Here is a 68,847-nt window from a genome sequence, read left to right as displayed (position 1 = left end):
AATGTTAAGATAGATTCTCGCGAAATTTTTCAAATTAATATTTATAGGGACTAAAGCCATTTTAGTAAAACAATATTACATTTGTTCGTGATTCACACAGGAAACAAATCCATTGGATTCGGTTAAACGTTTTAATTCAATGCTGACTTATATATTAGATTATTATGGAAAACCTTTAGCCTTGCGATTTTTTTTGAATGTGAATGCGATATACGAACATATTAATTATATAAAAAATAATTCAAGATCTCATCTAAAGCAGAGCCGGGTTTGAAATCTAATCGAAAATTATTTTCAGAATCGTATATCAGAATTAGAGAAAGATCAAAGTAAACGGATATCTAACGATGTGAAAGGTAACAAGAGCAGACGACAAAGTCTCTATGACTCTCACAGGACCTTCTCCGAAAACGATGACGGTTAGTTGCACTGTATTAAAAAAAAACAATAAAAACGTATTGCAAATTTTGTATTCCTTCATTTTTGACTTTACTAGTAGTAAAAGTTACTTAAGTAGTACTCTATGCTATGCACAAGAAACTCCATCATACAACCAAAATAGTATATTTCATTGAAAGTGCGGAAAGCCTGTCATTGCAAAGAGTTCCGTAAAAAAATATAAGCCGAGATTTTTTTTTTGTTTTCTTCACCCATTCTGGGTAGGCAAAGGGAACTATGTCCATACAGCCAAGGCTTCAGTACAATTTTTGTATTGCTATGAAATGAAAATGATATTTAACTAAATAAAACCTAACCTAGCCTAAGTCATTAAATCAAAATTCTTAATCTGATATTGAAACAAATTAGTAGCTTCTTTTTACAAATATTTGCATGAATCATAAAACCTTCTATGAATATTTTTTAATAAAAACTTCGTGGTTGGTTTTTTCTTTTTAATAGACATTGTTTTGACAGTTGGGAAAGAGAACGCACGAGTGTTAAGCAACTATATTAAAAACTATTTTTTTAGTGGCGTATTGAAGTGACGTATAGCGTTCGGAATGTTGGCTATTACATACTCGGGCTTTTTCATTTTTTCGCAACTGTTAAAAATAGTTGTTCAGTACACGAGCGGAACCGTCATTGCAACTTGTTCCGACTGTCAACCTGTAGACATTTGTCGGCAGCTCTTTGCAATGGCAGGCTTTCCGCACTCGTAATGAAATATACTATTTCAAAGTCGCTGTTTAAGTAATTCAGGTATTGACAATTGATAACTTCCTCCCTTTTCAATATAGCGATTTTAAAACTTTAACACCAAGCACAAAAAACATTTGGAAACCATTTTAAAATCTAAAAGCGTGAACGTGTTAACGTTTCTTAAGGCCCCTTTTTCAAAACCCTATAGTAACTTAATATTACAGTATTCTATTAACATAATTCGTTCTGTCGATAGTTTTTGGATAACAAACGTATTTAACATAAATATTTTTAATCTATAATTTGAAATTACAGATCCAAAGAAAGTTGAAGCCCTATTCGGGTCTCGTAAATGTGATGACCTATTTATGGACGTCGACGAGGGATCCAACAGAAGTACACCGATCAGATTCAGTAAAGGGTGAGTTTATTTTTATTTTTTTCTAAATAGACGTACAGTCAAAATCTGTTATAACAACATCCAAGGGACTATTTACAGCCTTGTTATTCCACAGTGACCTTGTTATTCCGTACCTAATAGAATTCAACCGGGACCTTTGATTTTGGTCAATGTAACCCCTATGTAACCCCTAATGGTATTTATAAAAAAAATATTAAGTTAATCAATCCAACGTACCTATTCTTTATTTTTAATTTGCAAACAATGGTTAGAAATATTAATAATAAAATATTACGATTAATCGTTTTTATTAAAACAACTAATGAATATTACTTATGATTATGTTTTTGCAGACGAGACAGCCTAGCTTCTTCTAGACACGAACAGGTACGTGCGTGTGTGTTGATTTCTCTGAGTCACTCTTTGCTTTATCTTAAACTTTCATGTTAAACCTGTCCAACAATTTAGACTAACTATCAATTCCCAATCTACATTATTCCAATTAAAGTATTCTTTCATTTCTTTCTGTCAAATTGTCACGCTGGAAGAGACAGATGAGTTTGTCAGAACTATTTCAATACTAGCTACACAATTACACAGTATGTTAACTGTACATATATATAATGTATATGTATAATTGTTATTAGTTAAAAAAAGTTTTTGGTCCGTAAAAATATTAACATTGTCCGTAATGTATTGATTTTTTCGCTGACATTTACAACTGGCTATTAAACTGAGACAATTTAGGTTATCCATCGGTTTAGTGTTGCGATATTGGAACCCAATAAATGGTAATTTTCATGGTTTTTGCCAGAGTGAAGAAGAAGGCTCCCGCGCAAGTAGCGTGCAGGCATCTCGTCGTAGAAGACAAAGTATTCACGACGCATACCGCGGCGCTTTGGGTACGTATTTTTATTTTATTTTTTATCATATAATGAGCGTTAATAATCCTGGATTTTGTACACTATTGCGCAATAGTATTCTTATAATCTTTATTTCTTTGTGTCTTAAACTATCTGTGCTACTTAAATAGCACAAAGAACTACTTAAATAATAAAGTATTGTGCATTAAAATGAATTAAATTTCAGATACCTCCCGAAGACATAGCGTCGATCGTAACAACGACTCTTTAGGCAGCGATTCGGGCAGGTTTGTACAAAATTAGTGTATATGTGTGTGTCTTAATAAAACTGTTTTAATAACAACTTTATTTGTCACAACAGACATACGAAAATATAAGTTAAGTAAAGATAACCTAGCATTTTTTAGTTATTTAATAGTTAATATATGGTATACAAAATTTCTAGTGGTGCACGAAAATTGTTACATTCTTATCCATTGGCTCTATTTCCAGTGAAGTATCTAAACTGCGCAAACAGCTGACAGTTTGTCAAGAGGAATTGGAGGAGTGGAAAGAGAAATTCCGGGAAGTTGACGAAGAGTGCGAGATCTGCGCTCAGTATCTTCGAGAAAGAGATGAACAGTGCCGCCAGCTGAAGGTGGATAAGCGAAGTCTTGAGGTAGTTTTATTATTTACGTAATATTCAAATTTCCATTTATTTTTATAAGATTTCTTCTTGAATTTAGTGTTTACCTTAAAACACGTACACAAACACTACAACAATGGTACATTGTACGTCTAGAGAAGAAAAGGACCGATTCCAATCTTTACGGTTTACGCATTTAGATGACTGTATAAAGTTAATATTTTACAGGATTTTTTGAGATTAGTTGTTCCACCATAACAGAATTCCAGTTGGAATCCTACTTTCTTACGAGTGATTCAGGTCTGTGAGAAAAATAAAAAGCGAATTCTCAACTCAAATATATATTTTTTAAGTGACCAGTATTATGGCACAGTTGGAGAAATTTCGTATTGCAGAAAAAACCTCACTCACTGCGCTGGCTCTGCTATCCAAAATATATATGTATGATGCAAAGTCTATACTTGTATATTCTTTAATAAATTATCTTAAAGAATAGAAATAATCCTAATATTCAATGTTTCCAGATCACTATTGAGGAATTAAAAGTAAAAGTCCAAGGCGTCAACGTCTCCAAAACCAGTTCAGTCGATATTGCCGTCAATACTGAAGAAGGTAACTATCATCAAAATAATTTGTAATAGCAACCGATTTAAATTACCGCCATATTAATTTTATAATCTACAATACTATAAATAAAATAATATTATTTTGACATCTATCGACTATAAAAAAAATCATTTTCTAATAATATTTTTTTAACTAAACATAATTATATGAGTTAGCAGTTGAGGTGTGTTCTAGTTATTTTATCACTATATAAATATATAGATTGGGCGAATCTCCACTCTGTGGTGGTGGACAGAATGTCCTACGACGCCGAGGTCGAGAAAAATAAGAAGTTATCGAGAACAATAGAAGACCTTCGTTATCAAAAACAAGAGCTGACCAATACATTGACAAGAATGCAGAAGAGTATTGAGAAAAAAACTACAAAAGACAGGTAATGCATAGCGATACTGCTTTCACTATATGATTTTATCAGCGAAACTTTTTGTGGATATATCCAATGTGTTAATTTTATGTTTTTTTTGTTTTATACTTTTACAGATGTATCTGTTTTGTTTCCTAAATTAATAAATAAATAAATGATAAGCGTAATTCTTAAGCTTTCAACTAAATGTTTTCTTATACAGCGTAGAAAAAACGTGAGCGTTCAAGTATTACGTAACGAATTTTGGGGGGGAGTCCTCTTGTAAAACGCTACGATGGGGGGCGGGGATTGAATTACGCGTTATTGTTAATATTAATTTCCACTTTCCAGTACTTTACACCATATAATGGTAAGTTTTAGGTGTAAAGAGTCACTGGGGTTGGTCACGAAACGTTTTACTATTGGTTACAGAAAGGTTATGGCGCGATTCATGGGGGGGGGGTCTTCCTAAAATTTCCTTTTTCTCATACAAACAAATGAGAAAACATTGGTCGATAATTTCAAAACACCCTTGCAAATTTATTCATACTAGTCATCGGTGATAAACGTCAACGCCGCCCATTGGCGTGTTAGTTAGGTAAGATTAAAAGAATATTCTACGACCGGGACGTAAATATTATCCCTAAGTTCGCTAGTATCGAAATCATAACAAATTCAGATTAAAAATAGATGTTTACTTTTTACATGTTCAGAAGTGATTATGAATGTTTCAATAAATCTCAACTATACCTAATAAAATGTATTTTTGTGATTCAATAGGTTCACGTTTAACTTAAACTAAATCTAAAAACCACATGTAAAATGATTTTCGGGAGACGGCTTATCAGATTTAATTCAAATTCGGAAAATCATATAAGGTCATTGAGCTCTTTAGTGGTAACTAGTTTTAAACTAATGACGTAATTAAAGCACCATTTTTTTTTCTTGGTCTACGAGGTTGATGATACAACGCTAATGAGGTACAAACGTCAAACCAATAAAAAACTTCTAATCTAAACCAATCTCGAATCCATTTGAAATTTTTTTTTCCAGAGATCTAGAAGCAATAAGGTCTGAGCTAAAATCCTGTCAACGTGAGCTTGACGAAGTGAAGGTACGCAATAGGGAATTGGACGAAGAGTGCGAAACTTGCTCAGAATATCTCAAGGAAAGAGATGAACAGATCAAGAAGTTGAAGGAAGCTAAAAAAGCGCTTGAGGTAATATTTTTTTTAAACTAAAAAATATAATCTAAACGAACAGCAACACTTTCAAAAATGTTTTATTTAATTTAGTTATTTAAAGCTTGCTTTTATTAAATTGACGTAGATGTTACCAAATCTAGGAACGGCCATCATTTATTTCGAGATTTTGTAAATAAAAAATAATTATTTATTTATTTATTAACACTTCGTTACACTACAATATAAAAAAATTGAACATAATTAAATCAAAAGGTCAAATGTTAATAAAAAGGTTAATCAAATAATATAACCTTCTGTTATAGGCTTCAGATTCCTCTATCTGTTTCTCGATCTTTTGTTTTTCTAATAAGAAGAAAGTAGTTGATCAGCCTTCTGTGACACTCTCCGTCGAATTTATTGGCATATAGCTGGTTTAATCACTGATATTTTCCTAGGTTAAATAAGATAGAAAAGTTATGGATCGAACCTACGACTGCATCTTGTAAAAAACCTTCCACTAAATATTTACTATTTGGATTGAAAGGCAATCCTGATTTTATAAAAAAAATATAACGAAAATAATAATATTATCTATTGTTATAGTTAAGTTGATTGGGATATTTACGCTAATATTTTAAAGAAGAATCATATTTTTTATTTGTGTAACAGATTTTTTAAATTTTAATAAATTAGCGTTATATCGCGCTTGAGGTTTTTATTTACGCTTTTAAATTTCAGATCAAGTTAATGGATTACGAAGATAGCAGTATTTGTTTGTCTGTCCGAAAGAAGCGCCAGACGTTGCATGATCATAATCGACAATCGAATGGTGAATTAGTTGACGCAGCCACTGAAACTTGTGCAGGTTTGTTTTGTACTAATTTATGAGACAATGTATATTATATATAACTCAAGTTTCATTCATTCAGTTTAAAAATATCCGATTAAAGTTGAAAAGCACTAATTTAAAAATTGTCTAAAATAGTTTTTCACGTGTATGAAATTGGATTTACAGATTTAAACGTCCAACCAGAAAGAGGTGAAAACTCCAAAGAGGCAGAAATGTATTCAAAGGAATTTAAACGACTTAAATTCGTAAGTAGAAATTAGTACAGACATTGAGTGAACCATAATGTACCAGATCAAATTTAAAATAATCGACAATCCATTTATCAAAGAAGGCTAAATTGACTGCAGTAGCTTAAATGGATAATATTACGAAACATTTCATTTATTAAGGGTTTCCGAAAAAACTGTTAACATATCTTTATCAAAATAAATACTATATTCACTGCAATAAATATCATAGTTTTGAAATATTGGTCGATATTTGCATGGGTCTGAAACCGCGAGGAACAGCTAGTACTATATAATCGGGAGTCATATTAATAACAAAAATACACTGAAATCTATAACTCGAACCTAGTTTAGTCGAATTCCTTAGTAAGTCGAAAAAAATGGCCATTCCCTTCCGCAGAACTCCTAAATACGAGGTAGTTTGAATTATTTGTTGTGAACAAAATGTTTTTTTCCCTATTGGTTATACATATTTATACTCTCGAATTTCAAAAAGGAGACCGTTAGTCGTAGTTAGTAAAATATAATAACGTCTTCGTACTTAAAACTCCCCGAAATAATAGTAAAATTAATGTTCGGGTTTGGGGCTTCTAATCTTTTTTTTCTTGTATACGTTTAACGAATGTTAAATACAATCATTCGAAAAGTACACTTAGAAAAGTCACTAAGCGCCTCTGTAAGTCGAAACTTCAGCAGTTACATCATACAAAGTTCTTGATGAGTCGAAAGCTTGTGAACTCGAATTTATTTGAATTTCCCTTGACATTCGAGTTATAGATATTCCACTGTAAAAATAAAACTTTATTTACAGACGGTAGAGAAGCTCACACAACAAAAGGTGACATTGGAACAGCAGGTGGCCGCTATGACGGCTTCAACGCCGCTTTATGTGTCCACTGGCAGCTCTATAGTACAGGTATATATAAAGGATTTTGTGATCTGTATCTATTTGCACTTGCAAGACTTCTGACAATGTGAGTGTCCATGGGCGTTATCACTTAACATTAGGGGCTCCGGCCGGTTTGCCTCCTGGTCCATTAAAAAAAATCTCTTTTAGTTATCCTGTAAATAATCGTAAATTAACTAATGGCATAATTCATTGATTAATAAGGAAACAAAAATTATTACTACAGTTAATATTAACTTTTACACAACGCCTACAAGCCGTTAAATATTACTTACTGTCCTTTTGGGAAAAAAATCTCTTATTTATTCAAAGTATATTATGGATTTTTTTTCTAGTCCTGTAAGTATGTTTGAGTGAATATTCATTCCAACAATTTCATTATGTTTACAAGGTGTTCAATATCTTTTAAAAAAGATCAAATAGTAACTTGAGGATTTGATTAAGATTAACCCTATTTAATTAACAAGAGTTCGAAATTTATATTTTTGACTTATCTATCAGACACCAAACACAAACATAAAAAGGCTAAACTGTTAGTGCTTTTTTTGGTGGCTGTAATAGTGAAAATTTTTGAAATAAGTAAAGTTTTTTTAACACAATGAAAGAAAATAAATTCAGCATTTGCTCTAAAAATTTAGAGAGAGAGAGAGTTTAACTGCGGAAAAGGACGATCGAGGGATTTGATGTGATGGCAAACATTGGCATTTTCGTTACATTCAAAATCCAGAGATGTCATTATATTCACCACGCACACATATAAATACGTACAAACATAATTCAGCGTTAAATTTTTATATCAATTTACATAAACTTTTTTGCAGCAACAACAGTTTTCGGACGTGATCAAAGAGAATCAAAAACTCAAGACTTTGAACGCAAAACTCACGAAAATATGTCGAAAAATGAAATCTCAGAACACTAATCGTGAAAATGAAGATCCCGCGGACGAGATAAATATGTAAATGACAATTTGGCCTTATTTCTGTATGAAATTACCCTCATAACCTTGATTCAAGAATTGTTATATTTGCATACATTAATACGTGTATTTATATAATGCAAAATGATTTTTTTAAAGGGGAATTTTATTTTGGTTTATATTTTTTTTCTTTTCAACCGATTAAAAAAGTCCAGTTCAATCTGAATAACACATATACTGAAGCGAACTCTCTAATACGTAATCAGAGTTCGTAACTTACCATCGCGTTGGTAACTAAAGAACTGATGCCATAGCAATGGGTTTGCCGTTGAACCAAGATCCAGGTATACGGTATAGGCAGCAGTATACCAATGTGTTACCATTTTTTGCATTGTTTAAAATTAATAGTTTAATGTAAAAAATGTTCAAGAGATTTTATACAAATTTTCAGTACTAAATTGTTTATGGTTTCTAATACATTTTCTTGCATCAATTAATCACTTTAATTTACAGAAACCTTAAAAATATATGTATAACCGGTTTTAACAGTACTTTAATAAATACTAAAAAAATTAGCGAGAAACCATTTTTTGATATCTAATGATACAGTTTTTGTCAAAACTAGTAAAAAAAGCCTAACTGGGTTAGTGATCGGTAAAGTCGATAATATTTCTGAATGTGATTAAAATATATTTCGGAGGAAACAACATTTTCTAGTGATTTAAAAGCTTTGTTTAAAATAAGCTGGTCTTTTTTGTGCAATTTGCCTTTTAATAATGTGTAAGACTGTCTAAAGGTGCATTCCGAAGGCATTTGTGTGTGATTTTAAAGTATATTTTCACCATTTTAATAACCTGATTTGCTTAGCAGTATTATTGTACTTAATGTGACCTTAGAATTAAAGCACAAATTAACCAAATATAATTGACAAATATATTGTATATTATCGAGATAATTGTAAAATGGTGCCTGTAATTAATAAATGAATGAAAATAATTGGTATTTTATTAACAACAGACAATACCATAATAAGTACTAAAATTATTTATAGTAGCTAGAACAATGCTCGGACACATCTACAAATTCGATCTTAGTACTTCCTTCCTTAGGTGGTGGTTGCTTTTGCAAAAAGTTATAAAAAAGACAATAATTCAAAAGAAAACATGTGTTTGGTATACAACTCGCATACGTCTGAATACATGTTTACTGTTATCAAAGACAAGACAACAAGACAAAGTACTTTGTTTTTGTTGTTATCCATTGTCCGTTATGAGTTCGGTATACATGAGAGTTAACAAAAGGTGGCAAGTTTTTATATTATTTTTGAAGCATCTTCCAGACAAATTAAATACATTAGTTTGCTGAAAAAGTTTTAAACAAAATTAACATTTTTGAATTTAGTTTATTTACATTTAACTAAAGTATGTAGGTACCATTTTGTTTGATACCTTTTGGCCATATTGTAGAGAGGGCATTGATCCCATTGTGATATAAATTTTGGGGCCTCTGATCAAAATACCACAATTGATTTTGGCAGTCCTCTCGTGATGTTAACCTGACACTGCCTAAAGAATTCTGAAGAGACAAACAGGTAGAAACCTGAATTTGCAAGGTCAGGACTATATGGCGGATGCATTAACCCCTTCCAGCTAAGCTCTCTTAATTTTGCTCTTAAGTCGAGTGGCTAAAGATGTGTGAGGTCTGGCGTCGTCATGAAGAAAAACCACACCCCTACTGTTAATCAATTCCGGCCGCTTTCTCTCAAGTTCTTGCTTTAATCTCATCAGTTGTTTGCAGTAGAGTTCAGAATCGCAGGACGATGCCTGGTGATAACAGCTCATAATGAATAATGCCCGTAAGAACTGAAATACCTTTATGACCTTATTTTTCGAAAAAATATCTACTATATGCAACAGAAAGACAGTGCACAAAATTGATTAATTTACCTTGAGAAACCCTAGAAATTGATAAACCCCTATTAAAAGGGGCTATCAGGCCCATCATACAACAAGAAAACAAACTCAAAACGATGGTGTAGATATTTATGTCAATGTTATCTACATTGAACTCTCCGAGCAAGAACTTGCATGCTTATCAAAATACAAAAGCTAACCATACTCGGAATCAACCGATCGCATACAAACAGCAACAAAAAGAAATTTACAGAATCAGTGACAAAATACCTAGAAGATAACATCCGACTAAAAACATTTTAATACTAATATCGCCTATATTAATATAAACATTTTAGATGACTCTATTAACTCGGACAGACTGACTATCTAACACACCTCTCGGGATTAGGGCTGATTCCAGGACACCGCTAACCAACCAGAGACAAAAACTGTATAGATCATGCTATGCTTAACCTTGACCCCTAAATATTTTTCAGCAAAAGTAGCCGTTTTACTACTACTTTTACTACCATAACTGACCACTCATCTGGGTTCTTATATATATTCAAACACACGACTTCGACCGAAGTCAGTAAATTTAATACCATAACCGACTATGGAAGTGCGCTATCTACCCTGACGCAAACCGACCTCTCTCATCTATTAACAATAGATAATCCCAATAATTTAACGCAAAAACTGACTGATATCATTACACAGACTCTTGAGGCAAACACTAAAATAAAAAAACTATCCCAAAAACCAACCTTAGGAGGAACGCAACCTCTCCACATAGAACAGACACACCTCAAAAAAGGACCCAACGTAATATAATTAGCTACACAATTTGCAAGACTATCTTTGCACGTAATCAATTCAACAATCGCTCAGCTTATCTCTATAATAGTTTAAATAAAACCCTTAGCTTGCATAATCTTACATATCACAAATGTAAAAAAACTTTAAACCATTGGCTCGGTACACCTAACTATAACAAAACAGAAGCATTGTTAAATCCTCTGATATAATTTTTTCCTTAATCCATCTTTTCATGCAACACGCGCACTCAATTGTTTCGGCTTCCACAAACTTACACAATTACATAGTCATCATAACATATTCTTATATTTATTATTTTTACAGTTTACAATTTTTAAAGCACCAAATGTGTTGGTTGCCCTTGATGAAACTTTGTAAATTTAAAGAAGAGCGAAGCTTCCCTGTTACAGGTCTCCGACTTATTACGGAGGTCTCAATCTGAATTATATTGTACAACTAAACAGCTAAAGCTAAACAAATAATTTTGTTTTTTTTTTAAATTTTGTTATTGAAATATTTGTTATTTTTGCATTAGGTTACTGGAGTAAGTAAATATTAAGGTTTACGTTTTTGTAGGTAAAACATAAAAAATACGTAGCATTTTATTTTTATTGCCCTAAATTTGTCCCTTTTCCAGTGGAGACCTTTTTTAGTAGCAAAACTTATGAAATGTTAAAATTCTATGGAATGAAAAATCAGAGTATACATTAGGTTACCAAGAGTTCTAAAATTGAAATTCAAAAAAGTTTTCATTAGCAATGTTTCTGACTGGCGAGTCCTAAACATTTTCAGTGTTACCCACGTATTTTTAAAAGGGCATTTATTTTACTGGAAACTGGCATAAAGTTTGTGTATTGCCATTATATAAAAAAGGGCATTTACGTATAATATTGAAATAATTTTATAATTATATGTTTATTAATTAATTATATGATTATTGAAGTGATTATTAAATGGTTAATAATAAAAACAATTAAAAATACTGAGTTTTTATTATCACTAAAACTTAACAGTAATGAAGCGTATACACAACGGAATACAAAATCTAAATCTTGAAATAACTATTATTTGTTACCTATAAAAAAAACACGTTTAAAGATATACCTAAGACATTTTCAAACAGGTTATCAATTCCGCTTCATATACAATATCACAATTAAGGATCAGTTCGTGCACCTTAGCAGGGCTACACTGTAAGATCGAGTACTTAGTGACTTGATTTGCCTGAATTGTCACTTACCAATATTTAAGTCGGAGTCACTAACTTACAGAGGAACCCATGCTCTATACATCATTTGTCTCTGAACCATTTGTTTCTTTAACCGCTAGTTCAGTTCTTGTGGGCAAAGATTTAAGACTTTCACTAGGTTTTTCATTAGAATGTATCTTTTTTAGTTTATCATCCACATGTTCCGCGAATGTCTCCTGTCCAGCCATTTTGGCTAATTCAGAGGACAACATTAAATAACCTTCATCGTTTATTGTTGATAATAAAACGGAGGCTTGATACGCGTCACCGAGAATTATTTGGCTGTAAACAAAAATATAAATTTACACATTTATAAAAAACAAACAGCACGTATTTTTTCCATATTCTGTATATACTACTTTTTCATCTATTATCGCCACGGCAACTAAGTAAATTTTATTGGAATCCTCATATCAATGGGAGGTTTCAATCATCCATTCCAACACCAAACAATTATAATAAAACAGTAAAAGGCTTCAAAACTTTCGCTAAAAAACTAATTACCAAAAAGCAGAAATGGACAAACAGCCATTTTCTCGGCAGAACGCAGCCCATTTATGGAGGGTCTCCTCTGCTATACTATCCATGTGTCTGAAATAATCATATAATAAAATCTCGACTTAAATATAATATTTAGACCATTCATTATAACTTTTTTAAATCGGCCATGAATCTTGATTTGAATACAAAACATAGCGACTTTGCTATTAACAAATGGCAATGATTTTTGACTTTGATTTCAATAACAGATGTCAATGAAATCAAAGTCAAAAATCATTTATTCATATAGGTAACACAATGTACACTTATGAACGCCAATAAAAAAGAATTTTACATAAATAAAAGTAAATAATTACAGTAATGTTAAATTTACTGCCAGTTCTCAAATCAAGGGCGTAGAACGGAAGAGAATAATTGGCAATAAACTCTCCCCCACTCTTTTTAATCGCCAAGTTTTTTTGCATTACACAACGTTTGTAAGAAGCTGCAACCATTACACCATGTCCCACATGACATCTTAAGTAATAAATAAAAATAAAATAAATTAAAAACAAAGATTTGTCCTCTATCAGCAGGAGGAATTTTAAAAATAGGATTAACATTCTCGTGGGAACAATAAGCAAATACGTAGTCGAAATAACTAACATCGCCGCATACACGAATTCAAGTCCGACCAGTTACCACAAATAGCACTCGTTCACGTGTATCACGCATGGCCAGACAACGGCCCCCTCGCCATATTTTATAATCTTACCTTGTCTTAGCCAGGACGTAAGCCTCTAAAAAGAGCCGCCCTTCAACCAGCGCATTAACAGCTCCTTTGATATCGTGGAGACTCAACAACACCGCGGCCTTTCTATATACGACTCCACCGTACGATTCTGGCACTGAAATTAAAAACGTAGTAATTAATAATAGTATTGAAGCCTTAATGCTCATGTGAAATATTTTCCAGAAAACAAAGCTAATATTTAATAATAATAATAAACACAGACTGAATATACCATGAATATACAGTAAGGTTAAAATAAACAATTTAATTTTCATACAATATTATAGAGATATTAAGACAGGCCTCGTACAGGATATATTTTAGTACAAGTGGGTGTGCGTGTGTGTGTGTGTGTGAAAATATGAGGCATGGGGCTGTTGAAAGCTTAGGGTTACTAATTAAGGTTTAAGTTATTGTATTTTTTTTTACAAAATAAGCCATTTTTTTACATAATATTTAAAGATAAATTAATGTAAAAAAAGTTATCGAATAATATATGCCATGGATCAAATTTCAAAATAACAGGATACCAAGAAAAATAATTACTTACAAACTGTTTTCTCATGGTCGCCCTTCGCTGCCAACCTGTCCATTTGAGCGAGATATAACTGCATTGTATCTTTCCAATATCTGTAATCAGTTAATTTAATTTGTTTTAAGATATACAATATTATTGAAACGAGACACGGAACGTACTGTACTGAATATAAAACTAAATAATTGTTCTTAAGTTTAAAATTCAGAAGTACAGAAATAAGAAACAAAACAAAAGTTGTCTTTTGTTAACATAGCTTTTACACATTGAGAAAACACTTTTTCGCGTGCTTTACAGCGTGCGTGGTGCGAACGTCGGAAAAACTTAAATTTTAAATTATGTAAATAATTATAAGTTTATACATAGCTTCAATCCGTTTAAAAAGTGTTTTCTTAAAACAAAAGTTAGTTATACACTATCCCATTGCAAAAAAACTTATCTTTGTGTCTACTATGCTTAACACTTTCGCATTTATAATACGTAATTATTTAATTTAAAAAAAGATTCCGTGAAATTTCAAATCAAACCGCGTAGTATATATAAAACAGATGCTACTTTATGATTTTATTGATAATGATACCTATATAATTGTATTTTCCGCTTTAGATGTTAAACAATAGATAAAACAAATCAACTAATACTAACAATGGTTAAAAAGAATAGACTCCCACGAGACTGATAGAGGACAAATCTTTGTTTTTATTTATTATCTATTAATTAATAAGAGCAGTGTTGGCCTAGTGGCTTCAGCGTGCGACTCTCATACCTGAGGTCGTAGGTTCGATCCCCAGCTGTGCACCAATAGATTTTCTTTCTATGTGCGCATTTAACATAAGCTCGAACGGCGAAGGAAAACATCATGAGGAAACCTAGACCCAAAAAGTCGACGGTGTGTGTCAGGCACAGAAAGCTGATCACCTACTTGCCTATTCAATTCACAAACGATCATGAAACAGATACAAAAATCTGAGGCCCAGACCTAAAAAAAGGTTGTTGCGCCATTGATTTATTTTTTTAATTAATTAATAAAGATACAACGATTTTGTAAAACAAGAAACTTGGCGATTAATAAGAGTCGCGGAGATGTTATTGCTAGTTCTTCTCTTCCGTTCTACACTCTCGATTTGAGAACTTGCAGTAAATGTAAAATTAGTAGCATTTAATGTATATTTCTTTTTTTTTTCTTTGACGTTCATAAGTGTACATTGTATTACCTACATGAATACATGAATTTAATATTGAATTTTTGTATACATACATTAATTAAATACATTTTTTTACTCTAAAGATATAACAATATTATTTTTATAAACTTACTTGAATGATACACACGGAGCCAGGCTGACTAAAAATGGAGTCAAAAGATCGTTTTCGCTCGCGAATTGCACCATATTAGACATATCACCGCGTAATACCAATAACATCATGTACGATTCGAGCCTTCTTGCTTCTAAGTGTTGCTCCACTGTAAAATTGTTAAAGAATAATAATATAAATGCAATTTCAATTTTACAGCTTTAAAGAATCATAATTAGGAAAATTACGAAAAATTTAGCTACTCAAATTATAGAATTTGAGGCCAAACTTAGTAATAAGTTTGTCAAATAGCGAGATTTCGACTCTAATGTTTAAAGAACTTTATTTTTCATTACAAAATTATATTTTATTTACATGAGAAACTTAATATTATGTATATACGAGCGAGATACACGTCCCAATTAGTCTAGTAGATTCGCTTTGACATGTATCTTTAATTGCCTAAATTAATAAATTTTGAATTTGCTAAACGCTCTAATAATGCGAATTTTAGATGATAATTGATTAAATAATTGCACACCCTCATACCTAATTGACATTTCTTAATAAATTAAAAATAATTGTTCAATTATCGTCTATATACCACAACTATAATGAGGTATTGGTTATTTCTGCTTTGGTTGTATTTTAACCCTTTTAGTGGCATACAAGTTTTACCAATATATTGGTAAAAATGCCAGTGCATTTTATAGACAATATATTCCCGTTACAATACACAAATATTCAAAAAAAAATACAACATTCTCTTCAGGAGATTTATACTATGATATACTAACCTAATTTTTGTCATTGATGTTCATGTGTTTTATAAAACAAATTAAATATATATAAATATATAAATTTTCTGATTAGAAAAAAAAATCTGACACTCACTCTCCAAATCCAACACAGAATTGAAATCGTTAGTGCTCCCAAAAAGTTTAAGGAAATCCATTTGAAATTCCTCTTCATCATCCCTTACACTCATCTCTAGCATTTTCTCAGCCATTTTCCTCAATTTGGATGCATTTATTGGATATATTTGTCTCCCAATCGTTGGTAATAGGAATTTCTTGTGAGTCTTCACTCGCTCGGTGGCTTCCGTCGCTGTATCTTCAGATTTATCTTCTGATTTAATAGCTTTCTTCTTTTTCTTCTCCTTAACTATTTCGTGCTTCGTTTCTAAAAAATAAATTTAATACATAGTACATATTTATTGTAATATAATATTTAATTACTTTTCAATAAATAGTAGTAGTAGCTGTTTGGTTACAATAAAAAAAAGTGCGCGCGTACAAGTCAGAAGTGAAACTTCTTTGTAAATTAATTATTACTAAGTAAAAGCCCCAGTATATTATCACTTCATGTATTTGTATATATATATTCACACTGTTTACACACTGTATAAATGATAATGATAATATAAATTATTAAAAAATCTGAGTTTACTGCACTAACCGTCATGTGACAGAATTGCAATCTTAAGTTCTAATAAGTAACTAATAAACGAATACATCAACTAATAGGTATTTTTTTTCGATCTCCCTTTCTCAATCTTTCTCACTATAGCTCTCTCCCACCTCTCGCTCCATGACTGTGCGTGATGCGACGCTCTATCTCACTCTCTCTCAATCGGTCTCAATCGCTCTCTCCCTTTTCTTCGACAAAAACGCCGCACACGCGACGCTAACATTATTATTATTGCATTTCATCCGTAAAAAATTTACCCTCATGCGCCTAAAGAACTTTCACTTCAATAAAATAAATTAATGATTAATTAATATCCAGGAAGCTCTGTATGTATAATAGGTGTCTACTAATTGTTTTCATAGAATTAATAGAAACTAAATATTTTCTAGGAGCTGGAGACAAAATCACTTTGCGACTGCCGTGAACCCACTATGGCCATAGGAATTTATAATTTACACTTGACTTTAGCTCACGCTTTGTCACGTGATCGCCTTTGGGGCGGTACTATGCTTTTGTTGGACACATTAAACTCTTCAAGCATCCATAGCAAATGCCGCAAAAAAGGAATTCCTCTATCGCTAGAACTAACAGATTCAGAGGGAATCCCGAATGTCCAATTCAAAACCTTTTATAATAGGAGAATCATATTAAGCATACGTAAAGTATTTTATCATAGTTACATATTTACCTTCATAAGACTCGGCCGAAAAGTCTCGAATATCCCACAGGCGCAAAGAATAGTCGGCGCCGCCAGACAATGCCGTATTTGCGAGTTGCGGGAACGAAGACCATCCCACGGCCAAGGACTTCTGCGTGTGACCACCGAATATGTGCGTACACGCACCTTGGACTACATCCCATACCTATAGCGAATAAGAGCGTAATATTGAATCTTTTCCACACTGTGTAGGGTGTGTATTTCTGATCGATTATTAGTTTTATTAAAAACTGATATTTACAAGATATATGTATGTATGTAACATGTATAAATATTTGGGTAGCAAATATAAATTAACTCATTTTTATAAGAGCTTTGTCCTGGTCTAATAAAGTGCCTTTTTTACCAATAACAAGGACCCTATGACTTTGTAAGACAAAATTTCTGAACCTATTTAGAAATCTCAATCAATGCCAAATTAAAAAAAAAACTGTGCGTGTACTAGTGTACACACGTAAAAAGTGAAACTTCTTTATGACCTGATGAAAAAAAAATGAATGATGGTCAATAATATATAATATCTGCCTGAATGCATCGAAATAAAAATAATAGTTTAGAAATTAAATTAAACTCTATATTGTAATTAAAACTTGTTCAAAACATTTAATGTAAATTGTTAGGCATGTTTTCATATTAATACCATAACGCCTATTCCGGTTAGGATTTTCCGCTACAACTCCCGCATGCATTATGACGTCGTAAAATGGAATTAGCGTAGAAAGATCCACTCAATTTAAAAATTGTGCGTATACACACGTAAGAAGTGAAACTTCTTTATGACCTTATTTTTCGAAAAATGATCTACTATATGCAACTTTACAGAAATTGGTTAAATAAAGTTGAATTAGATAAAGATTAACAAAAGGCTTGTATTATCATAGACATGACTACAAATAACACAGTTATTTCATTTTACCTTATTACTACTACTATTTCAGAATTTCATTAATGTAATAGAAATATTACTATCATTGTTATGTATTTGTGTTATTAATGGGTTCGTATCTCTTCGGATCAACCGTGGTAGGGACAAGAGATGGCATGTAACGGGAAAATGTGACGCGTAACCGAAAAATGTGACGGTAATTTTTTTTACAACGCCGATAAAAAAGTTTCACTTAAAAAATAAACGTATGTCCTAAACGTCGTAAATTCTGCAGCGATCGGTAATCTATAAATCTTATTATGGCAAATAATGTAATGATGAGACAAGACAACGTGTTAACAATCAAATATTTTTTATATAATCAGTGCTACACTATACACTTATGATCGTAGAAATTTTTTAAAAAGATCCAAATTTAGATTTACTACTAGTTACGTGATCGAGAAGTGGCAAGAAACACTCCGCCACTCTTTTTAATCGCCAATCTTTGTACAAGGAACTGCATTCATTACGCCTGCTTCGCTCGACATATATGAAATTGGCAACCCATGAAAGATTCTTAGAAAATAATATTATAAAGTATACTTACTCGCACAGTAGAATCATCCGAGGACGAGAGCAAATAGTGGTCAATGTGAGGATTCCATGCCACTTGAATTACGGGGGCTTTGTGTCCTGCGAGCATCTTCCACGTCACTATCTTTGGGCTATCTGGAATATACATTTTCCTATTACGTATTTTTAACCAACTATAAAAAAGGAGGTTGTCAGCTTGATGATTTTTGGATTCGGTATGTTTATGCTGGATGTGCTAAATATCGTTAGTCGAGATATATCCAAATTTCATTATTTACAGTCGGATAAATTTTTCGGTTACTTTTTGGAAATTAAAAAGTGGAAACTAACTTGGAATTTGAGTAAATTACACTTTATGTTTATTACCAGTCAGAAAAATTATCAAAAAAAGTTTCATTCAGAAACAAGTATAAAGTAGGAAAAAATGGAAGGTAAATAAGTCTTGTTAAAAAAAAATATTTACGTATTTAGAAAACTTTACAGATTACTACTATAAAAGAAAATATATTTTTTAAATGTCTTATTAAGCCTAATAAAATAAGAAAAACTGCTATGATGGTTCTAAATTAACTATGACTCAAACTTAAAATAACTTTATTCATGTAGGTAACCAAGTACACTTAAGAACATCAACAGAAAATATGTTAAATTTACTTTTACTACCAGTTCAGGCAATAAGATCTGGCAACTCTCCGCCACTCTTTTTAATCGCCAAGTTTCGAGTCATACAACTTGTTTGTAAAGCCAGCCATAAATATTTACTGAACTGGAGCAAATCAATCTCAAAGATTATGATTATTTAAATAATCGTCGAATTTATAAAAAAGCTTTTTTGATTAATTTACTGTAGCAACACTAAGGTTTATACAAGCAATTGGCATGACATTTGGCCCATTATTAATTCATTCCTTTTAACTTTCTTTCCGGTAAATACTTCGTTTCAACGTAATTAACTTTTTAAGTCTGTAAACTTTTTTGGAAGTTTAAAACACGACAACACACTTTGACGACGACAATGATAATCAAACATGAATCATCTAAGAAATTTGTTCCAATAGTTTTTCGGAATATGGCGAAGTTTTTTATTTTATTGGTCAGGCTTTACATCATACACAATATTACAAATATATGTTCGTTTTACGATTTAATTTACACTTATTTAGTTTTCGAAAGAACTTTGCAAGATAAACTTTTATATTTACCTCCTTCATCATCATACTCAAGTATTGCAATAAGATTCTGCTTGTCCAATGAGCTGACAGCGATGAGATTCTGTAAAGGTGAGTCTTCACTGGAGGAAGATATCTGCTGTGGATGCCAATCCATTTTATGGATCATTTTACTGAAAATTAATTAGTTAAATTTAAAACATAAGGTCTAAAGAATTCAAACCCAATTTATGAGGGTAGGTAAAGTTACATATGAACTTACGTTACGTTACTTATATTAAGAAAGATTTGGAGTGGCGCCATAAATGTGTTAGCTGAGTTTAAAAATAATTACCTTAGAATAATTTTTACTAGTTAGAAATTGGTAGTTGGGAACACAAGGAAAGTTAAAATTTATATAATGTTCACTTAAGCTTTAAAAAATTAATTCTATGGCTTTAGTTATAAATAATTCATATTTACCTAAAGATAAAAGCAGCAGTTTGCATTTGGTGTTTCTCTCTATCTAATATTGCAATTCCACCGGCAATACTTCCCACTAGTAAGCCCCGCGAGCTGTATTGTACGGCACAAAGATTCCATTTATTGCCCTCCACTTGCACCGGTATTTGTATAGGATCTGAAAATATTAAGTTCAAATTTTCCTAAAAAATCTTGAAAAATAAGTCAAAAAGGCATCAAGGGATTAACGTTAAAATCAATAAAAAGCATTAGAGCTTAATATGAATAATTATTACTTGTATAGATTACTAGTATATACAAATTGAGTGCTCGAGAGCGGTTAACTCAGATCTAATTTTATCGTGAATAAAATATTATTTTTTAATTGCAATATCTTTCATAACGTACATCATGACGTACGTTATTGACAGGACGTGGCCACAACAACTAACCATTTACACGTTAAACAACGGCAAAAACAATCGTTTACATTATAAGTTCATTCTCTTTAATCTTTTATATGCAAAATATTGCAGCCCACGTTAAGCTAGTCGACGTTTAGTAAAATAAACTTTATTTACTATACAAGAAAACGAAAAAATAACCACTTCAAATAATATACTAGCTTATATAAAGTATCGTATTAAGTCAAAGGTCGGTATGGAATTAACGTGTACGTACGTAACTGAATAGCTATGGTTATAGTAAGGATAAATTAGATTTTTTGTACTAAACGGAAAGACAACACCATAAAACAGAATGCGTTGACTATACATATGGAATTTTTTCGTACTGTCCAAAACTGAAATTATAGTATTGACGTATAAAGGAAACAATACTTGACACGGCCTCAGTTTACTTACCATCATTGGAGTTCTTTGTATTATACATGACTAATTCACCACCCCCACACGCATATAACTTATCCCCTGGACCCCAGCTGATGGAGTAAACCCCTCCACGTCCGGCCGGTACCAGCAGACGAGCTGGTTTCTCACCTTTACCGCTTGTGTTTATTAGACCTACCTACAATGTAAATGTTGTGAAATTAACAATTTTAATATTATTTCTTACTAATAAAAAGGGAAAAAATACTTCGCACTTCCAGAAAGTAAATTTAAATTTAAAAAATTAGGAATGAGGTTATATTTTTTTTTTTGAAGTCGGTATAAAACAGGACTACATAAATTTAATTTACATTACGACAGCAATCTTTCCCTATCAGTCTCTATTGTAATAATATCTTAGCAACAAAAAGGGAAAAAATACAAATACAATACCCGAGATTCGCCAGTCGAGAAGGCCAATAGATCCTCTGTAGTAGGATGCCATGCAACAGTGAGTACTTTTCCCTGGACATTCTGCCAATACGTCCGTAAGGTGCCACTCGACAATGTATTATGGTCTTCATCTAGATCAGTTTCCCACACACGCACTGCGCCATCTCCCACACATATGGCATACCTGGAATTATGCGAATCCTTTGAAATATTTTTTGGTTTTAATTCTGGCAAAGAAAGCCAAGAAATTATATGTTCATTCATTAGTGGGTAGAAAAAAACCAATGGACAAGAAATCAGAAATAAAAAATGTTATAATATAAGAAATAAAATTAGATTGGGTGGAAGGAGAAGTTCCACCATCACCACCACCACCAATCTAAAATTTTAAAGAATTAAGTAAAGGAAAATTAAAATAAAACATAACTATTTATTAATGGAAAACAACATCTATAAAATTCATATGATTTTACTTGACTAATTTATATTACTATATTTGTTTCAAAAACTAAACAAAACGCAAATAAGTAAATATAGCTAAGTTATGACAGGATAACATTCCTATAATCATAATTTTATTAGAATTTTTTATTAAAATTAGAAGTTAAATTCAATAATAATGTATGCAGCCTTTAAGTAAATCATGATATCAATTTCAGAGGCAAACCAAAAAACTTAAAAAGAATTTCATACTTAATAGATTATAATAATACTTACTGCCTTGCATCATATGGACAGGGGTCAATCATATACACATAGCCACCAGCACTATTGTACTGTCCGAGACATTTTTTATTTTCCACTGAATGACATATCATATTCCTGTCTTGTGAAATAGTCCACACTACCCAATCCTCTTGTTTCAATCCATTGTCAGATTTCTCTTCAATTTTATCCTCAGACTGGTCTTTGGACTGTTGTCTTGGTGCATTTGTTGAGATGGCGTAGAGACCTCGTTTATGTAATATGTGTTCAACATTCCAGTGTAATTTGTTTTTGCTGGAATATATATTACTTTTAGAAATGAATCAGAATCGGGTTTATAAGACATTGAAAAATACCTTTTAAATAGAGGAAATGGAAATATTAATATTATTTTTACTAACTTTTTTCTGTATCTGTAGTCAGCCTGACAATAGATTGTAAACAATTATTAAGTAATAAAAGTGGCCTATTTAAAAGATTTATTGTTTTTATAATTTAGCATAACAGTACCCTGTAATTTTCACCCTTCTACCTCCAACTTCTATTTTTGAAGGCAATATTAGTACTGTAATAATATAGCAAAACAATCCTAGTAAGGTAAGACATTTGTAATGGCAACAAATATCTTATCCAAGTATTATAATAATGCTATATCTTTTTATTAGATTTAATTTAATCATTAGATTGATTTACAGAAAAATAAAGTGGCTACTTTATTTTAATTGCGATAAAAATCTTGTAGTCCAAGATTTTGAAATGTATATAATAAAACATAAAACTTTGAAATATCTAATCTATCTAAATAAATAGCATAACTAGCTTAAGATAGATGTTAAAAAAATCTTATTAATTTTAAGATGTTGGCATTCCTTACTTAACCTTGCAATTTAAAATATTAATCAAGGTCTAAGTTAGCTGTAAATGATTCGTGCATTTGTAAATTTTTATTCATCTTAATAAAGAACAGAAACAGGTGATTATTTACCTGTCTAGTTTAAGGGGATTGCACCTAAACAGCTCACTCCTGCCATTTGATATTAGTAAAACATCACATCGATACCACAATAATGTCGCCCACATTGGTGCTTTCAGTTTGATGTTTTTATTGTGACCACTGATGACACAGCTACTTACCAATTTGCCTGATTTGGACCAAATTCTTACACTTCTGAAATGTTACATTAAAAATCTAATTAATTTAATTCATTTCTATTTCTATTTCAATCTAATTTATTTCCCACTATAATTAATTTAGACATTAACAGTGCGCATACTCTGTAACTCTCAATAGTGAACTATTTAATGAGGTTTTGCAAAAATTGGAAATAGACGACGCCGATATATATCCTGTTAGTTATTGTTAAGTATAGATAGCGCAATTTGCTTATTTCTAAAAAATAATAGATCTGTATCTCTTTCATTTCTTATTAGTTAGCACCTAACAATGATTTGTCAAATTATTTTTCATCACTAGATATTTGTAGCCCTTAGTGCCTGGATATGATTTGTAATATGTACCTAACATTTGAGTAAACATAGATTTGCTTTTAGAATTATAGAAAAAAAATGACTTTTTTTTGTACAAATTATCAATAAAGCATTCTTCCTACGGATCTTTTAATGATAAAAGCATCATTTCCAGGTCTTGAAGAAAAGAGTGTACCAATTATAAAAGGCTAGAAAACTCACAGACCCCTATGACTAAACATCAAGTGTCCCCCCAGACCATTTGCTATTAAAGTATCTAGAAATTATTTATTTTTTACCCAGCTTTTCCAATAGAAGCTAAAAGATGTTTGTGTATATGAGTACTAGCCTCTTCCACTTTTTGATTAGAAGTTTCTTTATGATCTGAATGTAGTTTTTCTGTATTAAGATTTTCTTCAATAAAATTTTCTTCAATATCTCCATCAACTTTTTTAACAAGGCTGTGAATAGATTCTTCAGGTTCATTCTTCCTCTTTAACAGATCTTCTTTTAATTTTAAGCATTCACTTAGGAAGTCATCTTTATTCTCTTCTTTTTCTTCCTTAATTTTTACCCTTATTAATTCTGGTTTATATTTTTTGTGCCCAAATTCCTCTTCCTCATGATCTTTGTATATGTCGAACATATCATCTTCTTGAACTATTGACTGTTCAAAACTATCATCAGGCAAATCTTTTGCCAATCCTGAATTATTTAACTTATCTTCTTCAGTGCCGTCTAGTCTTATTTTAGCTAATCTATCAGATAATTGGGACTTAGCCTCACTTGTTTCTAGAGATTTTTGTAGTACAACCTCATATTGTGGACACCAAGACACACTTAATGTTTCTTCATTCTGCCCTCTTACTTTGTATAGTACTTTGCCTTTATCTGCAATAAAGACATTTATGTATATTTAGAATTATACACACATATTTCTTAGGAAATGAACCAATCTAAAATCTTTACTCACCATTCAAATCCAGTACAAAAATTATACCCTGTTTAGTACCCACTGCTACATTAAAAGGCAGATGGGGGGAACATGCCATACATGTTGGCTTAAAATTTTTTAGTAATTTATCATAACTTTTAACAACATTAGAGGCAATATCCCATTTGACTAAATTACCAAAGCTGCCAATTGTTAAAACAAATGTTTCATTAATATAACCCACTCCAACAACTTCCTGTAAAGTAATACTTCATTCTTAGATATACCTCTTCAACTAGGCATTTGAAAATTGTAATAAATAGCATAAAGCAATAAAATTTTCAAGTGTGTGTGTGCTTATAATCATATAAATTGAATATGTTAAATTTCCAATGTCACATACATTAAGTTAAATGTATAAGATAAAATAATAAATATAACCATATTACCTCATTTTCTTTGTGATGTAAGTCATGACTCTGCTCCAGTTTTATCTTGATACTTTTGTTTATTTCGGTAAATGACCATTGCTTTACTATTCCGTCGCCACTACCAGCAACAATACATCTCTTTTCAGGCCATTCGGGAGATATATCCACACTGACTATCCTATCAACAAAAATATCAAGGGGTCAGCTTTCTATATAAATATTACATGTTCAATGAAAAATAAATACTTTACATTAATTTACTTACTTCTCACCATGTGCTCTGTTAATGAAGTGTGTCTGATAACCCTGGCCATCTTCACCAGGTTTATTAAATGGTTTACAAACACAAAGACCTCTACTAGGTCCTCCATAAATAAGCCAGTTATCGGAAGTCACAGCTAAAACCGTTGTCTGAAACCAATTCGGCGAGGGAAAAAGTATAGTATCATCCATAATCATTAAAATTTGATTAACATTAAATAATCTAAATTTATCACTTCTAGTAGAATGTATAGCCGATAAAATTTAGAATATTCACGCAATGCTGAAATCTGAATTTTATGTTTTAATCACGATTTCTTATTTAAAAATGAACCGGCACCTAAACCTACGGTTAAATTTTTAACGTCACAGACCACAGTTATCACAGATCTAGACAGCACACACATTGTTTAAAAAAATACAAGACAATAATCATATGTTTCGTTTATTGAATATATATATATTTGCACAACATGAATTACCTATTCGTGAGTTAAGTTCGGTGGCGGTTGTTGTAGATATGCTCAGATATGTGTTAAATGAAATACTTTATTTGAAGCTTGCTACAACTGACTTTATTGTTGCTTAAAATAGGATTATAACTAATATAAAATTAAGGGTAGTGGGGTTGCGACGCTAACAAAAACTAACGTACCTTATCTTGTTTATAAATCTTAGAAACACTTCAATACAAGTACAGTCGACCTTTATGAAGGTGACATAACGCGTGTCTTCAATAAAATATTAACTGGTTTATTTTAATATATTAAAAAATAAACCTATATTTTGAGTAGAAAAAAACATTCTTATTGCGGTTTTTAAAAGTTGGCCTACTGGCTTCAGCGTGCGACTCTCATCCTTGAGATCGTAGGTTCGATCCCCGGCTGTGCACTAATGGATTTTATTTCTATGTGCGCATTTAACTTTAGCTCGAACGGTGAATGAGAACATCGTGAGGAAACCGGCTTGCCTTAGACCCAAAAAGTCGACGGCGTGCGTCAGGCACAGAAGGCTTATCATCTACATATCTATTCGATTAAAAATTGATCATGAAACAGATACATAAATCTGAGGCCCAGGAAGGCCTAAAAAGATTGTAGCGCCATTGATTTTTTTTAGCTTATTATCTCACATTCCGAGGTGACGCAGACAAAGGTAAGGAAACGTTATAGTAAAGGAAAATAACATTACATGTAACGAAATTTACATTGGTTAAAGGATAGGTTCAGCAGGTTATAAAACTATAGCTCTAATACAAAATACCACATTATGGAAAGGAACAGTAACTAATAAAATATACCATATAGAATACTTTTGAAGTGAAACTTCTTTAGAATCGTTGTGATTTCAAACCGGATGCAACGAAAAAACGACAGGTAAGAGACACAAATACAAAAATGTGTAGGATGAAGCCAGGGGAAAGAATGAGACAGAAATATACATACAATTTGTATATTATCGGTCTCTCCTCTTTGTGCCATACTTCGTAGCGTCCCCACTCCCGTCTTCTAAGCATAGTCGCCTGTAATTTGTGAGCCAGAGCGAGAGAGCAGATGTCAGTGTGTATGTATATTGCACACTGTTTAATACGTGCTTGTATTTGAGCATTTAACGTGTGTAGTGCATGTGAAAACTACGTGAGCTTACTGTACACTGTATGCGGCTGCGTATTACAGCGTTTTAGTAAGATAGCGTGGTGTGTTATTATTTAACTGTTTGTGAGTATTTTTATATCTTGTACTAAATAATAAATTTTATAAAATGCCGAAAACTAATGCCGAAATGTGTCGTCAATATCGACGCAAAAAAAATGAAATTAAAATGAAAAAAAATTCAGCAAAAAGTTCAACAGAACGTAGTCGCGAGTTTCGTGCACGTAAAAAACAATTATTGAACAATCAAAATAGATGTTCAGATATAAGTGTCAATGTGACTGATGTAATAAATGGTAAGTGTAAATATTTTTGAAGTGAAACTTTTGAAGTGAAACTTCTTTAGAATCGTTGTGATTTCAAACCGGATGCAACGAAAAAACGACAGGTAAGAGACACAAATACAAAAATGTGTAGGATGAAGCCAGGGGAAAGAATGAGACAGAAATATACATACAATTTGTATATTATCGGTCTCTCCTCTTTGTGCCATACTTCGTAGCGTCCCCACTCCCGTCTTCTAAGCATAGTCGCCTGTAATTTGTGAGCCAGAGCGAGAGAGCAGATGTCAGTGTGTATGTATATTGCACACTGTTTAATACGTGCTTGTATTTGAGCATTTAACGTGTGTAGTGCATGTGAAAACTACGTGAGCTTACTGTACACTGTATGCGGCTGCGTATTACAGCGTTTTAGTAAGATAGCGTGGTGTGTTATTATTTAACTGTTTGTGAGTATTTTTTTCTAATAGGCAATGATCAGGCTTCTGTACTAATAGACAATTAAAGAAACACATAAAAAAACCTTAGATTCCTTGACTATTGAAAGCGATTGGAAGTGAAACTTATTTATCGGCGTTGGAAAAAAATTACCGTCTCATTTTTGAGTTACGCGTCACATATTTCCGTTACGTACTATCTTTTTCGTGTCCCTACCACGGTTGATTCATTAATAACAAAAATATATAATAACGATAACAACGATATTAATAATTGTATTACAATTAATGAAATTCTGTAATAATCTTAGTAGTGATAAGGTAAAATGAGATAATTGTATTATTTGTATTCATGTCTATGATAATGAAAGCCTTTTGTTAAACTTTATCTAATTTAACTTTATTTAACCAATGTATATAAAGTTGCATATATTGGATAATTTTTCGAAAAATAAGGTCATAAAGACGTTTCACTTCTTACGTGTGTACACTAGTACACGCACACATTCTTTTTTTTTTGTATACATTTCTACTTATAATTGTATATTATATACAGTATAATATAAACATAAGTTTTTATAAACATTCTGAGAGCAATGATAAAGGTTTTATTTATTTATAATATAAATAATATCACTAACGATAGTGTCAATTAAAGGGATGATAATGATGATATTAAATTATCCCTAATAGGAAAGGCAAAGGAGTTTGGGCCATACAGCCAGGTGTTGTTCTTAGTAATAATTGGAGAATTTTGGTTGTTTTAAAGGCCATGTCTTGTCTTATTATTCTCGGTCATAAGGCCTAAGCCACTTCTTCGATGTTTAGAATTGGTGCAAGTCAAATTCATAAACAATAATAGTAGAATCCAAATAAAAATTATTTATATTTCCAGGTGCTTGTTTCAAATCCGATGTTAAGGTAAATCCAAAAGTATTTCCGTTCAATCCAATTAATCAATCCGGGGAGTACAATCCTTTTAAATGTCTTCAATCGTATTAGAAATAAATGCATAAATGATATCATGCATATCATGGTTCATTAGCAAGTCTTGAATACAGTGCGGAATATTTTCAGGTCTTCTATGATAGTTTAACAGAGATGACAAACAAAGTCGTTCGATGTGGAATTCTTAAGGACATTCGAAGAATATGCGGTCTAAAGTTTGATCGACGTCTGAATAGTAATAATAATACGCATGCGGTGTAAATCTGAATTAAGGCGGAAAAGTATTGTGTAAAATCTTCTGCTTTTGTAATTGCTCGATTTACAAAACCATGGCATTCCAATACCTTGGTTGGTTGCAGCATACCAAGTGCCCTTTCTCGCTAAACTTTCTTGCCAAAAATCTTTCCAGTTTCCAATCCTGATTAAGTTTTGACTTTAGGAGTGGTATTAAATCAGTGTACGGAATGGCAACATTGTCAACTGTCAATTAAAGGGGCATTTTTTGACTTAGCGTGGCTGTGGTAGTGATGTGCGAAGTGACTTTGTTTCAGGCCCCAGACTAGTATTTAAAATTATATTAGATCTGTGATCAACTCGATTGTCAATCATATATTTTTAAATTCTTAAAAAAGTATTTTAACATAAAAGTAATATTTATTTACATTATCTATTGGAATAATTAATTGGACTTTCTTTTCTTGGTACTGTCCTAATTGTGGCCACAAGAAATTGCCTATATAGTCAAATTTAACATCACCAATAATAATGTCGGATTGGGTAAATGAAAATTGTGTATCTTTTTTCCACTTATTTTGCATAAAAGTTGTAAAAACTGGACGGGTGCCGCAACACATAGCATTTATAATGGATGGAAACCGCCGATATGCAAAAAAACTTAGCGTGAAGACGAGTGACGGTCATTCAAAGGGATTTGATAAGCTTTCGGAAACATTAAAGGCAAGTATTTAAAAAAAATTACCGTGTACATGATATATAACAATCTCAATTAACCAGATTTTAGTTTTATTACCATTACCAGAGGATAAAGTCCTACTATAAGCATTATATTTAATGTATATTATTTTTAGTGGTGCCTAGATTTGGGTATACCTGAGGTGACTGTGTATGCCTTTAGTATTGAAAATTTTAAAAGAAGTGATGAAGAAGTAAATGCGCTTATGGATTTAGCAAGGGATAAGTTTCAGAGATTACTTGATGCAATGTGAGTGTTGTTTTGATAAATTATTTGTTAGAAATGTAATTAGTATTTTTACTTTTCACTTAATACTTGAACTGAAACTCTTAACCTCATAGAGGTTTTCATTCAATTATTTCATTAAAAATATTTCCTTGCTATAATTATATTCATGCCTAATGTCATTTATAGGGATCAAATAAATGACTGGGGTGTAAGAATACATGTAGCTGGAAGAATGTCACTTTTGCCATTAGATTTATGTAAAATGGTATCTCAAGCAATGTTAGCAACACGACATAATAATAAGCTTAGGCTGAACATTGCATATGCTTATACAGGTAATATGTGGCTTATTTTTAAAATGTGAAAGCATCTTTGTTAATCTTTCAATAATATCTCTACCATTGATCTGATGATTGGTCTTGGATTTTATATATGAATTTGATAAATTTTGATGTTTAGAATAATTTTTTTCTATGGTAAAGAAAGTACCATTAGAATAAGCTTGGTAACAAAACAACATTGTTTACTGTTCCTGTGTAACTAGCATTGTTTTAGGTCGAGATGAAATTAGCAGAGCTGCATCGCAGATTGCTGATGGAGTAAATCATGAGGATATAACAACATACGATATTAATGAGGAACTTGTATCACAGGCTTTAGATCTTGGGCCACCAGAACTTCTTATAAGAACATCTGGAGAGGTCAGACTTTCAGATTTCATGCTATGGCAGGTAATTTTTTCTTTATTACATAAAAGCAATCTAATCAGAGACATTGTAATCTCATTTCTGAGTCTTACCTTTATAAGTTAACCTAGACCAGTGTTTCCCATTATATTACTTACTGTGTATTGTTAAAAAGTTCCTAGTAATTGCTTTCAAAAAATGAAAATTATAATAGGTATCATTTATGTTTCTTTAAATGTTGAATAGGGGAAGGAATAGAATAGAATATAAGAATTTTAGAAAGGCTAATTTGGGGCATGGCAAATAAGAGGTTGGGAAACACTGACCTAGACACTAATAGTAAAACCAATTTACGAAAAGATTTTAACCTTTTAATTCACTTACATGCCCTAAACAAATGCAACCTTCTTGCCATTTTAAAAACACATTTTATTTTCAGACTGCCAATACAGTTCTTTATTTTTCTGATGCTTTGTGGCCTGAATTTACTGTCTGGAACCTTTTACTAGCTATTATTCACTTTCAAAGATATGCCCCCCCACCATTACCCCAAAAAGATAACAATGGCAATCAAGATGAATTTCTACAAAAATTGGAAGAAAAAAGGCTACAACAGCTGAAGAATTATATAGAATGTTCATCATAGTCTAGCTATGGTATAGAATGTTCATCATAGTCTAGCTATGGTATATAATTATACATAGTTTTATTACAATGTATGAAAAAGAAATTAATATCAATAAATAATGATAAGTTATTTATTGATATTAATTTTAAAATTGTATATAACCTAGAATTTATTGTAAAATAAATTCAACCCATTATTTACAAGTATGTAGATTAGGTCTAAAATCTTATTATTGATTGCTTTATAAAAGTAATCATTATGAAATAATCCTTTCATATTATTGTAAAATAAATTTAAATATGTTGATTTGTATATTTCATTTCCCTTTGATAGTATATTTGGAATAAGTTTTTGTAGGGTCATAGGGTTCCCATCTAGATGCAGGAAATATGTGTTTATTTCTTTCATACCATGACCTGAAATAAAATTAGTGCAAATAATTACTTGTTATATAACCTTAATAATTGATTAATGCCTTATAAATCTTAATTAAAAACTTAGCACAAACCGTAAAAGGACTTTTCCTGCATGTGAATCTTGCTTTTCCTGAGAGGCATCATTCATAAGTCTTATATCATCAGATGCATCAAATTGGAATAAAGGCCCACTTTTACCCCTTGCCTAAAATATTTTTAAGTTGGTAATTAGTATTGATATATGTGTATTAGGTCCTTACATATGAAATTGGCGTTTTGTATGGGAGGAATAAAAATTTGATTTTTAAATAGAATATATTTAATTATTCAAAGTATTGCTATATATGCACTTTTGCCATCTAATAGCTAGATCGATCCCTTTATTTAAAAAAAACATTCGTACGGGAATTAATAATATCTTTGAAGGCCGTTTCGACTGCCTCATCAGAGTTGAGTTTTTTACCTTGCAAGTTATCCAAATTTCGAAAATAATTATAATCGGTTGGAGCAAAGTTGGAGTATAGTTTTAGAGATGCCAATTCAAGCTTCGCTAATTTGGTAGCAGTCTGTTGTGCAGAGTGTGGTCGAAAGTTGTCGTGAAGTAGCAGTTGCCTAGAGAGATTGACCAGCCTTGGTTGTTTAGCAGCTAGATTTTCCGTTATGGTTTGCAGTTAATAGACATCTGCCGTAATCGTCTGACCAGATTTAAGAAAGCTACTGGTGAACGACCCCGGCACTGGTCCACCAAACGCTCACAAGCAGAGGCGGCCTTACCCATTGCGAGACTCCGGGCGGCAGGTCTTTACGTGACCCTTTAACCTTCGTGAAAAGGATGTGATGCGAAAGTAGGTGTGATTGTTTGGTTTAGGTATTTGTCATAATTGAGGAGAAATGCTTAAGTTATACAAATAAATGAAATTTGAGTTTTAAAATATTTTATATCGAAAGGTTTACAAAACTAACAAATACAAAATGATTTGATGATGACATTTTAAAATTGGTGTTAGCGGCTTTTCCTAAGAATAAAATCTTTAATTAAAGCACAATAATCTAATGAATGAGCTACATCATTGTCAATGGAAATAATAGCAAGGGCTGAAAGCAGATCCTGTGCCATCGTATTCCTCAGATATGTTTTAATAATTTTAACCCTCGAAAAAGTCCTTTCAGCAGAAGGAACTGTAACAGGTGTGGTAGGACTATTACTAATTAGACTACTAATAATTCTCAGGACTATTACGATAGTAGGGTAAACTTCAGTGTTTTTTTTTCTCTATTATGTATTTTAGCACCGAGATGATGTCGTCGTTTCCATAGACACTGATGAACATATTCAGTTCTTTGTACAATTCATGTCCATCAATATCGCATGATACAGTAGGGGACTACTGTCATAGATATTTGCAAGTCGTATTGCTTCAAAAGTTTACTATCACTAATATCCTTTAATTTTTTATATTATACATGAAACCAAATATGCTCTCGTGATGTTTAAGAGCCTTAAACCTAGGATGGCAGCCTGCGCTCACATTGTCGACATTACATAAAAGTAGTTTATTTTGAAAATTTATTCCGCATTCAATTCATGAGCTTCATCTTCCCCTTCATATTCAAAATGACTTTTTTACCTCGTCTTCTGACTTCTTTGAACTGTCTGTCAATATCATTTTCCTCGTCTATTTCTCTCGCTGTTGCCAATTTGTGAATACGTCTAGGTGTTGTATAGCCACATGGCATGGTTTTGCTTTCCCACATTTTACTTATAACATTTATATTTGTAAGAATGTTGATAAATTTTATTGCGCAAGTTGATAAAGTTTATATCTCAAGTTGATAAAGTTTATATCTCAAGTAAATAAAGTTTATATCTCAAGTTAATAAAGTTTATTGCTCAAGTTAATAAAGTTTATGTCGTTGATATGTTCTGATAGGCCCAATTTTTTCATTTAATAATATTCCAAGGTCTTTTACTAATTTTACTTGTTTTATTGGGGTGTTACCGATTTTATAAATGTATTGTATTTTTTTATTTGTACGCGAAAAAGTTATCTAATTACATTTGTTTATATTTATTGAAAGTTTATATTGTTTGTAATATATTTTTAGCCTAATAAGATCTTGTTAAATTTGCTTACTATCTATGGTTTTTTTTAAGAAAAAACAGAAGAAGAAAAAAACTTGTTTAGAATAGTGAAAACAGTATTTTATATCATATAAATAAGCATTAAATAATAATGGGCCAAGTATTGATCCTTGGGGTACTCCTGATGTAATGTTAGTGAACATGCACATCAAATACTATAATACACACTTTTCCAGCTCACTCAATACTTTAAAAACTATAAAACGTAATATTCAATAAAATTGAAATATATGTACGGCGCAGCAACGATTTTGTAACTCATACTGTAAACAAAATAATTCCAAGGTGACAAGAGTTTACGAATGAAATAAAACACGGGGATGCCCCGTGCGATAGAGGAGCAAAACAATATGCCCCGAATCCCGAGTGCTATGCGGTAAAAAAAACGATCTTCAAGTGTTTCGAGGCGCGATATTCAAGTACTACATGATAGATTTTTCAATTATGTTTCGAGTGAATTAGTTAACTAACATTATTTTAATTTACCGTATGTAATTAAGGATCAAATTCAAAGTTTTGAATTTAAAAACCCATATTTTTTCAATTAACTTGGGTTGTTGCGCGAGGCCCCTGCAAGAGAGCAGTCCCGGACGATTGCCCTGTTCCCCACCCCCTATGGCCGCCGCTGCTCAGAAGTAACTTTTTCGGAGTCAATTTTCGCTTAAAGCAATACTTGTCTGCTTTGGCTGGGTTCAGCCATTATGATGAGCACTTTCGATTATTGTACAGTATCCACTTTTCTTCACAGATAATGTCGATTTAAAATTCATTTTTAATGTACCGGTTAAGTATTGTAACGCAGCAGTCGACGCGCGTTTGTCTCCATTCGTCAGGTCCTTTCAAGCCTTTTTACCTTCTCAATTTCCTTCAAATGGATTAATACAGAACACCGCAGCCTGCAGCTAACTCAGATCTAGAATGCGACGGATCCGCTTCCACAATAGCCTTCAATTCTTCGTGATAACGAACGAACTTTGGTCTTCGGCCATCCACGGGGCTTGTTCTACGGGTAGAAATATCCAAAACGAAAACTTTGGAAACCACAAACGCACTGCGTTTTCTTTAGCGACAACACCGCTATACATATCATTAATCCGTCCACTTCTGCAGCACTGGTGCCATGGTGGAACTCGTACTCGTAAATAACGCGATATTTGATGTTTTCCATTTTAACAATTGAATGATGCAAAGAAAAGAAAAGTAAAACTGGAAAATGAAATGAATCATGGTTTTCGAAAAACAAATTCAACTAAAAAAACGAGTAAATACCTGTAAAAAATTTAATTTGGAATTCCTAACCAATGAAGAGATATTTGAGGTCAAAGTGGCCAGTCAGTTTCATATGTAAGGCCCTAATATGTATATACATAACACTATCAATAATATGATGATACCAATAATCAAGCTTTCAAAGCCACTCAAAGCTACAACTTACAAAACGTTAACATTGTTAAATGTGCTTATGCATAGATAATACACAATTCTTACCTTTGTAACAATGAAGTCATAGAAAGTATAGTGATGTGGTAAAATTAAATCCTCCTTCACATACATTAGTTGATCAGCTGATACTGTTTTCAGTTCACTAAACTCTGGTCTTAAAGTATCTAAGCATCTTTGTAAAAATTGGTATATAGAGTTTCCTGAAATATTTTTTTAATTTTATAAGTTAATAATATCTTAATATGCTAGTTAATTATATCTTTTATAATTTACAAACCTTTTTTTAGGGTAACATTTCTTCTATGGCCTGATCCATCCCAGTAACTAAATGTGACAGTTATCGGTTCATCCTTCAGACTGGCTTGAGTCATAACCCATTCCAGTCTTAGTTCTTCCCTTAGCTTAAGATCCGCTTCCTCCCTTTCTCTATCTGGTAAAAATGATGTATCAACATCTGGATTCTTACGAATTTTTTTTGGAGGCTAGTAGAAAAAAACAGGAAGATATATTTAAATATAATATTTGTTATAGATTAATAAAAATGAAGTAAGTAAAATATTCAATGACACAATGAGGTAGTAACTTTCACATCTAACACATGATTTTTTTAGTCTTCAATTAAACTTATGTTAAGACACTTAGCCATACACTATAATACCAATATCAAAATATCATGTTTTTGACATAGGACATACTAAATTTCAACTGTGAACCTTGGGTTCATGTCTATAATGTATTTATTACTAATACTAACTGCTGAGACAGATATATAAGTTAGAAAAAACGTCAATACCATCTCAGATTTTTCCTTCCAATCAACTTCAGGTATTTCTTGTTCCTTGACATCATCATCATCTTCTTCATCGTTTATATCAAAAGACAGAGCTTGTATCTAAAATCAGAATCATTTCAGTCAGAAATAATTTTAATATAATGTGAGAATGCCAATGTATTTAGCAGTAACATGTTACCCGAGAGATAAAAATAAAAACTGAAGTTTCTGAATAATATTATGTTACTATACAGCTTATAATTGCAAGTATGTACCTGTCTCTTTTGCTTATTCTTTTGAGCTAGTTTTGCTTCTATTTCTTTTTGTCTCTCCTTTTCCTTTTCGGCTTTCTTCTGGGCAAGCTTTTTCTCTCTTTCACGGACTATGTGTTCTTGTTTAGCTTTCATTTCATCAAGTGTAACAAGTCCTATTGTAGAACTCTTCAATTGCTGCTCCACTGCGTCGTAATGTGTTGCGAATTTATTTTCAATGTTATCAATCTTGAGGTCCTCTTCAATTTTCTTCTTTCGGAGTTCGATTTCTTGTTGCGCCTTTTCTCTCTTTTTCATTAAATGCATTGCTCTTCCAGCCTCTGAAGCTGCACCCTTGTAATGAGCCATGATTGTCTTAAAGTAAAATAAACTTTTAGATTTTAAATATCCAAAGGAAATGAAAATTAATAATATTTAAACAAATTTCCAGAAAAATTAACACGGCGGCCTACTGTCACTACAAACAAATTTATATTTTATGACTATGAGCTCACACTCACAGCTGATTACTAACTAGAAACTAGTGTTGGATGTTGAGTGTTGTAGCTGTCAGAGTAATTTCAGCTAACAGTAATTTCAATTATTATAAGTCTGTACAAACTTCGAAAATATGATAGTCTGTGTAATAATCACTGGGACTGCTGACTTACAATTAAAAATAATACTGTAGTCTTTGATTAAACTGTAGATTTTAAGACATTAGTATTTAGTGTTTAAATTTCAACTTTAAAGTTTATAAATTACTAACCATTGTACAATTATAATAACCATTTCAGTAGTATACTTTCACTAATCACTGCTGATTTTTATTTCAAAAGTATGAATACTAACTTTAAATTGAAATTAACTGCTTTAGGACATCCCAATCCAGAAACTTTTAATTGCGAAGGTAAGAAAATCCTATTTTTTTTACCATATGTTACATTAACACCAAATTATAATTTCCATAAAAACTATATTTCCGATATGTTTCATAAGGTAACAACAAATACTTTGGATGCAAATTGGCTTTTTATCAGACATCATCATCTTTAATTTACTCATTATAACTTATAAATTAAAATTAGACACTATAACTGTTTTTAGATGAAAAGGAATATAGAAGTGTAGTGTTATGGTTGGAGGATCAAAAGATTAGACATTATAAGATTGAGGAAAGGGAAGGACTAAGGAGTATTGATAGTGAGAACTGGAAAGAAGCTTATGATATTTACCAAAAAGATCTAGTTAGTCCTGTGGTGGATGGCACCTTAAATGAACAACTAAATTGGCTTCTTTCTTATGCAGTTCGATTGGAATTCGCTGATAATGGTAATTAATTTCTATTGTATTCACAGTTACTACACAAGAATTAGGTTTCTTAAGACCAATTCAATTTTGTTAAATTGATTATGTTATAATATACTACTATACATATTAAATTGTAAAATCACAAAATATTTTCAATCTCTTATTGAAAACCTGTTTATTTATTTTTTTGTTAAGAAAAAGATTTTACACAACAAATTTTTAAGTAGCTCTTGGCTAAAAACATGAACACTAATACTTTAAAGAATAATAATAATACCTAAAATTAATATCGACCACAATTTAGAAATAACAAAGACACAAAGAAAGTGGTCAACAGGTGTAATGGAAGAGCTTATGTTTTGCTATTATAAAGCAAGATTAGGAAAAGCAGGATATATAGGTGAATTATTAATATTTATATAGGATGTAAGTGCCTTTTTTCTTGATGGGGCACTGATGATACTTTCAATAATATTCTATTATTTGCAGTTAGTAAATACAAGGATGTACAAGTAGAACAACCAAAACAAGCTGCTCCAAATGTTGTATCTTCCAACCCTTTGGATAACTTAAACTGTAAGTATGAATTATTTTATAAATAAAAATATAGTATTTTACATTATAGTCTATTTAACTTGAAAAATTATCAAAATATATAAAAAAAATTAAATTTATTATTACGTTTTATTTAAAAATATACACTAATATGGTAAAAATATATACATATTATATTTGTAGAGACTTGTTCTCATTAAGAACTACTAAAATCTGTATAATTGATAATCATTAATTTTATATTATTCCTGGGGGCTGACATGGGTTGCATAATATACAGGATTATTCAATTCATATTCCTGTTATAGGTGATAAGGGTGATGTGTTTATAATTCTTGTTTTGAGTTCATCAGCGGATGACAGGTGAGATGTACTAAACTAGGGATTTCATTTGATTTCCATGAACTAATTTGAAATTAGTTTCTAGTTGTTATATACATTATTGGAAAGATAACAAAACAGTTATGTTAAAATAAAATAAAGCAATAATCTGCAAACAAAAAAGTATTGAAATAAGACCGTTTTTTGTCTTGCATTTTTTAATTAGAAACAATATATGTAATAATTTTAATTTTTAAATTAACCAGTGTTTAATTGTTTTTTGTAATGGAAAAATGAATTAGATTTTTAAAAAATCAAACCTATCACCTCCTAATGGGAATATGTCGAATTACAAATAATTCTGTATATGAAAATAGTCATAGTAGTTACCTACATAGTTTTTTGGTTTAATTTGACTGACAAAATTAACATTATTTCTGGATATTACACATAAAATCTGCTCAAAAGTGTGTACCTAGCTAAGGTCAGTCTTATAGCTTATATATATATATATATTTATAATTTTTGGGAATATTTAAAAATACTGAATCATGTAATTATTAAACTAAGTAATGTATATTGCTATAAATATGTCATTGTGAAAGTTGATATAAAGCAATGGATACCTTTCCAAACATTTAAAATATAGTTAAAAAAACAAATTAATTTCCAATTATCACTTTTATAATAAAATGTTGTTTTCAGTTGAAAGTCCTGCTTTCAAAGCTGGTGTTGATAGAGTGTGTACTCTCGCTGGAGTGGGACCTCATCCAGATCCTAAATTCCGCTTGGCAGCTGTAGCCAAGATTCTTAAAACCTCACCACACCCAGAACCTCAAAAGTCTGACACCATAGTAATTAATCAACCTGTTGATGTTCTTAATCTATTGTTTATTCAAGATTTAAGAGAGTTACAGACAAAAATTAATGAAGCATTGGTTGCTGTTCAAACAATTACTGCAGATCCTCGTACTGATACCAAATTAGGAAAAGTTGGTAGATAATTTGGAACAGCATGGAAAAAAAGCTGCATCTCTTATTACATCTTATATTCATAACAATAATTAATTTATATTTTAAATACTAAGAGTTAACAATAATAAAAAGCAATGCTTTGTAATTTACAATTAATAAAAAAAGATTTAAAAACTAAAACTTTTATTTCATCTTACTGACTAAATCAAAATTAATGTAACAATACTACTTCTCATATCATTGTTAATCAACCTTTCAAACAATTTAAACATTCTTTACATTAATTAGATAGTTTACTGCATACCACCACCCTTTTCCAACATTTGGGCAAATCTATTAGTAATAAGTAATGAGACATCAATAAATCTTTCAACACAATTTGTAATACAAGTTTCTGTTCTCGAGTCTAATTTTGCTCCGGGTTTATCCACACATTTGTCCCAGCAAAAGTCATTAAACTCGTGTATCTAAAACAAGATACGGTTAAATAAAACTATGTGTAGAAATATCTACATTAATATCGATTCGTTTAATAAAATAAGTTTTTTTTTTAAAGAAAAAGGCACAAATACCTGAGCATGAAACTGAGCTTTCTGTTTCTCCGCTAACAAGAAGTCTTGAAGCTCCGAATCAGCACCTTTAGGACTAGAAAAATCTGGCAAGTCTGTCATTATGTACCTAATTTGGTTGTGAATAACGATAATATTAGGGTTAAGAGTTCCTGTTTGAGACTTTTTAGGTTAGGTTAGACTTATCACTTCGGCCTTCAGTTTTTTTTTAAGTTTTTATGTCAGACTTCAGTATATACTATATAACAACCATAGATGATAGAAGTTCAAATGATACTCAGTCTTACCAACTCTAAAAAATATTTTAAGTGAAAACCCCTAGGTCACAATTATTATTTTGATGTCTTTGTTTATTTTTTCTCGAAGTTTCCCTTGAAACTGGCATAAAGTTAAAACTAATACCATTCAATAAAAAAATGACATTTTACTAATAAAGATTCTATAAATAACTTTACTATAAACAGCACCAAAGTACAGGACGTCTTAGGAAACAGAGAAATTATATCTTTAGGTAAAGCTTACATAATACGTGTGACTAGGTCAGCAAATAAATTGGATTTCGTAACCTTAAGATATGGTGTAAATGTAAATAAAAAAATCCGGAGAAAAATCTACTTTAAATAATACGCAGCCGACGTAATTATCCCTGTATGAGGAGAAAACCACCAAGTTGGATACACCGGATATATAAAAACAGTATCTACTGTTTACGGTAAAACCATGAATTATTTAAAATGTGGTAATGAAGAAAATTTGTCTTATGCCCGGTTGAGTTGTCCAGTAATCCAGTCCAGTTGACTGGAATGACGGTCTATTTTTCATTCCAGCTAACCCAATCCAGCGCCACTGGAATAATGTGAACGGCCAATGCAGTGCTTGAATACACGTTTAACAGTAAACACACGTTGTTGTTATTTTATGGAATTTTATAGGTAATTTCGAACAATGAAGTTAACTGAAAACAAAACTCTTCAATTTGTTTCTTTGTACAGAGAACATGTGTGTTTGTGGAATATCACTTCGGAATTTTATAAACACAAAAGCATGCGCCTCCTTTTTCATTTCTTTCGCTTATCCAATTTCTCACCCAAATCCGCTTTTTTCTTTTTAGTTCTTCCACTTCATCAACTACTTCTTCTAACAGTAATAACTGAAAAGTTTTAAAACAATTTCTAAACTTCTTTCTTGAAAGCATTATCACTGTAGTGTTACCGATCTTTTGTATTACTGGAATATTGTGAACGTTCCATTTCAGTCCAGCACTGGACTGGAATAACTCACTGGATTACTGGACTGGAATAATGTGAACCGAACATTAACTGTTAGACTATGTATGTGTAGGTGATTAGTACGTGTCGTAATGAAACAGTGATGTGTCCTGACAAGGACAGTTGTAAACGTTATCGTCATGAAACAATAATTTGTTCTGAAAAGAACAGTTAATTGGCGTTATCGTTAGACCACGATATCGAACTGTTCTGAGAAGAACACGTTCGTACCCTTCGACGGTTGCGCGCAGAAAAGGACAACTACTATTGGATATCAATCCCGCGTCGTAGTTTGCACGGGGTGCCGCGTGGGAGTTGCCTCCTTTCGCGGGGTTTCATTTTTTCCGACCTCACTAAGATGAGGTGGTGTCGGGGTTGGGCGGGGCCCAGGTTGAGGCGGTTGCTTTTATATGATTTTTTTTTTAAACAACCGGTAGGGTGTGATGGGCGCTGGTTTGGGTGTTGGTCGCCTGCGGTACCGCGCTGAAGATTTCTCGCGGGAAACGGCGCTTATGGTCGGGTGGACGGGTATGGTGTGGAGCAATGTCGGCTAGGTGCGTCACTCGGGAGTGGTCCGCTCTGTCGAACATGCCCCTGGACAAGCGTTGTATGTGTGTGTGCAAATCCTCTATGCGAAGGTCTCTGGCGATGGTAGTGTTACGCACGCACCACGGGGCGTTGACAATTCATCACAGCGTTTTGTTTTGCACGGCGTGTAGGCGCTTCTTCTGGGTGTCCGAGGTGAGTGCGTACCAGGCCGGAGACGCGTACGTTAGGTGCGGGCGTACGTAGGATTTGTAGAGGGCCACTTTCCTCTGGGTTGGCATTGTAGAGCTGAACAGAGGGCGTAGGCGGGCGGCCGCGGCCTTTGCGCGCCCGGTTGATTTGTTGATGTGCGCGTTGAAACGCAGGCCTCTGTCTAGCGTTATGCCTAGGTATTTAGCCTCCGTGGACCATGGGATCTCGACTCCAAGCAGCTGAAGAGGTGGTGGTTTCTTGCCAGGCGGGAAGCTGATCGCCTGGGTCTTATTTGCGTTGACGGCCAGCCTCCAGTCGTCCAACCACTGAGGGAGAGCGTCCAGCGCCCTCTGTACCTTTGTCGTGGCGTGTCGCTTGTGAAGGGAGCTGCCGTAATATGCGGTGTCGTCTGCGTACAGGGCGACCGACGCCCCTCCCGTGGCGGGGATGTCGTCGGTGTAGATTGAGTAGAGTGTCGGCGCTAGGCAACTGCCTTGGGGTACTCCTACTGCGATGGGGCGTTGAGAGGAGCGGGCGTCTTCGACCGAGACGAAGAACGATCGGCTTCGGAGATAGGAGCATATCAGGGCTCTAAGCCTCCGTGGTAGTTCCAGAGTCTTCACTTTTTCTAGTAACCCGGCGTGCCAGACTCTGTCGAAGGCCTTTTCCATGTCTAGGAACACGGCGTAAAAAGGCCAACTTTTTGCCGCGCCTCGATTTTATCGTCTACGCACCCTTCGCATCTTGGTACCACATGTTACCACTAGGGGCCAGTTTAGGATAACTTTTGTATATAAATCTACAGTTTTTAAAAATTAAACACATTCCACATTCCATCTTCACCTCTTCTCAACGAATTATTAGGAAGTTTTATTTTAACCAAATAAGGACCAATCAACCTAAACAAAACAAGCTAAATATGTATTGTATTATCAAAAGGCCGGCAAAGCAGTCGCGAGCACTCTGGCATTGTCCATATGCGGCGTTATCAATATTATAAGAGCTGGTGATCATGTAGGTATATGATTTGCACAAGTTTCACATCGAGGTTGCAGTTTACGTCAGTACAAATTGATTTGGTCCAGTCAATTAAGGTCCTACGTCGCTACGTTTTCGCGTTACAACTAATTGAAGTTGCTTAAAAAAAGGGGGATTTTAAATCATTTGTGGCACATATATGCCTCTGGGGTTCATGGTCACAAACATCTTGGAAACGAAGAAAATCAAAAAGGCAGACATTCAGGGCTCTGCATTATCATGGGACGGAGTAGTAAAAATGTTTTAAAAAAAAGCTCTGCTAAGTAATTTGGTTCTCACTGCGCCCATTCGATTCATTATCAATCCGTGGATACGAAAAAACATTAGGCAATCATTTTGCTCACTGATTTTTAGTGAGCAAATAATGTAAGTTGACAAGCCAGCGTCACCATGGTGGCAGACGAGGTCCTTCATGTTTTTTAGGGTATAATTATCACTATAAATAACGTCTGCCATGTGTGCTTATCATATACAAATTTTGCTCGCCAGCTCCCTAACTATATCAGCGTCCCGCCCGTTTGCCCCGGTCTATAAAATTAATAAAAGTATTTATTTAATTTTGTGAGAAGTGTTGGCCTGGTAGCTTGAGCGTGCGGCTCTCATCCCTAATTTCGTACGTTCGATCCCCGGCTGTGCACTAATGGACTTTCTTTCTATGTGCGCATTTAACATTCAAAAAAGTCGACGGCGTGGGTCAGGCACAGAATGCACACTTACTTGCCTATTAAATTAACAAATGATCATGAAACAATACAGAAGTCTGAGGCCGAGACCTAAATGGTCGTAACGCCATTCTTTTTTTATTTACTTTAAAATAATTATCATTTATTAAACTGTTATTTGAAACTGCCGCTACTTCATATTAAATTATGTGGTATTTGCTTTGATGGCTTCACAGTCACAGTATGTATCAACACTAACTTGATTCAGAGTCTGCAAGGTACCTACTCAAGTTCTTGTAACATATATTTTTAAATTAACTTGATAAGAAAAGTATTTTTTTAATTTATTTCTATGACATACACTCTAAACCATTTTTGTTAATAAAATTTAAAATCTTCTCTTTAATTGATTTTTGTTCTTCACTGGCAAACACATAATCCACTGCATTCAGTGCCAATTTGGCTAATTGTGGTGGTTGGAGACCAAACACATCCGCACATATTTTGTACTCTTGAGACAAAGATGTAGAAAAGACTCCCTTATCATCGGTCTGAAAAGTAAAAGTATTTCTCAGAGTTTTGTGTATTGTTGCCATATACAGTGATTAAATAATATAAATATGTACTTAGTATTTTGGATTAAGGGTATTACTATGATCTTTATTCACTAGCCTGGTAAAGAAATGGCTAAAGGTATTATGGCAGTTTTCTGAAGGAAAAACACTTACACATATGATTACTGGAACACTTGCATAGTATAGTTCCTTAAAATGGTGTAAATTATAATCCAAAATTGACTTGGTATTGACATTGCTAGTTAGACAAATTTCTGAAAAAATTATATTTTTACTTGAAGTAAAAATAATTTTTTTTTATTAACATTTTATACATTTAATAGTTTATCTCACAGATGTATTAAATAATGAATAGTTAAATTGTAAGGTTAATGAAAAATGAGATAGTTACCAACAGGTATTTGAAATTTACACAGAGCATCCCATGTTTCCTGTGTACCACCAAAGTTTGGGTGTATACAAACTCCATGACCAATACGGTCTGGGCGAAATCTTAACATTTGTAGTACCTCTTTGGGGTTGCATACTTCACCACAATGTAGAGTTATCTGTAACATTTATCTTAAATAAGCTGCATTAAATTGAAATAAGTATGATATACTATAGAGTACTCAAAATTACAATTGTTTTACACTGCCTACTATATGAAGTCATTAATAGCAAAAACATATTTACTTTTAAACCTGCACATCTAGCTTTTATCAAAGAAGGCACAAAGTCATCAAATTGACCTATAGTGGGGTCTCCACTTAATTCAATACCCACAATAACATCAGGATATTGTTTATAACAACTGATAGTTAATTCTGATATAGCTTCTGCTTCTTTAATTGAACTGTTTCTATTTATGGATACAATAAGTCTAGATTTGATTGCGAGATGTGCATTGCTTCTGTAATAAAAATAAAACATTGTTTTGATGAGGCACATCATTGAAAATTTTGTTGTCTGAATATATTTATGAAAATTACCTTAATGTCTCAGAAACAGTTTCAATATATTGTCTGCTTGTCATAAATGGTGTTTCTTTAGGTGTACTTCTCAATTCAATGTAACAGCAACCATCATCTTGAAATTCTTTAAGTGTTAGTGTTGTGGCTAAAGCCAAACTTCCTGGAGTTCTAGTCAGCCGATGAGCTATGTTGAAAACTTGAAAGCAACTAGATAATGACATTTAATTATTTAAAGAAATATAATATATATTAAATCCAATAGTATATGTGAATGTGTGTCACAGCCAGAGACTATTTAGTTATAATATAATATTTTCCATGCACACTTACTCTGATAAGTTCCGAGTGTCTCCAGCACCAATTTGAAATTCATCCAAAAAAGCGTCAGATGTGTCGGTAACACCGGTATCTGCATTGTATCTTTTAAGTTCAAGCAATGTACTCCGGCTTAAAGACCCATTTAAATGAGCATGTAACTCCTAAAATTGTTTATTGGAAATAATAAAATTTTATGGGGAAATGATAAATGATACAATTATGAGATATAACTTACAACTTTAGGCAATGCCGGGCAGAGTTTATTGAAGTCCATCATAAATAAGCAGCTAAATGTTGTAGACAGAACAGCAGTTGGCTAGAAAAGCAATTGATTCATAATTTATAAAGGAATATTAAAGTTATCCAGAAAAAATTAAAATCCTAGCAAATGCAGTAAATTGATGTGCTGACTATATAATAAAAGACACTCTTTGGTGCTGATTGCCGAGTGTCGGCAGTACCTACTTAAGGTCCCCTTTGTCTTACAAAACCAAGTATCAAAACTTAAACTTTACAAAATGGAGTATATAAATAATGGAGTATATAAATTATGGAGATATAATGTTAAATTTATTCACCTTCGATAATATTTTTTTTATAATTTTAATTTACTGCAATTGTTAAGACTTTCTTAAGACTAGGAACTAGAATAACGATAATTTATTTTAAAATATTTAATAAATCCCAAAATACTACATTTTTGATTTGATCGAGTAATGGGATAAACCTATTATGAAAAGAATTCAATTAAATGTATATTTATTACATTTTGTAATAAACTATAAATCGATTATTTATAAAACATTAATAAATCGTTTATACAAATATTATTTTTAAAAAATAGCACTTCGTGTTTTAATAGTTTTAGCGAACGTTTTACTTATAAGTTACCTATTTACGTAGGGATATAATGATACAATAAATCTTTAATTTTATTGTAAAATGTAAAAAATATTAGTTATTATATGGTGCTGTCGTATTTTTCAAAGAGTAAGTAGTGTACTGTGTAGTCTTGACTCTTTATCGTAAAGTCGCGGACGTTGCCTGTGGGTTCCTTCTAAGTGAAAAAAATTAAAAAAGCGTAAAAATTCACCTGAGTGAACAAATTTAAGTTATTATTAAATAATTAGTAAGGATCAATATATTTATCGATTATGGTACGTATCTATATATTTTTTTTCCTGAAATTGTTTTTTTTGTTACAAACATTGAATAATAATAAATGGATTACAGATTATGCCATAGAGTGTACAGACTACGGTACAGATTTGTACTATTAGCCAATTATAGTTTATTAAATAAATACTATTTTTATTTTTAACAATTAAATATACAGTATTTACAATTTATTTAAAATGTCATATTAAGAAAATTAAAAAGTTTGGTCCCTGGTGGAAGCGTATCTTCAACGCATGGGTGCATTTCCTCGCTGTAATGCGATGCAATACTTATTCGTTGAGACATAAAGCTCAGGCTCTAGGGTCACCGGTAATCTACCAAGCGCCAACTTAAATTTTTAATCAGCGCCTGTGCACTTGTGAACCCCACGGCCCAAGAGTCTCTTCTCCAAAGGGAACAAAATCGAAGTTTGAGGAAAGGCTCTAATATTTGAGCCGTTTATTTTTTTTCGCCTGCTCTGCTGCCGCCCCTGCTTCAATGCTTGTCTTGTTGAGACGGAGCAAACATGTCCACACAAGTAACATCCCATACCAGAGCGCGTCCCACGTCATCAAAGACATCCTATCCGGTCGCTTGCCATCGTCTCTAGCGATGCTAAGAGATTGCCGATTTGAATATTAAATAATTAAATATCAGTATTTACTAAAAACGCACAACGGACCTAATAAAGTAAAACTTTACTTTGGAACGGAAACAGTACAATAGTCAAACAGACAAACTGGAAGGACATTTTAATTAATAATACGACTTTTAGTTTCCTTCTAGGCTACAGTATAAACATGTTTTTATTTACTGTAGTTCTTCAAAATACTCCATACCATATAGACAGGTTATATAGGTTTAAACAGTTTTAATTCAAATTTTGCAAATCGTTCTAGATCGTTGAATCCTTCTAATTTATAATGGAAACGAAATAACCAGTGATAGGTTACGAAGCTATGTTTTACCGATTAAAATGTTTAGTTCCTTTAAAACGTCTTTTACAATCACTCCATAATTACAGTAATTTTCGATTTATTATTATAAAATTTACATTATCTTTGTTTACAAAGTTTTTAATAACTTGGTAGTTTTAACAAATGTTTTATGACAAGTGATTTTTTTTCTCTTTAAGAGAATAAAGAGAAACACAAGTAACAAATCTGATTGCACCACGTAAAGTCTATGTATCTACACTAGGTATTTCGTTTGACACACAGCCTTACTATTTCCATACGAACTGTATTTTCGATAATACGAACCTGCAACACATTGGATCAATTCACGGAGAAAGAAACACCTGCACATCATCTCCTTAAGCCAGCAGCGCAATTTATGAAGTATGACCAAATCCTACCGCTCTTACCGTTATTCATTCCATATTATTCCATTGCAGTAACTCCTTTCTACCGTGTGTCAACAACACTCAACGCGCCGCATTCAGGCCACTCTCTCACTTTAGTTTTATCGTAATTACAAGAATTCCTCTCACATAACGCCATATCAGCACATATTTAGATGGTGGGTTGTGCCGCTATTAGTAACCGTAACAAGTATCCCTATGCTTATTATTCTATTTCGATGTAGGGATTTGGTTGCTCCGGCACATCATCAGCAGTCTTTTTTCACTTTGAGTACACGTGATGCAGATCTATTTTATGACAGTCTCCATCTAAGTCTCCAGGCGTAAAATGCTGCAGCCACTGTTGTTCTGTCACTAATATTAACAAGTAGAAATATATTAAATTTTTAAATTGCATAATCTAGTTTATAGTCATTTATTTTTATTGAATAATTTCTCTTCTCTTTTATCATTGTAATGCTGTGCAAACTTGTCATTTATGCACATGCATGCATTGTTTTTGTCGTGTGTTGTCTGTAAGTGTTTGTATGTATTCATTTCGATAGTGTGCCTAGTTAAAATAAATAAAATCTATATACGCAAAGAAAAATACTCATAAAAAGTTTTTTGAGGACTTAATAATTAATCCTACTGCATCCAATTAGCAAAGAATCGTAATATGCATAATATGTAAAAAAAAAGTCAAAAAAATATATGTCATCAAAAGTTTACAATAGTTAAATAGTTTACAGAGATAAAATATAAGACACCAATGATGTTATGAAAACATATTAGGTTCATAAATTTGGTATTTTATTTATGTATTATAACGTATGACCATTGTAATACACGAAGTATAATTATAATTGCTTCTATGCTCGATTTAATCTGTAAAGTTTTCCAAACAATAAAGTAAAGGTACACCACAAATCTTAATATTGTTTACGGGCAAAAACATTCCATTCATGCATTACCTACCCGTGAGTTAAGTTCGGTGGTGGTTGTTCGAGGGATGCAGGTGATGCAGTGTGTGGACTGACTTTAATTATTAAAAACATGAGCTTATAACCAACATAACATAACGTTAAAAAGAACTATTTTCTTTAAGGCTTCTTAAATCTAAGGGACACTTAAATATAAGTGAAACTTCGACATTTTTGGATATTGTCGGAATCAAGAATGAAATATTACAATTTATGAGTGTCGAAAAACTAACTTAATGTAACGTAACTTTGGCTTCAAGTGTGCGAAAATTGATAACATTTGGTTTGCGTAACAAAAAATAAATATGTATGTTACTAAACTAATGTTGATAACATAAGTTTAATTTTGTTTTAAAGACGTACAAATAATAACTAATAATGTGAATATAAACACTGATATGTTTTAGCTCTAATCATTCTACAAAACAAGTCGATAATACGTAATTATGATTCTAAAGGAAATAATTTTATTATGGTTGTGTATAAACAATATTCAAGCCCAACTAAACCATCCAGTAGTTATTAATACTTGGGCGTTTGTAAACTCTTCGATCGGAGGTAAGATTTCTTAACGAATTTATATTTTCTTAATTTAAATTGCTATTTATAATTCATTCCAAGTCAAATTAATTTGCATTTCAAACTACATTACAGGTTGACTATTTATCCGCAAATATATATTTTTAGCTTGGAATGTATTGGAAAAGGGTGGATCGTCGCTGGATGCAATTGAAATTGGAGCAAGTATTTGTGAAAGCCAGCAATGTGACGGTACTGTCGGTTATGGAGGAAGCCCTGATGAAAATGGCGAAACTACGCTTGATGCGCTTCTCATGAACGGGTAAACAATTATTCTAACTATATAAACTAACTTATTATAAATTAAATAATAAAGTTTATATTTTTTACAGAAAAACCATGAAAGTAGGCGCTGTTGGTTCTCTGCGTCGAGTGAAAAATGCTATATCCGTTGCGCGACATGTTTTAGAATATACGAAACATTCTATTTTAGTAGGAGATCTTGCTACCAAATTTGCAGTTCAGATGGGATTTAAAGAAGAATCTCTTAATACACAGCAATCAAAGCATCTTTGGATGAAATGGCACAATGAAAATAACTGTCAACCCAATTTCTGGATGGTAAAATACTAAAACATTATGTCGACTAACATGAATTAATTTATAATGCTCAGTTCGTCTAATCAAAACTCCGTGACCGACACACACTCTCGCGGTGGAGAATTCCTCTCGACGTCCTCCTCAGCACCCGGTATTCTGCACTTTTTGACCATGAGTCAGTAATTAACCGATCCGTACCGGGGTACATGGCGCAAATCAGCAAAGTCCCACACCCGCCGTTAACACTTAAGGGGCTCAACTCCAACATCAATGCTGGCTACTTTAACTTAGAGACCGCGAAGCCGGACTTGCTCTTCTTCTTTTTACCGAGACTCAGATTTCCTCCCCGGCTGATACTTCCTACCTCTCCTATCCGAGGTACAAATTGGAACATTCATTTGTGCTCACGGGAGTTTGCGTGTACGTCAGAGATCTGTTTTCGCCTCGGGACGCTTGAGGGACGGGTTGTTTGGCCTAAGACCTGCTACTGAGTTTCATTAAGGGACGCCAAGGCAAAATACAATATACCATCCGTATCATCTTGACGTCCGTCGTTCCACAACTGAGCGTTTCTTAAGGCGATTTCTGCCGGACACCACCACTATTTGGAACCAACTGCCCACTGAAGTATTACCGATCCAATTCGACTTAGGGTCCTTCAAGAGAGCGTACCAATTCTTAAAAGGTCGGCAGCGCGTTTGAGGGCCTTCTGGAAGTGTGAGTGTCCATTGACGGCGGTATCACTTAACATCATGTGAGCCCGTTTGCCGTTTGTAAAATAAAAAAAAAAAAAACAAAAATATTAAAGAAAGTAATTTATTTTGACATCAAGCGCTCTAGGTGTTTATCTGACTGGGATATAACATTATTTTCGATATGTATAAATAATATGTAAATGTGTTATTAACCTTAGGATGTCATTCCTGATGCAAAACAATTTTGTGGACCATATCAGCCAAAGGAACGATCACATCAGAAAACTCATATGTTAAAGGGAGATAGATATAATCATGACACTATTGGCTTGGTAGCTATTGATAGAAATGGCGATATAGCTGCTGGTGCATCTACAAATGGGGCTAAATACAAAATTCCTGGGTATGAATAAACTATAATTATAACACTTGCAGTCCCCGCGGTTTTACCCATTTTAATTTAAGAAACATGCAATGTTAAGAATATTGTAAATACCTACACATTATTTGTGTTGTAAATTAAGTAAACTATCTATCTGTTATTATATTTTATTACAGGAGAATTGGTGATTCTCCTATTCCTGGAGCTGGGGCATATGCTGATAACGATGTTGGAGGAGCTGTCGCGACTGGTGATGGGGACGTAATGCTAAGATTTGTCCCTAGGTATACTTTACAGTATTTAAGCTGCTCCTTTTATGTTATTTATTCAACATAGTATCATAAGTATACTTGTACTTTTAGTTTTTTGGCAGTAGAAGAAATGCGAAGAGGGGCAACACCAACAGAAGCTGCGACAATTGCTGTTAAAAGAATAGCAAAGTTTTATCCTAATTATATGGGTGCAGTCGTGGCGCTGAGGATGGATGGGGAATACGGAGCAGCTTGTCACGGTTTGGGTGGAATGCCGTTTCCATTCGTCGTTCGTGATAGTACCATGGATAAATCTAAAATAGTTTTGGTTGAATGTTCTTAATTTAAAGCGATAATTTGTTGTTATCTTTATGCTTATTATTATATGCTACACCAATAATTCAAATAAACATTTGCTTTTAAACATTGATTTTATTTAAGTCGTAATTTTGTGTTGTGGAAATTTTGTTACCAACAATGATGTTGATGAATAAAATTTACTTTCAATTATGTTAAGTAACCTTCAATAGTATCAACTCGGACTTTTACCTAATTTCGATAAAGATATTTAACAAACAGTTCTAAGTTCGTTTAATAAATGCGAAGTAGGAAGGTACGTAGCGCGTTCACATCACAAACTTATCGCAAGATTGGGAAATATATCAAATGCAAAAAATCTATTTTGTAGTCAAGATTGCTATTATAGGAGAAGCCAACACTTTGCTTCTCCTTTGATATTTTTATATAAAAAGTAAGTTAAGTAGTTAAATAAAATTAAGACGGAATATCGGTTAATAAAGCCAGAGTTAGTATTAGTTAGTTATTTATGTTTTAAAATTATGAGCAACAATCAAAACGACACAGTTATATTACGCTGATTTACTTTATATGATTATATTATTATGTAATTCAACAATGGAGTAAGAACAACTCAAAAAGAATCTTATCAATTCTTCTTTCAGATTTTTGACGTCGATTAATTATTTATCATTGTTTATCTAAGCTTCATTTATGTAGGTTACCTACACAAAACTACGTAGTTAACACTGAAAATGTTTAGAAAATGAAAAACGGCTTAATGTAGAAAGTTGCCAATACTTTTATTGTTTTTAAGTTTCTTCTCTACACATCGTCGCATTCGATGGAACCATTGAGAAAAGCAGTGGGCCCATTCTTCCTTAGGGGTCTCTTCTATGGCATTTTCGTACGCTTTCACCGCATGTTTAGTCGCAGGGCGCCAGTTCAGGACTGTATGGCGGATGACTCATTATCGCGACTGCCATAGTCAAATAGTCAACAGTCCGTTTTGCCGAGTGAGCTGAAGCATTGTCATACCAGTCTGCAGTAACTATCCTTCCATCTTCTAGCACAAGTGTCACGAACTGACCTTTCCGACCAAAGAATGAGACAATCATCTTTTTCCCTTGAATTCTTCCTTTCTTTACTTTAGTTGGCCGATCCTCGAAAGGAAACACCCACTGAGCCGATTCTCTTTTGGTTTCGGGTTCGTAGAAATATATTCTATTCGTAGCAATACAGCAATAAGTAATTCTAAGCTTGCATCACGATGCGACGATGTCAAATACAGCATTTGAGTCACAGCCGTTGAACTAACATTTGGCGACACCAGTCCATGCGAAGGTGTTTCTGGTCGTCGGTACCTGATGGATTTCCCAACTTTACATTACTTTAATATGGGAAATTCATCAGGTACAAAGCTTCCTGACGCCTAAATGTTTGTGTAATAATTATTGAACTGGATTCATACTAATGCTCAGGCTTGCCCGTATCATGCGTTGCACAGCACTGATCTTATCTTCAGTAGTCGCTGTTAAAGGACGTCATTGAGATTGCTACATTCACGCTTAAACTCGTTAAATCAATTGTAAATAGAGGCACGAGATGGGGCTTCATTAAGAAATGCTAATCGCAGCCTATCATAGCTTTCTAGTTGAGTAAGCCCACAACGAAAGTCATAAATCATTGACCGAAAATTTTATCTCTTTTGGTTAATTTTCAGGTGTAACAAGATATTTGCCGCCAATTCACAAAAACAAATGAATGCAATATACTACATAAGGTTATTCTAAAATTGAAATTCAAAAAGTCTTCATTAGCAATGTTTCTAACTGGCCAGTTCTAAATATTTAACACTAAGTACAGTCATTATGGTTTTCTAGTACTCGACATCCGACGGAGTGTAGGGAGGCCTAAATTCTTCCACTTGTCTCTCATTCCTCAATGATTATAATTATCCATTTTAACTACGTAAAACTTAATTAGAATTTATTAAAAATATTACGTTCAAGCAACTTCTAAATTTATTTCCGTTAAAATTACTTTATGACCATGACCAGCAAATATATTTAGACGTCCTTTTAAAAATTAAAAATATCTTAAATTGTATAAAATGACCATATAATTTGAATCAATAATAGTATAATAAGTTACAAGGGTTTTTAAGTAACATTTTTCTTTCATGGGTTTATTATTTATGAAAATGAATGTCTTGCAAAAACATAGAGAATATATATAGAGAAACACTTATACACACCTATGCATCAACAGACTGATTCAGAACTTCGATTTTTATTACTTAAACACTATAAAGATATACTAATCATCCAATTAGGGCTTTCACTAAAAGCTGTTATAAATAATCTTCTGAAGAAATTTTGAAAGTTTGAAAATTAAAATTATATTACATTGTAATAGTGTCTGGCAAAACTATATTCTTTTCAATAAAACAGGTAAACCAATAAAAAGCGAATTTATTAATAATTAGATTATGGGATATTAGCAAGGTAATCTTTAACATGTGCTGGGTCCAGTCGGCGAAAACCGGCTGGATCACATATACCAATTTCAATATTGTCAGCTGTCATTTGACCTTCAAATCCTTCTTTTAGAGTTAATATTGCTGTGTGAACCGCATCATCTAATTCTAAATCTTCTGTATATCTGCAAATAACCATATTTTCAGTCTAAATATTGTTGTTTCACTTTATAAATATTAGTAGTACTCAGCCATTTATTTTTACGACAATATGAATAATGGTGTAAATATAGGGTAGATTAAAAAAAATATGTGTCTTAAAGCCTTGACAAAGGCGTGATAAATGTGGCAGTTTAAATCATTAACTTTGTTTAGTATAGTTGTATTTATTATTTTGTTTGTTTACCTTTTCTCTAAGAAAGTCTTTCCATTGTTGAAGTTTTTTCCCATTGCTGTTGCCTTCCATGCAAAATAGGCCCCAGAAGGGTCACATTGGAAAAGGTATGGCCGGTCACCATCCCAACCACAAATTAGGAGAGAAACACCAAATGGACGCACACCTCTGAAGACACATAATTATTGATTAGATCAGTCCAAACTCTATGATGACATTTTAATTCACTGCTGTCATTTTAGGTCACATTATAATAGTCATACATAATAGGGATATGGAAATATTTCATAAAAATTTAAAACATTAATTGATTGTGCTTTTGCTTACATCACCCGACACATGCCATTCTATATTTGTTTACTTTAGATGTTGCAGTTATGTCATACATATTTTCAATCTAAATAGCTATACACTCACTGCAAAAATCTTACAAGTATTGTATCATACTAAAGCATACTACAGAAATAAAGTTTTAAACTATCTATCCAATTCCACATTGTGTTTTGACCAATGGTGACATGTTTTATAAGTTGGGATTACTTCTCTTATTTTACATAATATTTTGGGTTTAAACATGTAACTTAGAGATAAAAATTTGAATCAAATTTAATGCATTCTTCAATTCTTGATGTTCCTCAATAAATTTTTCTATGTACAGTAAAAGCTCCCTATTCACGGATTAAAAAAATGCAACCAAATTTCTTTATTCGCGGATCTAAAATTTCATACAAAATTCAAATAGGTGTTTAACGCAATATCTTTTGCAAGTGCCGTGAAATGGTACCGCCGAGCGCTTTGACCTCAGCCGCTTTTGTCGCCTTTGCCGCAAACACCGCGGTCGGGTTTTTGAGAATGTAAACAAACAGAAAGAAAGCAACCTTATTTCTGAAAGAATAAAGTATATGTATTTTTCAATGTTGCTGTTCCGTTCTTTGGTAAAAGCCGCTTTGCCTATTTTATAGTTTTATCTTTCACATTCGTTAAAAAAATTGTGATCGAGGTAACACGTCTCTACTGCTCTCTTCGTTCTTCGTAATTAATAATGTCAACTAAAAAATTGAGTAACGCGTTTCGACACGAAAAAATATAGGTTACCGCTTAAAGTGAAAATAGAAATGCTTGTTCGTTTACGCCTTGGAGATTCATTTGCATATCCATATCACGCTCATTCAATATCAACGAATCAACTGTACTATCAATAAAAAAATCCGAAGAAATTTTTAAATTTGTTAAATTCACAGCCCATTGAAGAAGAGGCTTCAACTAGCACTGAAAATGTGAAAAAAAAATCTCTGAAAAATCTTAGTGAAGGTTTAAGAATGGCAAATGAGCTTTGCGATTTCTTTATGAACATTGATCCATCTATGGAAGTCTTAATTTTAAGAGGCACTTTGCTAATGCAACTGCTGAGTTTTAGTATGAATTGAAGGAGCTATTAAAAACTGCCAAGCAAGAGAAAATAAAAAAATTCTTCAAACCATTGCCTAAGCCTGATAATCATTACATAATCAAAATGATCAATGAAACATAAATAACATCAATAAAATTGATTTTCTTATATATTTGTGATTTTTATTTTGGCACCTAGGAACATATCCCCTATAAATCCATATAAATTACCATTCTGTATTCACAGTTTCTGTATTCGTGGCATATTTATGGAACATATACCCCACAAATAAAGAGATTTTACTGTACTTTAGAATTGATTATGGAATTAAATGTGGAACATGAATTGATAAAATTTTATAGCATTTTCGTTAAATCAAATTAATACAGTCAAAGGACAGCCAATGAATCAACAAAAGATCATGTTACTTATTATAAAGTTTTGTTATTTTTCATAAATTTTAAACATATCAATGACAGTTCTCAGAACTTACCCAGACTGAGTATACTCCTGCATAACAGTAGCCAATCGCTGTACTAATTGTGCTGTGGGTATTGGCTCATGGTACATGAGATAATACTGCTGAGCCATCTTACGGGCCTGTGTAACAAGGAGGCGGTAGTCAGGACCCATTCCTGAGTATACCATGCCTGAAATTGACAAAAGCTTAAGAAAGGTCTTTCTACAATTCACAACATATATTACCACACAGTAAATAACATCTCATGAGGAATGTCATGAATGTGTTTTAAATCTTAATAGCATTATGTATTCACATTTTTTCATTCATTAAAGAAAAAGATGTAATGACAAAAGACAGTGGCCATGCATATGTCTAATCGAGTATTCATGTGTAAATAATTTTTTTTCAGGAAAATTTTATAGGAAGGGACTTCTTCACATCTTAGGCACTAATGTTTTAATTTTTTATTGACAACTAAATATAATGTTACATGAGAATATCGAAAAATTACTTACCAATATGGCCAGTAATCATCTCAACTTTGTTAACACTATGTTCATCATATAAAATGCTCTTATGTTTGTTTTCTGTCGCGATTACAACTCCATTTGATGCTGAAATACATAATTAGCTAATTATAAACAACTCTATCCAATGAAAGATTGTTTCACAAACGTTTCTTTCTAATAATCTTATTGATATCCTTTCAATAAGTATAAGGCAATATTCTGTTCTATATACTACATGAACATTCTATATACACCAGATTGAAAGCCTGTCTGTACTCATTACTATAGCAGATAGGTCATACAAAGAACATGTTTTATTTACCCAATGTCTCTATGATAATTATGTTCTAACATAAAACAATAGGATTTCAAGGTTGGTTAAATGTTAATTCAATATATTTCAGTTGGAGGTTTGAAAGACCAAAAACAGATATATGTATGACTTGAACAAATAATTTAACGTTCGGTTTCTACAGTACACTATTTAATAACCTAAATTAAGATACATACCTTTAATTCCGACGGAGGTACCGCCAGCGGCCACAGCTGCTAACGCATATTCGATTTGCACCAACTTTCCTGAAGGGCTGAATAAAAATTACATTGACTTTATGCGTTATTTTTATAGACATGACTGTGCAAGACTTTGTAACTTTTATTTTTTAAGGAATATAGTTTAATTCTCAGATTATTTTAATGTCTTATATGCAAATATAACAAATACTGCGAATTTTACACAAATTCAAGCCATACATGGCGTAATAACATAATTACATACCTAAAAGTTGTAAGAGAAAAACTGTATCGTTCAGACGCCATGATTACAAAGCGAATTGTCAAATCTTAGCAATAAAACATTGTCATACCTAACGACAATTAACAAAGTCAAAACGTTCAGAAATAGCATAGAAAGCAGACATGTTTTAAACTAATAATTTAAAATATTGTATAATTTTATAATGTTTTACCGTAACCATGTTTAATTATATGTACTAGTAAGATTTTAGGTATTCTTTTTCCAATACTTAAATGAGCGTATAATTAAGCCCGGACTTTAGACAAAAATATTATAAGTATGATGGTTTTGGTTTGAAATATTTTATTTTTGGAAATCTATAAAATACCTCTCGTATTTTCTTTGGTATTTTCATTCAAGTTTTAACTGTCTAATGTCGTTTTAACTAGGTTAGAATCTTGTCAATAATTTATATTTCCGAAAAATTTTAGGCAGGCACGTCATCAACAGTTCATAATATTCCTATATATTATTTTCATAATAAAATGTGATTAATTAAAATTTTATTTGAAAAAGTTTCTAAGTATATTAATTGACTTTAGCAAAATTTTCACAGAACTTGAGCAAATTTTATGTAAGGCTCGTTGGCAACCCTAATAATTGAATAGTGAATTAGTGATCAAGAATCTGCCATTTTGAATTTGATCGTCATATCTTGTTCACGCATCTACGTAAGTAAACCTTTAATAAAATATATTTTTTTATTTTGGATTAAACATAGAAATATTATAAATTAATAAAATTCTAATCTTATAGTACTGTATTGCATATTATCAAGTGTTTGAATTTTAAAAGGTAAATTTTTTAGTAACCTTACAAATGGCCACGTGCTTATTTATATGATGAGAAATTGTAAATTAATTCATTCGTGGTATCTACCATAGTGTTTACACAGTGATGGCTTTTATGCGTCTGATAATTAAAGCATATGATATAGTAAAAACCGTTATTTGCATTAGGCTACATAATATGCTTTGTTTTACAGAATGGCGGACGCAGCTCCAGCCGGTGGACGTGGCGGTTTCCGAGGTGGCTTTGGGTCTCGTGGTGGTGATAGAGGCCGTGGCGGTCTCCGTGGACGTGGACGTGGTCGCGGCAGGGGCCGCGGACGTGGAAAGGAAGATCAGAAAGAATGGGTGCCGGTCACCAAACTCGGACGACTTGTTCGCGAGGGAAAGATCGACAAACTGGAAAGCATCTATCTGTTTTCGTTGCCCATCAAAGAATTCGAAATCATTGACTTTTTCTTGGGCGCCTCGCTTAACGATGAAGTATTGAAGATCATGCCTGTTCAGAAGCAGACCCGTGCCGGTCAACGTACCCGATTCAAGGCATTCGTCGCTATAGGAGACAATAATGGCCACATTGGTCTTGGAGTGAAGTGCAGCAAAGAAGTAGCAACTGCAATTCGTGGTGCTATTATCCTTGCTAAACTCTCTGTTCTGCCTGTGCGAAGAGGTTACTGGGGTAACAAGATTGGAAAGCCACATACAGTACCATGCAAGGTATACGCAAGCTATTTTTGGGTTATAAATAAACCTTCTTGAAATCTGTTTGATGATGATCAATATTTATCTTTTCATTCGTGGTATCCACTTGAGGCTTGTCCGATGAAGCTTAGATGCGTCTGATTTTCTACAGTTAACCTCTTAGTAATATTTAAACTCTACACGAAATTAACAAATTTAATTTATTTCCAGGTCACAGGAAAATGTGGTTCAGTAACTGTGAGACTGATTCCGGCTCCACGTGGAACTGGTATTGTGTCTGCCCCAGTTCCTAAGAAGCTTCTTCAAATGGCTGGTGTTGAAGACTGTTACACATCTGCCCGTGGTTCAACTGGGACTCTTGGAAACTTTGCAAAGGCCACATATGCAGCTATTGCTAAGACCTATGCCTACCTGACACCAGACCTGTGGCGAGACATTCCCTTGACCAAGTCACCCTACTCTGAATTTAAAGTCTAAAATTCTTAAATAAATGCTTTGACTTAATTCTGGTTTTTGTATTTCTAAATCTTCATGCTGCATTATAAGTTGCAGTATTTCTGGCCTTATTTATACAGAGTAAACTTGAATGACACTGAAGGAACTAAGTGGAAAGAAAAAGTTTACCTCGGACTAGTGTTAATAATTAAATAAAAGAACAATTCCTATTTGAATGCTATTGCGTAGTCTGCTGTTTTCATCTGATGTCTTGCTTTGCCAGTAATTTAAGTCGAAATTTGTCTTTATAACGATAATTCGGGTAACTAATTTGGTAAGTTTGTAAAGTACGATTTATTATTTAATTGTCATTACTGAGGGTGGAATGTTACTTGGAGTTTAAACTGTATATATTTGTTATGTCAGGTTGTAGTTAACAATATACATACAAATATGCAAACAAATATTTCCTGAAACTTAAGTGACTGACCCCTTTTAGTTTTTTTTTCAATTGAATTGATCAATCAGTCGAGTGATTGAGTTTGCTGCTTTAGCCGAGTTACAAAATTGTTAAGAACAATTTGTTTTATATTATAGACATGTAACCTTACCTTTAGTAAGTCATGTTGAGGGAGGCTAGAATAAACCAACAACCAGTTAAACCATTTCTATCATTTTTTTTCAACTAATGTGTAGACAACAGAATGGTTCATTTGCAACTTGAGAGTACCTTTTGTATAAACTAACATTTACAGAACATGAGAGTACATTTAAACAGCTTCTAAGCTTTTTGTTCTGAGAAATAATAAAGGGGGGGGGACCTCAATTATAAAAAAAAATGTGATTAATTAGTCTCATACTATTATATAGTTTACTTGAATATTGATTGACAAACTGGAAAAAAATATTAAGGCTGCAATAAGCAATTAATATGTTGAGATTTGAGCAATAAATAAGATTCATCTGGCATACACAAACTTTTCACCAGTGGCATCTCAATAAAAATGGTGGTATGATTTGTAGGAATCACAAATCTGCCTACAATACCTTAGAATGATCATTCTTAATAAGTTTGCTGCCAGCTAGTTTATAAATTTTCACAAAGAGGATTGTTCGTAGGTAAATTTTAAATAAATACACATAGTTATGTTTTGTTAAATTCTTTTACTTCTCTTTCAAATAAATTTAAGGTGTGATCACAGAGCCTTTGTAAATCTTTAAGACCTCTTTTTAGGACTTCTAAAGCTGGGGTTTCATGTGTTTGTATCCTAAAGTGTATTTTAGACTCAGCAGGATGAGGTAATGTATATCCACAGAATTGAACATCCTCACTGTAAAAACAATTGTTACATTAAATACTCATTATTTAATTTTATAATACTTACTTGATTATATTTATACTTACTATCTATCAACAATGCATTTTAAAGCATTTCCTAATGTATGAGTTTCATTTTGAATAACATAGGTACGACATGTTAGACCAGAGTCTTCATCACCAGGTAGCTGTAAAAGAAAAAAATATTTCTATGCAACTAGATATTAGGTACGCTCAGATCAATAACTTGCCTTTCTTCAGGACCGAAGTTTTCCTGACCAAATGATTGCTGAATAGTATCAGTTTTTAGTTTTAAAAGAAATGTAATATAAGTACTTGTATATTTAGACATATATGTACCGGGTACAATTTTATACCATAAATAACAAAAAAATGCGAAGTATTAAGTTTGACATCAAAAGTGTGGAGTAAATATGTTTTATTAACCTAACACAGTTTGTGATTCGAGTAAATTTTAACATATTTCAATGCTCAATATACCTCTGAAATTTTCATTATGAAAGACAATTGTACTAAATATAATTTATTTCCTGAACACAGTAATAATTTTAAAATTAGTTTGTTATTACAAAACACATTTAATTTGTATAAATTTTGAAATATATGTTGATTTGTTTTGACGTACAACTTTCTGACAATTGACAGCGAGACATTATGATTTATGATCAATGTTTATAAATAATTGTTGAATAATTAATTTTCATTTATCAAAATACCATATGCTGTAGTGCGTAAATTGTTTCGTATTAGAATTTGTATAAATTATCTAAATCCAGTTTGGAAAACAATTGGTAATACACTGTGAATTCACCAAAAGATGACACTGCCTCCAATTTGCATAAAATTTATTTTTAGTTTATAATTGACAATAGTGGGTAAGATGGCGCTGTCAACAATTTGACAATTTTCTTCGTGATCTAGTGTCCGTAATCTGCATCATTTTATATTAATTAATTTTCATATAGAGTCAAATTATTAGGTTGTCTATTATTTAGGCTAGAACAAAAGGGTTTTTTTGAGTAACAGCTGCTGGTTCTTATATAACAAATTAAATATTTAACTGTTTAAGGTTGTATTCCAAAACGTATTATTTTTAGGTACATATACTAAAGAGCATATTAATAATTTTGTAATTGTGTGTGCTATATCTTTATACAAGCTGTCATCAGTGACAAATATCACTCTGGTTTTTGGTACCACCAATAAAAAGCAATAAATCCTTAAATTAAATTTTTATTAAAGTTGGCCAAGTTAAATAAACAGCTTGCCCTAGACAGGATTTAATGGCATAGGACAGATAGAAGAAGTCGGGGTTCTGACCCCCTTCCTGAACAAATAAACAGGTGGAGACGGGAAGCCCAAGTGACCGTCCTCCGGAAAAGGATGGACGAGTTTTGTAACTCTAAATCACAAGATCACAAGAGAGTCTGGCCAATTAAGTGTAGAGTCCAGTGCTCAACTTGTGGGTAAATAGAAGATAGGGGGCACTTTCTTACCGAATCGTTCAGGCCCTCACAGGCCATGGATGTTTCGGTAGATACCTTCACAAGGTCAGGAGGGAGGCTACCCCCGTGTGAGTCGAGTATAGTTTCGCAGACGATACAGCGCAACACACTCTAGAGGTTTGTCCGGCGTGGAGCTCTGAACGCAGCTTACTAACCTTCAGATTGGATCTGTCGCTTCCAGTCATAGTGAAAGCTATAGTGGAGGCTGACAATGACGGACCGTGGAAACCTTTCAAAGCGTTCTGTGAGGCCGTCGTAACACTTAAAGAGAATGCGGAGAGGGTTCGGGCGTCTGGGCGCCGACCCTGAACGCAAAAAAAAGGCCTGGAAGACGAAGACATGATTACACACGTACTCCACTGTGACCTTCGCACTGAATTGGGCAACTAGGAAGTTGAGCTCGCATAGCAGACGCTTATGACGGAGTCACGGATTCAGGGAAACTGTTACCGCGCCTCCCGTCCATAGCGAACAGATGGGGCTGTTGGTTTTAGTGAGTAGGTGTCACTTGCACCATACGGACTGTACCCCACACTCCCCGCGTCACTTTTAAATCGTTGCCCCGGTACGGGGTTCAGTAAATTGATTTCCCAACAATAAAAAAAAAGTTAAATAAACGGCTATACATTTATATCATATCTATTTTTAAGACGCAGATACAGAACAGTAGTAAAAGTTGTGATTCGTAAACAATAATTATATTTCTTAATTGAATTGATCTAAGAGTAAAAGTAAAAATTTCTTTAGGCAAGTAGGTTCACCTTGCTTCTCTGCACATAGACAAACCTTAGCGTTGGGGCTTAGCTTTAATCTTATTTACGCCCTTTTCTCACTAATTTATTACCTGTTTTAATTATTCTAATTAAAATTCCTCTTAGGCTTAACAAGAGATTCTTGTTTAATCACTGGCTCGTACCTATTTAAATTTGAAGTAACCATTAATTTACTGATATTATTTATGCTTATTGGTGAACATTTTATAAGGAATAAGGCCTTATTTATAATGATTTACAAATACTTGGAAAAGATACTGCCCACTGTCAGAAATAAAGAAAAACAGGAACTTGAAAATGTTTTACAAAAGAAAAGTATTTGATGCCTGTATATTACCGTGCCTGATATACGCATGACAACGATACGATACGAACGATATACAAACAAGAAAATAAACTAAGAGTATGTCAGAATAGTATCGAAAGGAGTGTTCTAGGTCTGAAATAGAAAGATAGGGTGAAACTAGAATGCTGTTACTTCTAGTAAAAGATTGAAATGGAAATGGACAGGACACATTATGAGAGAAGATAAAGATAAATGGACGAAGAAAGTGACGGAATGGCTTCCTCGCTATAACAAAAGAAAACGAGGAAGACAAATAAAAAGATGGGAAGATGATGTGCGAAGAGTAGCTGGTCCTATGTGGATGCGTAAATCTAGAACCAGAGAAGAATGGAAGTCAAGAAAATTTAAAATTTAGAATTATGTAAATAATTATAAGTTTTAATAATAATACATAGCTTTAATCCGTTCAAAAAGCTTTCTTAACGTGTAAAAGCTATTTTAACAAAAGACAATACTAGAATGGAAGTCCTTAGAGGAGGCCTATGTCCAAGGACAAGCTGTTTAACTAAAACCAACCGGCTTGCCGATTAATTATTAGTATTTCACGTTTCTTATGTACTATGTTTGAAAACTACAGCAATAAAGGCTTTTATTATTATTATTAAGTCCTTATTTAATAATATGGCCTAATTAAGGCGGAAATTGTATGTAAAATTACTAGGTTCAGTTCCAGTCGATGTGAACATTGAAAAAATGATATTGAAGTTTAAATTATTAAAATAAAAGGTAAAGTAATAAACTTTTCAAATAAAACGCTTTTGTATCATTTTCAAAAGAAGCTTTAATTAAGATAAGGGTTTTAATAGTATTGAAACAATAACGAAAAGGGATATTTTCCTTTGTTTAGCTTTTGCTATTACTCGATGTATGATATATATTTGTACTCTGTGTATATTTATATCTTTAGATCTAATTGAGTTTCTTTAATAACTGGCCGCAGGTTCTCATCAGTAAACATCCTTCTATGCCTTTTAATCATAAATGACAGAAACAGAAAACCGTTTTTTCCCTGCAAAAATGCGAATCTAGAATTCGCGTTATATAAAAATTATTTTAATGAAAAGGCCGTACCACCAAAATTGAGTGGTTATAATGTAATGGTAACAATTATTTGGATTGGGATAGTTTTATATAGAATCTATAAATATTCACTGTGAGACCAGGCCTCAGTCATGACCCCCAAGAACCCCCTGGATCCGCCTTCGCTCTCAGTTGTAGGTTATGCAACAAAATCAATTATATAATTGGATGTAAGCACGGTGAGCAGGCAGATGATTTATGACTATAGTTGTGGAAGTTTATACTTCATCATAATTAGGAAAATTTGACAAAAACACCAAATAATTCAGTGCGTCATTTAACCTAGAAGTAACCAGTGACAGCTAACTTCCGGTATCACAAGAAGAAAGGTAATAATTATAATAGTGAATTAAAATCTACAGTATGTTCGCCCTAGGACCAAGCCCTAAATATTGATTAAAAACCCATAAAGTTTTTGTTCACACTCGGTTCGAAAGGTAATTTCAAATGTGCATCATACATTTCCACAATACTCTTGAGTATTGTTTCGGAGGATTGTCGGAGTATTTTTTAAATAGCTTTTGATATTTCACGCTTGGATTTTATATTTGGTTTAGTTTGTTGGTTGGGTTCTATGTATATAAATTGTATACAAAAGTGCGTCATTTAAGAAAGAAGAAAAAAATCTGGCATAAAGTGGAGTACTTGCACAAAGTACTAAATAAATATATTTTCAAAAAATCTCACAGGACATCGTAATTCCACCTAAACTTGGGGAGAAAACCCTTAACTAGACATCACGGGATTATAAGTAAAATAAATACGAAAATTATAAGTTCTAGAAAAAAGATACAAGAGTGTTTTATTGTCTACCATATTGGTTGTTGATTATTATTAATATCTATAAAAAATGTTACATTTTGCGATATAATTTATTACCTTTAGTTTACTGGTTAGACGCACGTATCACAAAACTAAGCTCGTTTAATGCTTATTATAAACCTGGATAAACTCACACTTGGATGCGTAAATCGTTAAAGTTAACGGTGTACATAAACACTGTAATGTAAGGTAGGGCCTTTTATTAAGTCGACCTCCGAGTTTACCTGACGCTAAACCACACCTATAATGTCAGGGATTCCATCAACTTGACACAATATGAAACAAACATGTACCTTTTAATTAAGATTAACATGCTATGTATAGGCACGAAATTATGTATTTAATTAAAAGGTTTAAGTTTGCAAACATCTTCAGATAGTAACTTCTGTATTAGAGATTGGATATACTATGCGTATTTGAACTTATTTATGAAAATATACACTTTCATAAAAAGCGGTAAATATAAAATATATTTTAAGTAGTTTGTCGCATACGACATACGATTATATACAATATACATACATACTGTTGCGTGAAATTAGACATCGTTTTGAACACATATATCTATTTAGAATTGATAGTGATTTTTTAAGTACATATTTCTTAACAATATTTTCGAAGTATTTCTTATTAATTCATATTTTTATGAGGGTTCCGGCTTAAATAAAAGCTTTCAATATAATTTCTATATAAAAAAATGTTAGTAATTATTTGCTACTTGTATCATCTCTATTTTACTATGATTAATAATAACAAGGTAAACATACTTCTAGAGTCTGTGTGAAAAGAGAACTGTCGTAATATTTGATATCGCGGCAGTGCTAAATAACTTTTTTTGTTTAGTTGACATTACTGTTACATCATTATAGTTGGACGGAAACATGTTGATGCGTAATATGAATGTTTATAACTAACCAAAGTATCTATATAACTTTTATTTAAAAAAAATTACGTGTACGAACATACGCTGATCACTTGTTTGTACATTATTCATATACGAAAACTAAAAACTTGATAAAACACGTAAACCGTGTCAATTACTCGTATCCTAGTAACGGCGCTAGACGTAAAACTACTAACAAAGCCCAAAAGTTTTGCTAAAATATGACAACCCATGTTGACAGTATTCGGCAAAATCTGTATCTAAAATGTTGTATGACTTTTATGACAATCCGTAACTTTTCTGTGTTTATATTGTACAAATTTTTCAGTTTCTTTTATACACATTTATTTGTTCCGATATTTCACGCTGATATAGTCTATGATTGTCCAGTTTGACATGTTAATTGGCAGTTTGATAAAAAATAGTAATTATCATTTCCATCCATGAAAGTTAGATAGGCAAAAGATGGTGTTAATGGACTATATTTATTATTATGGTCTCGGTAATGTAAATTTAATTAAATGTTGGTCGGCGTTAAGACATGGCACGTAAATATAATATCTAGCTTGCGTAAGTGATAAGTATTATCATGAAAGTGATTTTACATCTTTATTCACATTTTATTTTACGTTAATAGGCCTCAACTGCTACATCAGCTTAATCGTAAACTTGGTATGAAACGTTACTGGATCTGGTCTTATCCATTATTTCACGTTTAATGAGTCCTAACATTCTGAAATTTACATTATATTATCTCTTAGATTATTTAGCTACTTTGTAGTATATTAATAATAGGCATTAGTCGATTATAAGTAGGTTATTGTTAAGTCTTAAGTAGGTTAAGTAGTTAAGTAGGTTCAGAATGTGGTGACTAGATAAAAAAAATATTGAAAAATCCTTAGGTTAATTAAGTACAACGATTTTGATTATAAATTTATTATTTAATATATATTTTATATATAAATTTATTAATTTATTAAAAGCGGAAACATTTAAGGGTGATTTAATTTACGACGGATATTCGTAAAATTTGAAATCGAATGTACAAGTAAGGATGGTAAAAGTGTTTCTCTTATTTAGAAATAAAAAGTATTACATATTTAAAAAAAACGATGAGCGGAATATGTTCTAATTAAGACGTGTCATTATTGACTATGAAGAATGTGTGTTCGTTCGTCAAAGGTGCTATAAAATTTGAATGGCATTTTATAAATGGGACCCGAGACGGTTTTCACGCTTATCATCCAACCCTTTTTACGGTAATTATTATACTTCATGTCATTTACAATGAGCTTAAAGGGTATTCTGTTTTATGCCATCCATTTGGTAAAGCGAATTATCTAGAAATATGCCTGGGAGCTTTAGGCTGTAATGAAATATGATTAGAAAATATTTACGATAAATTTCACTTTCTTTGAGTTCTCTTAAAGGCCTTAATTGAATATTTAGTGCCGTTATTCTTGTTTAAATTGAAAAAATAGAATGAATATAACAGTTTGTTGTTTGAAAATACGTTACTAATTAACAGTCCCTTTCAGTTTTTACGGGCTTTAAGCTCGACTAAACTTATTATGTAGTTAATGAGCAACATATGATCGTAAAAATATCGTTATTGCTATTTATTGGTTTGCTCAAGCAATGATATAATTTTTTTTAGTAATGGTTCTAGCGGAGAGACGTCCTGTACACATGTCTTAAATACAAAACATCCCACTACCAACGTCGAAACCTCTTGTACAGGTAGGATTTAGAAGGAAAAATGTACAAACACACATGGTATTTTTTCATGGCTAGGATCTATACCTTGGCCTAAGTCCTGGCCAAGCCGTACCTTGATTTCCTTTACCATGGATCAATTAATAATTACAAATAGAATCACCGAACCCAGAACCTTATGGTTGGGTTAAATCGAATGAACTATTTACATATATACAATACATACAAAACATATGTATACAATATACAAGTAATATTTACAATTTATATTACAAGGCTGCACAAGACCGTGGCTGCTTGTAAGTCAGAGACCAACTTGTAATTTAATCAGTACATTTTATTGATTACTAACTCGGTCTCGACTGGAAACTTGGAACCGACTGTTACTGAATAGATCAGACAGTAGACAGACAGCAACTCTCACATATATGAAATTACTTTGGTTCGAGAAATATGTTATCTATAGTTTATCCGTTCCCGAATTACGAGTTCGTAAAAAACGAATAAGGTTTTATTAAAACTGAAATAAAAAGTATTCTAAAATTTAAAAAAGACGTCTCTTTGATCTGG

At 32.5% G+C, this 68,847-nt stretch overlaps 11 protein-coding genes across 16 annotated transcripts in view; 5 read left to right on the top strand and 6 right to left on the bottom strand.

Moving 5' to 3' along the window:
• LOC123711492 (kinesin-related protein 4-like) overlaps positions 1-9,058 on the top strand; it is a 25,011-nt gene extending 15,953 nt beyond the window's left edge. Inside the window, exons 16-28 of the mRNA XM_045664109.1 lie at positions 299-419; positions 1,456-1,561; positions 1,894-1,927; positions 2,355-2,442; positions 2,630-2,690; positions 2,896-3,061; positions 3,553-3,640; positions 3,857-4,028; positions 5,052-5,217; positions 5,920-6,046; positions 6,197-6,276; positions 7,070-7,174; positions 7,987-9,058. Of these exons, the coding sequence (XP_045520065.1) occupies positions 299-419; positions 1,456-1,561; positions 1,894-1,927; positions 2,355-2,442; positions 2,630-2,690; positions 2,896-3,061; positions 3,553-3,640; positions 3,857-4,028; positions 5,052-5,217; positions 5,920-6,046; positions 6,197-6,276; positions 7,070-7,174; positions 7,987-8,127 (1,455 nt within the window). The 3' untranslated portion in view covers positions 8,128-9,058. The remainder of the gene's footprint in view (positions 1-298; positions 420-1,455; positions 1,562-1,893; positions 1,928-2,354; positions 2,443-2,629; positions 2,691-2,895; positions 3,062-3,552; positions 3,641-3,856; positions 4,029-5,051; positions 5,218-5,919; positions 6,047-6,196; positions 6,277-7,069; positions 7,175-7,986) is intronic.
• Positions 9,059-11,771: 2,713 nt separating this feature from the next.
• LOC123711070 (gem-associated protein 5-like) lies at positions 11,772-25,845 on the bottom strand. Its single transcript, XM_045663474.1, has 18 exons — positions 25,494-25,845; positions 25,247-25,406; positions 24,837-25,053; positions 24,163-24,754; positions 23,382-23,564; positions 22,409-22,690; positions 21,692-21,875; positions 21,275-21,437; positions 20,433-20,589; positions 20,004-20,143; positions 18,815-18,936; positions 17,310-17,484; positions 16,046-16,333; positions 15,173-15,320; positions 13,871-13,950; positions 13,303-13,435; positions 12,552-12,638; positions 11,772-12,329 (listed from the first exon to the last, which is right to left on the bottom strand). Exons 1-18 carry the CDS (start codon positions 25,685-25,687, stop codon positions 12,083-12,085), a joined length of 3,552 nt encoding a protein of 1,183 aa, XP_045519430.1. The 5' UTR covers positions 25,688-25,845; the 3' UTR covers positions 11,772-12,082.
• A 3,495-nt stretch (positions 25,846-29,340) lies between these two features.
• On the top strand, positions 29,341-31,628 carry LOC123710937 (dehydrodolichyl diphosphate synthase complex subunit DHDDS). Its single transcript, XM_045663276.1, has 5 exons — positions 29,341-29,764; positions 29,896-30,029; positions 30,195-30,343; positions 30,564-30,739; positions 31,134-31,628. The coding sequence occupies exons 1-5, from the start codon at positions 29,573-29,575 to the stop codon at positions 31,338-31,340; spliced, it is 858 nt and encodes a 285-aa protein (XP_045519232.1). The 5' UTR covers positions 29,341-29,572; the 3' UTR covers positions 31,341-31,628.
• On the bottom strand, positions 31,599-36,865 carry LOC123710936 (protein FAM50 homolog). Its single transcript, XM_045663275.1, has 6 exons — positions 36,372-36,865; positions 36,118-36,216; positions 35,602-35,806; positions 35,370-35,524; positions 31,831-31,943; positions 31,599-31,738 (listed from the first exon to the last, which is right to left on the bottom strand). The coding sequence occupies exons 1-6, from the start codon at positions 36,714-36,716 to the stop codon at positions 31,639-31,641; spliced, it is 1,017 nt and encodes a 338-aa protein (XP_045519231.1). The 5' UTR covers positions 36,717-36,865; the 3' UTR covers positions 31,599-31,638.
• A 177-nt stretch (positions 36,866-37,042) lies between these two features.
• Positions 37,043-39,664, top strand: LOC123711303 (RNA transcription, translation and transport factor protein). The gene is made up of 4 exons (XM_045663819.1): positions 37,043-37,257; positions 37,455-37,679; positions 38,148-38,234; positions 39,240-39,664. Exons 1-4 carry the CDS (start codon positions 37,188-37,190, stop codon positions 39,536-39,538), a joined length of 681 nt encoding a protein of 226 aa, XP_045519775.1. The 5' UTR covers positions 37,043-37,187; the 3' UTR covers positions 39,539-39,664.
• LOC123711304 (mitochondrial import inner membrane translocase subunit Tim8) lies at positions 39,665-40,313 on the bottom strand. Its single transcript, XM_045663820.1, has 2 exons — positions 40,082-40,313; positions 39,665-39,976 (listed from the first exon to the last, which is right to left on the bottom strand). Exons 1-2 carry the CDS (start codon positions 40,178-40,180, stop codon positions 39,803-39,805), a joined length of 273 nt encoding a protein of 90 aa, XP_045519776.1. The 5' UTR covers positions 40,181-40,313; the 3' UTR covers positions 39,665-39,802.
• Positions 40,314-43,877: 3,564 nt separating this feature from the next.
• Positions 43,878-46,644, bottom strand: LOC123711134 (adenosine deaminase-like protein). Of its 4 annotated transcripts, none has more exons than XM_045663553.1 (8): positions 46,522-46,644; positions 45,866-45,946; positions 45,643-45,791; positions 45,331-45,519; positions 45,035-45,251; positions 44,751-44,907; positions 44,513-44,613; positions 43,878-44,335 (listed from the first exon to the last, which is right to left on the bottom strand). In XM_045663553.1, the coding sequence occupies exons 2-8, from the start codon at positions 45,905-45,907 to the stop codon at positions 44,135-44,137; spliced, it is 1,056 nt and encodes a 351-aa protein (XP_045519509.1). In that variant the 5' UTR covers positions 45,908-45,946; positions 46,522-46,644; the 3' UTR covers positions 43,878-44,134. The 4 variants fall into 4 exon arrangements, with proteins under 4 accessions (XP_045519509.1, XP_045519510.1, XP_045519511.1 ...); XM_045663554.1 differs by lacking the exon at positions 46,522-46,644 and adding an exon at positions 46,096-46,160; XM_045663555.1 differs by lacking the exon at positions 44,513-44,613 and having other exon boundaries at positions 44,199-44,335.
• Positions 46,645-46,650: 6 nt separating this feature from the next.
• LOC123711135 (N(4)-(Beta-N-acetylglucosaminyl)-L-asparaginase-like) lies at positions 46,651-51,984 on the top strand. Of its 3 annotated transcripts, none has more exons than XM_045663558.1 (7): positions 46,651-46,787; positions 49,521-49,671; positions 49,801-49,954; positions 50,025-50,253; positions 51,146-51,330; positions 51,486-51,593; positions 51,672-51,984. In XM_045663558.1, the coding sequence occupies exons 2-7, from the start codon at positions 49,560-49,562 to the stop codon at positions 51,901-51,903; spliced, it is 1,020 nt and encodes a 339-aa protein (XP_045519514.1). In that variant the 5' UTR covers positions 46,651-46,787; positions 49,521-49,559; the 3' UTR covers positions 51,904-51,984. The 3 variants fall into 3 exon arrangements, with proteins under 3 accessions (XP_045519514.1, XP_045519513.1, XP_045519515.1); XM_045663557.1 differs by lacking the exon at positions 46,651-46,787 and adding an exon at positions 47,878-48,128; XM_045663559.1 differs by lacking the exon at positions 46,651-46,787 and adding an exon at positions 48,887-49,420.
• A 2,330-nt stretch (positions 51,985-54,314) lies between these two features.
• On the bottom strand, positions 54,315-57,962 carry LOC123711386 (proteasome subunit alpha type-2). Its single transcript, XM_045663954.1, has 6 exons — positions 57,871-57,962; positions 57,603-57,679; positions 57,099-57,197; positions 56,614-56,770; positions 54,743-54,898; positions 54,315-54,521 (listed from the first exon to the last, which is right to left on the bottom strand). Exons 1-6 carry the CDS (start codon positions 57,909-57,911, stop codon positions 54,347-54,349), a joined length of 705 nt encoding a protein of 234 aa, XP_045519910.1. The 5' UTR covers positions 57,912-57,962; the 3' UTR covers positions 54,315-54,346.
• Positions 57,963-58,449: 487 nt separating this feature from the next.
• LOC123711313 (40S ribosomal protein S2) lies at positions 58,450-59,882 on the top strand. The gene is made up of 3 exons (XM_045663829.1): positions 58,450-58,559; positions 58,874-59,393; positions 59,589-59,882. Exons 2-3 carry the CDS (start codon positions 58,875-58,877, stop codon positions 59,853-59,855), a joined length of 786 nt encoding a protein of 261 aa, XP_045519785.1. The 5' UTR covers positions 58,450-58,559; position 58,874; the 3' UTR covers positions 59,856-59,882.
• A 1,075-nt stretch (positions 59,883-60,957) lies between these two features.
• Positions 60,958-61,772, bottom strand: LOC123711039 (probable DNA-directed RNA polymerases I and III subunit RPAC2). Its single transcript, XM_045663432.1, has 3 exons — positions 61,633-61,772; positions 61,219-61,319; positions 60,958-61,144 (listed from the first exon to the last, which is right to left on the bottom strand). The coding sequence occupies exons 1-3, from the start codon at positions 61,645-61,647 to the stop codon at positions 60,958-60,960; spliced, it is 303 nt and encodes a 100-aa protein (XP_045519388.1). The 5' UTR covers positions 61,648-61,772.
• Positions 61,773-68,847: the final 7,075 nt, after the last annotated feature.

This window comes from Pieris brassicae, chromosome 6, assembly GCF_905147105.1.
Source record: "Pieris brassicae chromosome 6, ilPieBrab1.1, whole genome shotgun sequence".
NCBI lineage: Eukaryota > Metazoa > Arthropoda > Insecta > Lepidoptera > Pieridae > Pieris > Pieris brassicae.
This window is presented reverse-complemented; position numbering and strand designations above follow the sequence as displayed.

What these genes read in the sequence shown, in the direction of transcription:
- LOC123711313 (XM_045663829.1), top strand. Translation starts at nt 58,875, where the DNA reads ATGGCGGACGCAGCTCCAGCCGGTGGACGTGGCGGTTTCCGAGGTGGC. An exon ending in CACATACAGTACCATGCAAG is followed by an intron (nt 59,394 to 59,588) that starts GTATACGCAAGC and finishes ATTTATTTCCAG; the next exon opens with GTCACAGGAAAATGTGGTTC.
- LOC123711070 (XM_045663474.1), bottom strand. Translation starts at nt 25,687, where the DNA reads ATGATTATGGATGATACTATACTTTTTCCCTCGCCGAATTGGTTTCAG. An exon ending in TGAGTATGATGATGAAGGAG is followed by an intron (nt 18,937 to 20,003) that starts GTAAATATAAAA and finishes TGTATATTCCAG; the next exon opens with ATAGCCCAAAGATAGTGACG. An exon ending in GCTCCGTGTGTATCATTCAA is followed by an intron (nt 13,951 to 15,172) that starts GTAAGTTTATAA and finishes AACTGATTACAG; the next exon opens with ATATTGGAAAGATACAATGC.
- LOC123711134 (XM_045663553.1), bottom strand. Translation starts at nt 45,907, where the DNA reads ATGATGGACTTCAATAAACTCTGCCCGGCATTGCCTAAAGTT. An exon ending in ACTGTTTCTGAGACATTAAG is followed by an intron (nt 45,252 to 45,330) that starts GTAATTTTCATA and finishes TTTTTATTACAG; the next exon opens with AAGCAATGCACATCTCGCAA. An exon ending in GTGTTCCAGTAATCATATGT is followed by an intron (nt 44,336 to 44,512) that starts GTAAGTGTTTTT and finishes TTTACTTTTCAG; the next exon opens with ACCGATGATAAGGGAGTCTT.
- LOC123711039 (XM_045663432.1), bottom strand. An exon ending in AAATGCATTGTTGATAGATA is followed by an intron (nt 61,145 to 61,218) that starts GTAAGTATAAAT and finishes TTGTTTTTACAG; the next exon opens with TGAGGATGTTCAATTCTGTG.
- LOC123711386 (XM_045663954.1), bottom strand. Translation starts at nt 57,911, where the DNA reads ATGGCGTCTGAACGATACAGTTTTTCTCTTACAACTTTTAG. An exon ending in TTTTCTCTTACAACTTTTAG is followed by an intron (nt 57,680 to 57,870) that starts GTATGTAATTAT and finishes ATTTTTATTCAG; the next exon opens with CCCTTCAGGAAAGTTGGTGC. An exon ending in GATGATTACTGGCCATATTG is followed by an intron (nt 56,771 to 57,098) that starts GTAAGTAATTTT and finishes TGTCAATTTCAG; the next exon opens with GCATGGTATACTCAGGAATG.
- LOC123711303 (XM_045663819.1), top strand. Translation starts at nt 37,188, where the DNA reads ATGAATACTAACTTTAAATTGAAATTAACTGCTTTAGGACATCCCAAT. An exon ending in ATTGGAATTCGCTGATAATG is followed by an intron (nt 37,680 to 38,147) that starts GTAATTAATTTC and finishes TATTATTTGCAG; the next exon opens with TTAGTAAATACAAGGATGTA. An exon ending in CCCTTTGGATAACTTAAACT is followed by an intron (nt 38,235 to 39,239) that starts GTAAGTATGAAT and finishes TGTTGTTTTCAG; the next exon opens with TTGAAAGTCCTGCTTTCAAA.
- LOC123710937 (XM_045663276.1), top strand. Translation starts at nt 29,573, where the DNA reads ATGTCGGATTGGGTAAATGAAAATTGTGTATCTTTTTTCCACTTATTT. An exon ending in CAGAGATTACTTGATGCAAT is followed by an intron (nt 30,030 to 30,194) that starts GTGAGTGTTGTT and finishes TGTCATTTATAG; the next exon opens with GGATCAAATAAATGACTGGG. An exon ending in CAGATTTCATGCTATGGCAG is followed by an intron (nt 30,740 to 31,133) that starts GTAATTTTTTCT and finishes TTTTATTTTCAG; the next exon opens with ACTGCCAATACAGTTCTTTA.
- LOC123711304 (XM_045663820.1), bottom strand. Translation starts at nt 40,180, where the DNA reads ATGACAGACTTGCCAGATTTTTCTAGTCCTAAAGGTGCTGATTCGGAG. An exon ending in AAGCTCAGTTTCATGCTCAG is followed by an intron (nt 39,977 to 40,081) that starts GTATTTGTGCCT and finishes ATCTTGTTTTAG; the next exon opens with ATACACGAGTTTAATGACTT.
- LOC123711135 (XM_045663558.1), top strand. Translation starts at nt 49,560, where the DNA reads ATGATTCTAAAGGAAATAATTTTATTATGGTTGTGTATAAACAATATT. An exon ending in GTCAACCCAATTTCTGGATG is followed by an intron (nt 50,254 to 51,145) that starts GTAAAATACTAA and finishes TATTAACCTTAG; the next exon opens with GATGTCATTCCTGATGCAAA. An exon ending in ATGCTAAGATTTGTCCCTAG is followed by an intron (nt 51,594 to 51,671) that starts GTATACTTTACA and finishes TTGTACTTTTAG; the next exon opens with TTTTTTGGCAGTAGAAGAAA.
- LOC123710936 (XM_045663275.1), bottom strand. Translation starts at nt 36,716, where the DNA reads ATGGCTCATTACAAGGGTGCAGCTTCAGAGGCTGGAAGAGCAATGCAT. An exon ending in AGAATAAGCAAAAGAGACAG is followed by an intron (nt 36,217 to 36,371) that starts GTACATACTTGC and finishes TTCTGATTTTAG; the next exon opens with ATACAAGCTCTGTCTTTTGA. An exon ending in GGAAGGAAAAATCTGAGATG is followed by an intron (nt 35,807 to 36,117) that starts GTATTGACGTTT and finishes TTTTTCTACTAG; the next exon opens with CCTCCAAAAAAAATTCGTAA.